At 38.3% G+C, this 72089-nt stretch overlaps 4 protein-coding genes and 1 pseudogene across 4 annotated transcripts; 4 read left to right on the top strand and 1 right to left on the bottom strand.

Moving 5' to 3' along the window:
* Positions 1–513: 513 nt before the first annotated feature.
* On the bottom strand, positions 514–1458 carry LOC148121515 (olfactory receptor 5P6). Its single transcript, XM_087907672.1, has one exon. It carries the CDS (start codon positions 1456–1458, stop codon positions 514–516), a length of 945 nt encoding a protein of 314 aa, XP_087763798.1.
* A 21854-nt stretch (positions 1459–23312) lies between these two features.
* Positions 23313–24272, top strand: LOC125416959 (olfactory receptor 10T2-like). Its single transcript, XM_048460129.3, has one exon. The coding sequence runs from the start codon at positions 23313–23315 to the stop codon at positions 24270–24272; it is 960 nt and encodes a 319-aa protein (XP_048316086.3).
* A 9590-nt stretch (positions 24273–33862) lies between these two features.
* Positions 33863–34777, top strand: LOC148121514 (1,5-anhydro-D-fructose reductase pseudogene; annotated as a pseudogene).
* An 8847-nt stretch (positions 34778–43624) lies between these two features.
* Positions 43625–44590, top strand: LOC125416990 (olfactory receptor 10T2-like). The gene has a single exon (XM_048460192.3). It carries the CDS (start codon positions 43625–43627, stop codon positions 44588–44590), a length of 966 nt encoding a protein of 321 aa, XP_048316149.3.
* Positions 44591–67824: 23234 nt separating this feature from the next.
* Positions 67825–68763, top strand: LOC125417114 (olfactory receptor 5P4). The gene has a single exon (XM_048460392.3). The coding sequence runs from the start codon at positions 67825–67827 to the stop codon at positions 68761–68763; it is 939 nt and encodes a 312-aa protein (XP_048316349.1).
* Positions 68764–72089: the final 3326 nt, after the last annotated feature.

Raw genomic sequence — 72089 nt, 5'->3', positions numbered from 1 at the left:
GCAGCAATATGGATGGAATTTGAGCTCTTTGTGCTATTTAAAATAATACTTATGCAGAAAGAAAAACTTTTCAGAATCTCAGTTGCATGTGAAATATTTTAAAGTTCAAACTCATAGAAACATGACACTATTGGTAATTGGATAGAAGATATGGAGAAAGGGATACACAGGACAAAGAGGACAAAACTGTAAATAAATTAAATAAAATAAATGCGTGGTGACTTACAGAACAAGAAGAGAAAGTTAATCATATTATTATGCTATAAATTTATTGACGTGTAGACAGCAAATATTCTACTCCAAAAAGAAGTGAGATGAGAGCTGTATTAATTTCTATGACTTGATATTTCTTAGGTGAAGGGGAAAGCACATTTTAGGTAGAGTTACCTCGTGCAAAACAGTCTTTAGGCAGTGAAGCATGTTCGTGTATTAAAGATTCAAAGGAAAAAAGATTTAAGTTTAGAGCTTCTGTGTATTATCACAGTAACATATTCCACAGAAAAACATGTGTCTCTAAGAAAATATTTTCCTATCAACCTGTCTCTTCAGAGCACCCTTGATCTCATTATTCCTGAGGCTGTAGATGAGGGGGTTCAGCATGGGGATCACCACCATGTAGAACACAGACACCACCTTGTTCTGGTCTGTGGAGTAGCTGGACTTGGGCATCACATAGATGAAGGTGATGGTCCCATAGAACAGAGTGACTGCCGTGAGGTGGGAGGTGCAGGTAGAGAAGGCCTTGTGGCGGCCCTCAGTGGAGCGCATCTTCAGGATAGTGATGAGGATGTAGATGTAGGAGACGGCTATGACGAATATTGTCACCACAATGATGGAGCCAGCTGTGAATGAGGGGACAACTGCAGGGACACTGACATCAGAACAGGAGAGTTCTACTAATGGGGCAAAATCACAGAAAAAGTGATTGACTCCATTGGGGCCACAGAAGACTAATGAATAGAAACATAAAGTAAAAGACCAAGAGTTAAGAAAACCACCTATGTAAGCAACTAGGAGCAACTGGACACAGACTTGTGTAGACATTTTGGTTGAATAAAGCAGTGGGTTGCAGATTGCCATGAAGCGATCATAAGCCATGGCAGCCAGAATGAAGCACTCAGTTGATCCAAAGAAGACAACAGAACCAAGCTGAATGGCACATCCATAGTAGGAGATGGTATTTCTCTCCACCATGAAGTTGACAAGCATATTAGGTGTGACAGAAGATGAGTAGCCTATGTCAGCGAAAGCCAAGTGACTGAGAAAAAAGTACATGGGGTGATGGAGCTGGGAAGAGACTCTGATGAGAAGGATGGTGCTGAGGTTTCCAAACACAGTCACCAGGTAGATGCACAGGATGATGATGAAGAGGATGACTCTAAGGACCGGGTCTTTTGTTAAGCCCAATAAAATGAACTCTGTCACTGCAGTGTTGTTTCCATACTTCAGTAGAGCCATGGACAGTGTAATTGCTGTCAGATCAAGACTGTGAGGGAGACGTTACACGAAAATATTTATAAATATACCATATTTATTATTTCATAGATGAAAATTTTTATAAACAATTAAGTTATTAAAATCACTAAGAACTTTGTTTTATTTTGTAGTAAACATTGTTCCAATGTTTAAGTTGTGTGTAATGAATCTTTATAGTTTAAAAGTGTTTGCGGAAGCAACAGGAATCAGACTTCAAGCACCGTGAGTTTTCATAGATATGCATTAACTGAAAGGATTAAAAAATGAAGCTTTTGAGAATATTTAAAATTGTCTTGGCATAGCAAAAATATCTTGTGTGTCTAAGATGGGAAACTGGAACCTGAGAAGCAGCTAACATTTATCCTATGCTTACTGGATTACCATTTTATATCTAACTCTATTCAAATATCTATGAAGTTATTTAAGTATTTTTATTATTCCTAACTTATAGTTGAGGAAATTAGTTTGGAAAATGTCCAGTAACTTACCTAAGACTATTATGTAGTAATGAAATCAGAATGTAAATCTTCAGGTTTAATTTTGTTAATTCCTTTTGAAACTATTCCTCAAGTGAAATTAATTAGTAGTTGTAATAGAGTTGGATATACTGTAAATGAAAAAAAAAGTTAGATTGTCAGTTCTGATGGCCAGTGTATAAAAAGACCCCTAGTCATTTATATGGTTTACAATGTCTGCCGATTTAGCAAGACTTAAAAAAAAATCAACAAAGTTATTCAGTCTTATCAAAATGATAATGAAGAAATAGAAAAAAATTTGAAATTAAGTCTTTGCATAATGTTACCATTATAAATAATATAATTAAGTCATTACTTTATTTTCCCATTTGAAATATCAATCTATTCATTACATAAAATATCACAGAATATTTAGACCAGTATTTTTGATGCTGTTTATTTATCTGCATAAATTTTTTTTCCTAGTACAAAAAGAGTCTCTAACTGCAGCATATGGAAATAAAATAAGGTAATTATTATTATTATTTTTAATTATTTAAAATAATTAAAATAATAAATATTTTAATTATTTAAGATAATTAAAATAATAAATATTTTAATTATTTAAATAAAATAATTTTAGCATAGTTACCAGGAAATACATTTTTCATTTTGGTATTAAACAATTAAAGAGTGAACTAAGTTTCACATAGCTAGGGGTCAGGGTGATAAACCTCCCAAGACTTTTGTCTTTGTATCTTAGTCATTATTCAAAGTGTCTAGTGTTTACAATGCTAGGGGGACTCAATAAACACAAAAAAGTCTTTTCAGACATAGAACTGTCAAATCATTTCAAAAACTAATTTTTTAAACATTATGTTTGAGTGCTAAGTTTATACATGGCTAAATGTGTGTAGAATTTCAGGATTATAATTGTCTAAATGAGAACTACTGGAAAACTGAATTATGCCTATCTAGCTACAGTAATTTAATTTGATTCTAGCTAATTTAAAGAAAATTTTAACTCAATCCAAGATGCTTGCTGACCAGTCGATTATGTCTATTTCTAAGTGTTAGCTTGTGGACACAATTTTGAGAGTACATATACATATTTTCAAACAGCAAAGAGAAAATCATAAACCAGACTAATTCACAAGAACCTAAATCTCACCTCATAAAAATGAAAATCAGTTCAGATTGCAGACAAAATCCTGAAGTTATTATATATGGCACTAATCTTTCTTTTATTGCTGTTTTCATCATTAGAGAATCTCTCTGATGACTCTAGAGAGTCAAATGTGACTTGGAACACACCAGGGACCATTGTCACATTCTCTAGTGTCTATTGAGCAGTTTGTTTTCCAGAAGTACAAAAAATCTTCACAGATGCTGTCAACCCTCATTCTTACTTTTGTCTAAGGACAAGTGCACTTCCATTTGTTCATTAAAAGATATAACAAATTATCTTACAGAGTTAATAGTTTTATGTGTACATCAGTATTTCAGATTAATAAGTACTCACATGCACTATAGAAAAGAATAACATTGACTTTCTTTCATTTACTATCTCTAACTTTCAAAAATAATTATTTTATTAATTATTTGAGAATTATATATAACATATTTTAGTCATAGTTATCCCATCTCCTCTCACATCAACACCACCTTCCTACACACCCAACTATGTGTTATTATTTCTTTAAGAAACCAATACTGCAGACACTACCTGAGAGAAATCACGGGGGGTAGCTCTGACATTAGATACCCAAGTCCTTATCATTTCCTTAACAAATGCAGAGTGCAAGCCATAATTAATGACAGCTTGCTTAATTTCTTTTAGATCATTCATTCCTATTGGAGTCCATCTACCTTCTTTGACTCCTTTTGAGCCTTTAGAAGTTGACGTTTGGTCGGAGTAAGTTACAGGGTATGATGCTAAAACCCTGGGTAAACCAGTTCTGATAGCTGGTAGTGACATTGTATCCTGTCCTTGAGCCCTCTTACCCTGTTCACCAGCTCCAATAATTTCCTCAATCATTTCAAATCTTTTTACCATTGTCTCTTGTAAAGCCTGAATCTCCTGACATACATATGTGTCTAGTGATTTCACTAAGATATCAATTTTTTGGTCCCCATTCTGCATCTTTGATTCCAAGGTTTTAGTGTTTCCCTTTAAATATAACATGTCTTCTTTGAACTTTTCTTGGATATTGTGTAGATTGCCATCCTGGAGGTACGTACATTCTGTCTGTTACCTTATCAAAATTTTGGGATAACTTCTGAACGTCAAATTAAACAGTATGAACCCTTTCAGGTAACTTCCTAGTACCCTTGGATATGAAGACAATTTTGCCTATCATAATATCCACTTGTTCAGATAACCTCTGGTTCTCAATAATTTTAGTTCTTTCAACTAGCCACTCATTATTAGTCCATAAAGATTGTATCATTCCTAGGAGTGCCATATTATCCCTTAATGATAAAATATGGAGAAGAAAACTGAAACCTAGTAAATTGAAGTATTCCCATAGTCATATAAACCTGCATGATATAACCCATTTTATTAGTAAATAAAGCAGTAAAAGTTGCAATGTAAATGAAAACTGTCATATTACCTATTTCCAAGTAATACCATATTACATATTACCATATTACCTGTTGCTGAGTCGTGACTAGAACCAATGCAAAGGTGACAGAAACAGGGTCCTGTTTCAGTGTCCACCTTAGTATATGTTTAAGCAATATGAGTTGCTCAACAAAGTAAATGTAATTAAATCAATTCCATACATGGAACCAGAAACCCAGAATCCAGGGGTAGAGAACAGCAATCTGGAAGCCGCATATACCTCCATGTGACAAAGAGTTGCCCCAAGGGGTTGCAGTGTTCAGCAACCACTTGAGCTCTGACTCTTAAGTGCTGTGCTGCAAGGGGGATTTAAAAACCACTCAGAAAAGAGCAAACCAGGTGTGCAGAGACTGTCCAGGCCCGTGGAACCTGGGAGACATGGAGTTTAAATCCACATGGGGAGGCAAACGATAAGGTGCGTGGGGTCTTGAAGCCAATCCGAGGCATGTAAAGAGAAAATATAAAGAATTGCAGCAAGAAAAGTCACTGAGCAATATTCTATATTAAACTGCTGGCTCCATGCACAGGCTGCGGTTGAGGGAGGGATTGTGCCAAACCGAGCTGGTGGCAGGCAGCTGAGCTGGGTGGGGGGCGGTGCTGTTCTAAAACCAAACATTGGATGCCAGATGAAGGCATAAGTCACAAAACAATTCCATGCCAGTTTGGAATTATGATTAATAAAAGGGTTATTTACTTAAGTGGAAAAACTTACAGATCACCGTCCTATACAACAGTCCTCTGCACGACCAGGAAAGGAATAGTAGCCGGAAGCAGAGCCAGAAGCTAGAGAGCAAGCACATAGCTACCACTGCTTTTTTAAAGCAAAAGAGACCACCCCCAAACAGGCTGGTATCTTAAGGCTATTGACTGAAGGAGCAAAAGGAGTTTCCGCAGAAAACTGCAAATTCTGTTTCTCTTTATATAATTATTTATGTATCTTATTTTAATTTTGATATGCCATAGTCACCTAGAAATTCATCCATTTCTTTTCAATTTTTCAGTTAAATGGAATGTAACTTTTCAAAGTTCTTTTATTTTCTGAATTTCATTGCTATCTATTGTAATGTCTCTCTTTTCATCTCTAATTTTATTAAGTTGTATTTTCTCAACCTATTTTGTTTACTTTGATAATATCTGTCTATCTTGTTTATCCTTTTGAAGAACCAATTCTTTGTTTCATTAGTTCTTTTAATTGGTTTTTAATTTCCATTTCGTTAATTCCTTGATAATTTCTATTATCTTTCCATATACTGATTTTGGTTTGGCTTGCTCTTTTCTTACTAAGGCTTTAATATGAACCATCAAGTTATTTTTTTGAGATTTTTTTTATTCTATAAAGTAGAAAATGAAGAAACACCATCAAATTTTTATGGAGCCAATATTATCTTGATTCCCAAATCAGATAAAAACTTAACAAAACAGAAAGCTATAGGACAAAATCTCTGATAGACACAGACAAAAAACTTCTAAGAAAAAACATTTGCAAATCAAACTCAAGAACATATTTAAAGCCTTTGTCTCCTGAGTCCTGGGAAGACCAGCTAGCCCTGTTGCCCTGCTGAGCAGTTCTTCCCAGAGAGGTGAGTGGGTGCTAGCCTGGGCAGCCTGCCTGCCTGTCTGCGAAGGGAGCACAGCCCTCCCCCCCCTCAGCTTCTGTGGCAGGGTCTTCGGTGTTCCAAGGGACCCCTCCCCTCCCCCCACTGCTGCGGGGCCCTTTGTCTCCTGAGTCCTGGGAAGACCAGCTAGCCCTGTTGCCCTGCTGAGCAGTTCTTCCCAGAGAGGTGAGTGGGTGCTAGCCTGGGCACCCTGCCTGCCTGTCTGGGAAGGGAGCACAGCCCTCCCCCCCTCAGCTTCTGCGGCAGGGTCTTCGGTGTTCCAAGGGACCCCTCCCCTCCCCCCACTGCTGCGGGCCCTTTGTCTCCTGAGTCCTGGGAAGACCAGCTAGCCCTGTTGCCCTGCTGAGCAGTTCTTCCCAGAGAGGTGAGTGGGTGCTCACCACTGCCCAGGAAGAGAGCACAGCCCCCCCCCCAGCATCTGCAGCAGGGTCTTTGGTGTTCCAAGGGACCCCTCCCCTCCCCCCACTGCTGCGGGCCCTTTGTCTCCTGAGTCCTGGGAAGACCAGCTAGCCCTGTTGCCCTGCTGAGCAGTTCTTCCCAGAGAGGGCTGAGGAGCTCTATCCAGAGAGTGCTGTGAAGTCCTACCCAGAGAGTGCTGAGGAGTTCTATCCAGAAAGTGCTGAGGAGTTTCATCCAGAGTGGAAGAGATGGGCAGGCGCCAATGCAAGAATTCCTCCAACAACCTGAAAGGCAACATGACATTGCCAGAATCCAGGGAGCTCGAAACTAGAAGAATTGAACACCCTACGCCAGAAGAAATATAAGAAATTGACTCTAAGCGCTTCTTTATGAAAATAATAGAGGAACTTAAACAGGAGGTGAAAATCTGCCGTAAAGAAATGGAAGATAAGTATAACAAAAAAAATTGAGGAAATGAGTAAAGAAATGGAAGAGAAATATACCAAAAAGTTTGAAGAAATGAGTAAATCCGTAAATGAAATTCTGGGAAACCAAGAAAAAACAATCAAACAGGTAATAGAAACAGTTCAAGATTTGAAAACTGAAATGGAGTCACTGAAGAAATCACAAACCGAGAGCCGGCTGGCTATGGAAAATCTGGGTAAACGAACAGAGACTTCAGAAACAAGCTTAACCAATAGAATACAAGAGATAGAAGAAAGAATCTCAGACTCTGAGGACACCATAGAGAAATTAAACACTCTGTCCAAAGAAAACAGCAAATCCAACAAATTCTCATCACAAAACATTCAGGAACTGTGGGACACAATAAAAAAACCAAATCTAAGAATAATAGGAGTAGAAGAAGGAGAAGAATTGCATTTCAAAGGTCCAGAAAATATACTCAACAAAATTATAGAAGAAAACTTTCCCATCCTAAAGAACGATATTCTTATGAAGGTTCAAGAAGCATACAGAACACCGAATAGACTGGATCAGAAAAAAACATCCCCTCGTCATATAATAATCAAAACACAAAGCATTCAGACTAAAGAAAGGATATTGAAAGCTGCAAAGGAAAAAGGTCAAGTAACTTATAAAGGTAAACCTATCAGACTTACACCAGACTTCTCGATGGAAACCATGAAAGCCAGAAGGTCCTGGATAGAGGTACTGCAGAAACTAAGAGACAATGGATGCAAACCCAGACTACTTTACCCAGCCAAGCTATTGTTCACTATCAACGGAGAAAACAAAATATTCCAGGATAAAAACAAATTTAAACAATACGTAGCTACTAATCCAGCCTTACAGAGAATACTAGAAGGAAAATCACAACCCAAGGAATCCAACATTCCCAACACTGCCTACATTAACTCAGACATCTAGCGACCCTCCACAAGCACAACTCAAAGAAGGAAAACACATACATGCTACTACCCAAAAAAATGACCGGAGTCATCGATCACTGGTCATTAATATCACTTAATATCAATGGTCTCAACTCACCTATAAAGAGGCACAGACTTAGAGATTGGATACGAAAACAGGATCCAACATTCTGCTGTCTACAAGAAACACACCTCAACCACAAAGACAGACACCTACTCAGAGTAAAGGGTTGGGAAAAGGTTTTCCAAGCAAATGGACCTAAGAAACAAGCGGGTGTGGCCATTCTAATATCTAACAAAATCGACTTCAAACTAAAATCAATCAGAAGAGATGGAGATGGACATTTCATACTCATAACAGGAACAATTCATCAGGAAGAAGTCTCAATCTTGAATATCTATGCCCCTAATATAAAGGCACCCACATATGTAAAAGAAACTCTTCTAGAACTCAAGGCAGTCATCAAACCACACACACTAATAGTAGGAGACTTCAACACTCCTCTCTCACCAATGGACAGGTCAATCAGACAGAAACCTAACAGAGAAATAAGAGATTTACTGGAGGTACTGAATCAAATGGACTTAACAGACATCTATAGAACACTCCACCCAAATAGGAAAGAGTATACCTTCTTCTCTGCAGCTCATGGAACCTTCTCGAAAATTGACCACATACTTGGTAACAAAGCAAACTTCCACAGATACAAAAAAATATTAGTGACCACCTGTGTCTTGTCAGATCACCATGGATTAAAATTAGAATTCAACAACAATGGTACCCCCAGGAAGCCAACAAACTCATGGAAGTTGAACAGTCAACTACTAAATCACCCCTGGGTCAAGGAAGAAATAAAGAAAGAAATTAAAGTCTTCCTTGAATATAATGAAAACAAAGACACAACGTATTCAAACCTATGGGACACAATGAAAGCAGTGGTAAGAGGAAAGTTCATAGCACTAAGTGCCCACCTAAAGAAAACAGAGAAAGCACACATTGGAGACTTAACAACACACTTGAAAGCTCTAGAAAAAAAAGAAGCTGATTTACCCAGGAGGAGTAGAAGACTGGAAATAATCAAACTGAGGGCTGAAATCAACAAAATAGAAACACAGAAAACAATTCAAAGAATCAATGAAGCAAAAAGCTGGTTCTTGGAGAAAATTAACAAGATTGACAAACCCCTATCCAAACTAATCAAACGGCAGAGAGAGAACTTGCAAATTAATAGGATCAGAAATGAAAAGGGGCACATAATCACAGACACAGAGGAAATACAGAGAATCATTAGATCTTACTACGAAAGTTTATATGCCACAAAGTTGGAAAATGTAAAAGAAATGGACATTTTTTTAGATAAGTATCATATACCAAAGTTGAACCAAGACCAGGTGAACAATCTAAATAGACCTGTTAGTCGTGAAGAACTAGAAGTTGTTATCAAAAATCTCCCTACCAAAAAAAGCCCAGGACCAGATGGTTTCAATGCAGAATTCTACCAGAACTTCCAGGAAGAGCTAATACCTATACTCCTTAATGTATTCCACAATATAGAAAAAGAAAAGTCACTGCCAAACTCCTTTTATGAAGCTACAGTCACCCTAATACCAAAACCACACAAAGACACAACCAAGAAAGAGAATTACAGGCCAATCTCACTCATGAACATCGATGCGAAAATTCTCAATAAAATACTGGCAAACCGAATCCAAGAACACATTAGAAAAATCATCCATTATGATCAAGTAGGCTTCATCCCAGAGATGCAGGGATGGTTCAACATACGCAAATCTATCAATGTAATCCATCATATAAATAAACGGAAAGAAAAAAATCATATGATCATTTCATTGGATGCTGAAAAAGCGTTTGACAAAATTCAACACCCTTTTATGATAAAGGTGTTGGAGAGTCTGGGGATACAAGGATCATACCTAAATATAATAAAAGCAATTTACAGCAAGCCGACAGCTAACATCAAATTGAATGGAGAGAAACTCAAAGCCTTTCCACTAAAATCAGGAACACGACAAGGCTGTCCACTCTCTCCATACCTCTTCAATATAGTGCTTGAAGTTCTAGCAATAGCAATAAGACAACATAAGGGGATCAAGGGGATTCGAATTGGAAAGGATGAAGTGAAACTTTCGTTATTTGCAGACGATATGATAGTGTACATAAGCGACCCCAAAAACTCTACCAAAGAACTCCTACAGCTGATAAACACCTTTAGTAACGTGGCAGGATACAAGATCAACTCCAAAAAATCAGTGGCACTCCTATACACAAAGGATAAAGAAACGGAGAGGGAAATCAGAGAAACATCACCTTTCACGATAGCCACAAACACCATAAAATATCTTGGGGTTACTCTAACCAAGGATGTGAAAGACCTATTTGACAAGAACTTTAAGCCTTTGAAAAGAGAAATTGAGGAGGATACCAGAAAATGGAAAGACCTCCCCTGCTCTTGGATTGGGAGAATCAACATAGTAAAAATGGCAATTCTACCAAAAGCAATCTACAGATTCAATGCAATCCCCATCAAAATCCCATCAAACTTCTTCACAGACCTTGAGAGAACAATAATCAAGTTTATATGGAAAAACAAAAAACCCAGGATAGCCAAAACAATCTTATACAATAAAGGAACTTCTGGAGGCATTACTATCCCTGACTTCAAACTCTATTACAGAGCTACAGTATTGAAAACAGCTTGGTATTGGCATAAGAACAGAGAAGTCGACCTATGGAATCGAATAGAAGACCCAGATACTAACCCTCAAACCTACGAACACCTAATTTTTGACAAGGGAGCTAAAGGTATACAATGGAAGAAGGAAAGCGTCTTTAACAAATGGTGCTGGCATAACTGGATGTCAACCTGTAGAAGAATGAAAATAGATCCATATCTATCACCATGCACAAAACTCAAGTCCAAATGGATTAAAGACATCAACATCAATCTGTCCACTTTGAACCTGATAGAAGAGAAAGTGGGAAGTAGTCTACAAGATATAGGCACAGGAGGCCACTTCCTAAGTAGGACCCCAGCAGCACAGACAATAAGAGAAACAATGAATAAATGGGACCTGCTGAAACTGAGAAGCTTCTGTAAAGCAAAGGACACTGTCAGTAAGACAAAAAGGCTGCCTTCTGACTGGGAGAAGATCTTCACCAACCCCTCATCAGACAAAGGTCTGATCTCCAGAATATACAAAGAACTCAAGAAACTAGACACTAAAACTCTAATTAACCCAATTAAAAAATGGGGTACTGATCTGAACAGAGAATTCACAACAGATGAACTTCGAATGGCCAGAAGACACTTAAGGTCATGCTCAACCTCCTTAGCGATCAGGGAAATGCAAATCAAAACCACTTTGAGATACCATCTTACACCTGTCAGAATAGCTAAAGTTAAAAACACCAATGATAACCTATGCTGGAGGGGATGTGGAATGAGGGGAACACTCATCCATTGTTGGTGGGAATGCAAACTTGTGCAGCCACTTTGGAAATCAGTGTGGCGGTTTCTCAGGAAACTGGGAGTCAACCTCCCTCAGGACCCAGCAATTCCTCTCTTGGGAATATACCCTAGAGATGCCCAAACATACTACAAAAGCGTTTGTTCAACTATGTTCATAGCAGCACTGTTTGTAATAGCCAGAACCTGGAAACAGCCTAGGTGTCCCTCAATAGAAGAATGGTTAAAAAAGGTGTGGAACATATACACATTAGAGTTTTACTCAGCGGTAAAAAATAATGACATCTTGAATTTTGCATGCAAATGGATGGACATAGAAAACGCTTTACTGAGTGAGGTAAGCCAGACCCAAAAAGAGGAACAAGGTATGTATTCACTCATAAGTGGATTCTAACCATAATTAAAGGTCTTTGAGCCTATTATTCGTGATCCTAGAGAAGCTAAATAAAAAGACGAACCTGATGAAGATTATTTACCTATCCGCCAGGAGGTAGGAAATAATCAAGAGTCCCAGGTAACCTTGGGTGCATGGGGGGGGTGGGAGGGTTGATGGAAGGGGAGAGGGTTAGAGAGAAGGGAGTAGGGGAGGAATGGAGAAAGCTCGGTTGACCGGGATGGGGGGAAGGGAGGAAGGATGAATGTGGGATCAGGGAAGAATATATTTCAACTAAGGGAGTCATATTAGAGTTTACAGGAAACTTCATTATATATGGGATCCCAGGTCCAAGGAGAGATCCCCAGATTGTTCTTTGGACAGAGGAGGGGGTGCCTGAACCGGCCTTGGCCCGTGACCATACTGATGAATATTTTGCTTATCACCATAGATCCCTCATCTGGCGTTGGATGACGATACAGATGGAGGCCCGCGTTGGAGCACCGAACTGTACCCCCCAAGATCCAAACGAGGAGCAAAAGGAGGAAGAAAATGACGAAGGACTGCGAGGGATACTATCACCCACTGATACAAGGGGTCGGATCTAATGAGAGTTTACCAAGGCCAGATGGACCGTGACTGAACGAGCATGTGATCCAACCAGATTCTCTGAATGTGGCCGGATTTTCTGAATGTGGCTGGCCTGCAGTCTTTCCGAGAAGCCATTGACAATGACACTGGGACTGGTTTCCTCTGCATATACTGGATTTTTGGGATCCAGTCTGTTTGGATGCTCACCTTCCTGGACCTGGAGTGAGGGGGGAGGAACTTGGACTTCCCACAGGGCAGGAGACGCTGACTTCCCTTGGGGACAAAGAGGGAGGAGGAGAGGGAGGGCGGGAGTGGGAGGGCGTTGGGAGGAGGGGCGTAAATGGAAACTTTTTATAATTTAATAAAATTACTAAAAAAAAATAAAATAAAAAAAATAAAAAAAGAACATATTTAAAAAGATTATCTACATTGATCAAGTAAACTTCATCCTTGAGATGTAGGGATGTTCCAGCATATCTAAATCAATAAATGTATATCTTTTCACATAAATAAACTAAAGGACAGAAACCACACGTTAGATGCAGAATAAGTCTTTGATAAACTTCAACTCCCTTTATGATAAAAGTACAAGACAATCTAAGGTTACTGGGAGCACATCTCAACACATAGTAAAGACAATATACTACAATCCTACAGCCAACATTATGCTAAATGGAAAACTCAAATCATTCATGTTAAAACCAGAGACAAAACAAGGATGTCCATTCTTTCCTCTCCTGTTTAATATAGTGCTTGAAGTCTTATCCCGAGTAATAAAACAATTGAAAAAGAAAAAGAAAAAGGAGATATAAATTGGAAGGGAAAAAATCATACTATTCCTCTTTGATTTGATGTGATCCTGATGACTTCAACAGTAATTCTTCTAACTGAGAAAGTAGCAGTGTACAAAATTAACAATAACATACAAAAATCAATAACCTTCTTTATACAAATGATGAATATAGCTTTATTTATGAAAAGAAAGGGGGTTAAGGGAATAATTGCCATTCACAATGACCTTAAAATCCCTTGAAATAATTCTATCCAAAGGAATAAATCTAAACAAAATGCTTATTCTATTTTGTGAATGAATACCATGAAACTTTAAGAGATCAACTAAACTGTAAAATTCCCTTGATATTCTGGGTTTTAAACATAAATAATTATCAATTTCCCTCTTAAAACTCATTTAATCATATCCTACAGATTTGGTTGGATTTGGGTTTTATTTAAATTTAGTTTTGGAAAATTTCAAATTTTTTTCTTGATTTCCTCAATCACATATTCATCATTAAAAAATGTACTCTTCAATTTCCATGACTTAATGCATGTTCTGTCATTGATTTGCAGCTTTATTCTCTTGTGGTCAGACAGAATACAGGAAGTTCATTCAAATTCCCTATATTTTTTTAATGACTTCACTTGTGCTTTATTGGTTGTGTTATAAAGAAAATTTGATGGACTCCTGAGAAAACTGTGCATTATAGTATTTGGAGGGAAAGTTCTGTAGATATCTGCTAGGTTCATTTGATCTATGATGTCATTTAAATCAAATGCTTCTCTACTTGCATTTTCTTGGGATGATCTGTCTCATTGTATGAATGGGATATTAAAGTCATCTTCTATTAGTCTGTTAAGGATACTGTATATCCAAATATCCTGTATTGCTTGTTTTGTGAAATTGAGTACACTGATGTAAAATGCATATCTGTTAAGAGTGTTACTGTCTTCTGATGGATTTTTTTAAAGGCAAAGACACCATTCTGTGAAGACGCAGGCTATAGAATGGAAAAAAAACTTTAAAAGGTATAATTTTCACAGTGGCTTACTGAAAATCAAGAATATAGACAACTCAATTAAAAATAGGACATGGAACTGAATAAAGAATTCTCAAAAGATTAGATGCAAATGAATGATAATTTTAAAAGTATACAGCATACTTAGCCATTACAGAAATAAAAGTCAAAAGTACTTTGTGATTTCATCTTCCCATAGTTAGAATGACAAAGATTAAAAAAAATTAATTTTGTCATGAAAGTAGAAAAAAGGGACATTTATTCATTGCTGGTTGGAATATAAACTGCTTCAGTTGCACTGACAGCAGTTTGGCAGTTCCTTGCAAAGCTAGAAATAGATATACCACATGATCCAGCTATATCACTCTTAGGAATATGCTCAAAAGACTCTATATCCTACTCCAGAGATACTTGTTCATGTAGTTTATTGCTACTTTATTCACAATCTCTAGAAAATGACATCAGCTGAGATGTCCATCAAATGACAAGCATATGATGAAAACAAGGTACATTTTCAAAACTAAGTACTATTCATCTGTTAAAAGTGAAATTATTCACAAGTACATGGGTAGAATTATTTTGAGTGAGATAATTCAGACCTGAAAAAACAAATTTTGCATATTTTCTATCATATGCAGGTGCCAGATTTTAATCTTTAGATGTGTTTTTCAGTTGTATTATCTGATAAAGCCAATGTCAAGAAACTATTGAAAGGGAATGGGGCATTCAAAGGTGTTATAAATATAAGAAAAGCCAAATCAAAGCACCATACAGATATAAAAAGTGAAGATAGAGTAGAAATTAATGAAATAGAAATCAAAACAATACAAAAAATAATTAAATAAAATGGTTGGCTCCTAAAAACATAAAAAAGCAAACCCTTAGTCAAACTAACCAATAATAAGTGTAACATGAGGGCTGGGCTTGTTGGGGTTTCTGTCCTGTCCAGTTCCCACAGGTGGCAAGCCCCAAAGAATCACACAGAGAGTCTGCATCAATTATAAATTGATTGGCCCATTAGCTCAGGCTTCTTGCTAACTCTTATAACTTATATCAACCTGTAGGGCCCTGTCTTCCCTGTTCCTTGAGGCCGAAGCACAGGATGCAAGAATTGTTTATGCTAACCAGCTTAGCTTCCCCTGCTCATTCTGACAGCTGGAGGGAATTAGTTCAAAGTCTTGTTTCTATCATTGCTATGATAATTTCACCTGCTAAGAAGGTCCTCACAGGCGCCCTAAATCTCCTCCCATCTGTCTGTCAGGGTTCCCAGCTCGTTACCCCCCTGCATGGAGGCCCAGGCCACTTGGCGCCAGGTGGTCAACACTATGATCTCACTCCCAGGTGGGAGGGGGGGCTCTCATACTCTTGCCTCCAAGTATATAAGCCTACATGTGCTGAATACAGATTGACATTTACCCTTTGGGTGAATGATCCGATCTCTCTCTCTCTCTCTCTCTCTCTCTCTCTCTCTCTCTCTGTGTGTGTGTGTGTGTGTGTGTGTGTGTATTCAACTCCTAGGATAATGATCCAGACTCGTGGCAACCTGGTACAGGAAGCACGCCCTGTGCCAGGAGAGTGAGGTTCCGCAGATTTGGGCTGAACATCAACCCATTGTTTTTTATCTATGTTGGCCACATGGCTCGGTACCTTTCTCAGCAGGACAGGTCACATCTTGCTTCTTTGGTGATCTGGGCTGGACTGTGAGGAATGGGCTTCCTCCTTCCTAGAAGTCTCCTATTCTCATTGCCCTGCCTCTACTTCCTGTCTGGTTGACCTGCCTATACTTCCTGGCCAATCAGCATTTATTTAAAACATGATTGACAGAATACAGACAATTCTTTCATACCACTCCCCCCTCTTTTTTTTTTAACAAATGAAAATATCCATAGTCCATGTATTGGGAATGTGGGCATAGTAGTTCAGGCTACTTCCAGTTGGTTGGGGGAGATTTCTCAGGTGATCTTCCTGGATCAAACCTGATTTTTCTTAACTCAGAATGAATCCACAGTCTCTCATTTCCAGTGGAAACAAAAACAAAATCTCTTCTCCACAGTAACATACCTTTTGTCTTCAATTTTGAAGTCAAGGTATTTTTTAAAATGCCTATCTTGGATTATTTGGCAGCATTTATAAGCAAATATCTTTTAGCAGCTGTTGCTCCTTCCTCAGCATGCAAACAATTTAAAGAGAGCATAATAACATACAATATCTAGATTCTCTGTGTGTTTTCCATCTTTACGTGGCTTATTTTAAACTCTCTTTCTTTTATTTTTAATTTTTGGTTTTTTGAGACAGCTTTTCTGTGTATCTTTGTCCTGTAACTCACTCTGTAGACCAGGCTGTCCTTGAATTCACAGAAATCCACTTGCCTCTGGGTGTGTGCTACAACACCTTGAACTCTCAGAGATCTGTCTGTCTCTGAATGAAAAGCATTCAGGCATTGGGATTAAAGGTGTGTGCTATCACACCTTGAATTCACAGATGTCAATCTACCTCTGCCCCTTGAAGTCTCAGAGGTCAATCTATCTCTGCCTCCCAAGTGTTGGGATTAAAGGTGTGTACCACCACACCCAATTACTTTCTCTCTCTCTCCCTCTCTCTCTCTCTCTCTCTCTCTCTCTCTCTCTTTAACTTTAAGAACTTTAACCTTTAGCCTGCATATATTTTTAACACACTGTAAAGCATTTAGTATTATAATAGATCAAAAATTTTAGATGACATATTACCCACTAAAATTAGACCAAGAAAATATAGAAATAATTTGGAAATATGCATATGTATAACAATGAAACAGTAATAATATAGAGATGTGAGGACATGACTCAGATGGAAAGCACACTTTTTCAGCAAGCATGTGTACTCAAGTTTGATTCTGTACCATCCATATGCAGTGCTAGGCAAGGCTGTGCATGTCTGTAACCCCAGCATTGGGGAGTGGAATCAGACAAATTCTGAGATCTTGCTTGTCAGTCAACATAGCTGAAATGTGAACTTCCAATTCAGTTAGAGACTTACCTTTAATACTACTTTTTAGATAAAAGTCCTAAAGAAATTAGGAATCAAAGGAATACATGCTAATATAATAAATGATACATAGGACAAAGTTATAGCTAAAACTGTACCAAGTGGGAAGCATTTTCACTTAAATCAGACATTAGAAGAGGTGCACTCCAGTCTTTCTCATTGATGTCCTTGAAATCCCAGCTTGTACCATTGCACAGTATAGAGAAATAGAGCTAGAGAAGGAAGAAGTAAAATTTTAACTATTTGCAGACAATGTGATCAGACATGAGAGACAGCAAAAATAGAACCAGAAATCTTTTAGAACTTGTATGCACCTTCACCCAGGAGTAATACAGAAAATCGATAAACAGAAATCATATTTTATTCATTTGAATGTATTAATATTTTAAAATATTACTGTGGTTTTCTCAATTCCTTATAGAAACATGAAACATATGCACACCGAGGAAGACAAAATTAATGCAGGAGACTAGGATAAGGGAGAATAGAGGAAGCGGAGAGGCTAGCAGGAAAAAGGAGAGAGGAAGGGAAAGTAAGGGAGGAAATGGTATTGGGTGAATCTGGTAGAAATGTATGATAAGCTTGAAAGAAACCTCTAAGGTTTCATAACCTTTAAGGTTTCATAAGTTCTTTGAAACCTGTTGCTATGTGTAATGAATATATACCAACAGAAGGAAAAATCTTGAAAGAGTTCTAAATCATTGTTATATACACCAGTATATCAATGACAGTATATACACAGCATCAGACACAGTGTTTGTTTTCAGTGAGGTTTTGGTACTCAGGGAAGGCCACCCCAAGTGCTCCTTCCTAATAGATTACCTTTTTAAGCTGTGGATGTCCTACCGAAGGATTGTGTTTTCTGTCTCTGTTGTTATGTATTATGCAAACTGGAGTTTCTTGGATGAAGTGTGATTTTTTTCTGAACCAAAAAAGAGAAAAAATAGTGATCAAACATTTGTAACAGTTTATAGCCACAAGAAATTGTCTAGCTAGAAAAGGGGATTTTCAAAAAGAAGAAATACAGTGATGAACAAGGGAAATGGAGAATTTAAGACAGAGTGTCAAATGGTCAGCAATAGTATTAATATTGTAACAGTAGACATTGGGGATCAGACTGGAAAGAAAACTGAGGCCACATGGTAAAGACACTGAAGATGCTGAGGGGAAAACGTGATGCAGGAAAAGGGAAGCTCTTCTGGGAACTAAGAATAGCATGCCATCACTGGGGCCTGGGGCAAAGATGGGCTTCCCCTTCAGCAAAATCACTCTTAGAGATCACATTGTATGGCGTTTCTTTATGCATGCTTCTTTTGCTTCCCCAAGCATTTCCCTCTCACTGCACCTCAGTCCAAGAGACCTGAGAGACTTGGCAAATTTTCAGAATTTTAAAATGAGAACAGTGGTATTATGTAAGAAGCAAACTATGCCTGTGGGAACCACGTACATTCCAAGATACATTTTCACTATATTGAATTTAAATTATTTCTAGTATTATTCAGAAGAATCCCAAGAAGTATGAATGAAAATTCCCCATGGTGTTGAAGATGAAAATCATTTTTTATGGGTATCACATGGTTCGATGCTGAGTACAACTCTGTTTACATCTAGAAGCAAAGGTCTCAAGATGATGGTCCCCTGTGACCTCAGGACTCTCATTAAAAAGTCCATCGTGCTGAACCCTATTGACAATAAATGAACACAGAACTGCACTTACGGAGTTTAAATTCATAAGAGATTTAAGCAGACATCTAAAAGGGAGCATACTTAAAACTTACCCCTGGATTAAGATAGATAAATCCACAAAGTCTTGTTAAAAGGCACTCCTATGTTGAGAGACTAAATTCTTCCTGGAGCTTACTTCATTATTTTTAAAGACTGGACAGTGAGTCTTCTTTGCCACCAGGTGTCAATTTCAGACCAGTTTTGCTCTTAAAGAATATCATTTTAATGATCACATGCTTGTGTGGTTTTATAGTTTGTTAGGAATTATCAAAGAAATTCTATGCACAGATGGCTGGAAGTTAAAAATGCTATCCATCTTTTATTTTTGCTGGAGCAGAAAACCATGCATAGAAAACATTGATGATATGAAATAAATAAGGGTATAAATCTCAAAGTAAAAGAGCGATGTATGTATAAAGAGGACTGGGTCTGGGTAAAACAAACATGACAGCAGATCTAGTGTTTCAGGTATATTTTCCTCAGTGGCTGTCAGGGTCATTGGTAAAAGTGGAAATAATATCATATAGTTGCATTTCCAGTAATTACACCTGGAAAATATGAGGACATCAGAATCTACAATGGACATATATGGAAACCATTGTAACCAGATCTATCAATTAAAGCTATCAACTAAAGTTGCTGAGAAACTTTGTCAAGCTATGTCTCACCTGGTATGGATTAGAAACTTTCCTAAAATGTGTGGCATGGAGCATGTATGAGAGGGCATGGTGGTGGGGCGTAGCATATTGATAATATCTTCCAGCAATTCTAAAATCCCTATAGGAAGATCATTTAGGGCTTGAGTGGGAATTTATACTATGGCAAATATTGATCTCTCCCAAATATGAAATGATGATAGTGCTTTTCTCTTGGATGCTGTATTACACAGTTGGTATTTTAAGAGGTGTCTGTTTGCTTTTATTGTCACACATTCATTGAACCAAGCAAGCATTTATAAAGCACAGGTTCTTAAGATTTCATCTTCAAGACATGATTTTTAAAATCTGTTGAGAGAGCAGCTGACTATTTCAGTGCACATTTTAATACTTGTAAATGGATTAAATAACATAATTGGGAAGGAATTATAAGTAAGGGAACTATAGTAAGGTAAATGGTGTATCAGATGTGGAGAACTTTCTTCAGACTATGGGGCTTTTATTTTTTCTACAGAAATTAAAAAAACAGTACTCCAAAACCACATTCATTCAAGTTAGGCTGAAAGTTGGTGCACATGAAAGTTGACACAAACCTCTGTCTTGTTTAAGAATCAATCTTGGGGAAAAGTTCTCATCACCATAAAAGTTATATTAATCCAGAAGTGGAAAACAATAAAGATTAAGAACCAGGATGACTTAGTAGGACTTCTAAGAGTAAGTGGTATTCAAATTGTCTTTCAAGAAAACTGTTTTGTTTGTTCATTTTTGCAAAAAGGGTAGATATTTGTTTAATTCAGAAAAATGTGTAAAGTAGAAAAGTCAAAAAAGAATGTGCTACATTTTAGAAATGGTACATGTTACTGATGTAACTGACAGGAAATGAAGATGGATTGGTGAGACCTCAAACTCATGCTACAGCTTGTGTGTTTGGGAGGAGGCTTTGTAGCTAGCGAGCAAATAAATTGTCCTCTGTCCTCCCACCACCTTTCTATAAAGTACAATCCAGATAGACATGCCACCGGTAGTACCTTTGGAAAATCAAACATCTCTCTAAGCTGTAGTTTCTTCAGGACAATGAGGTCATTCCAGTAGTTGTTCTTAGAGCAGCATGGAGGACACATGAGCTGAGAACTGAAGCATTAGGGACTGGGAGTTATTACCACCATCTCCCTTTTAAATAACAAGGATAGAAAAGCAACTATAATTAAGACATTGCATGGGTACAGATATGCCATTTAAAAAGCCAGAAGGAGGTGTGCCACAGGAGTGGGAAGTGGCGATCCCTGTATTCATTTAGTGTGATAGATATGGGAAAATAGCAGATGATAGGGTTTCATATAGAGACCAAGGTGTCAGTAGAGCTCTGTAATTATTAAAGGGACTTACCAGGATGAAAAAACGCGAAAGAAAAACTTTTTATTCAATACCTCAAAGCGACACTAAAGATGTACCAGAAAAAGCTACAGTGTATTTGTTTCCAAAACAGGGTTCTGTTAGTCCAGCCTAACAGAACTAAGTATCCAAGACTGCCTTTGAACTTCTGATCTGCTTGTCTCCTCCCAAGTGCTAGGATTACAGACATGTGCCCCTAAAGTCCGGCTAAGAGCAGTTTTTATAAGAGAGGGAATGGGGCATCATAAGGAGTAAACTGTGGTTCAATCAGTAAGAAAGGAAGAAAGATTTTCCTTTAGAGGTAAATTGACTGGAAACTGTCAGAGAAAAATATCTCTGTGGGTGAACTTGAAGGCAACTCCAAGAGTCCGAGTGAAGCTGCGTGAGTAGTTCTGTTGCTCAGTGTACTGGCTACTCCTATGCCACTGATGTTCTCTTTGTCAGGCCTCACATGTTGTGTGCAGTTTGTCATTCTCTGCTTCTTAAAATGTCACCTCTTCAGAGATGATTTCCCTCATTGATTAAACAGCCATGTACTGCCACATGTGTGTTTCTCATTTGAATTTAAGTGTCTGGAACATCATGGGTTCTTAGTTAATATATATTGAATGAATTAATGATCATTATAAATACCTAAATATTCTGTACCCAAATCTTCTCTTTGTAAATCTAAATGCCAACCTTAATATATGATTTGAGAGAATTTTATTAGATATTATTATATAACCCCAATACATTTGTGACACATTTTTAGTGTGAAATATGAGTCAATTTTATGGCTTGACTGCTATTGTATTCTGTACTTAAATTCACAATGCAAGTAGGAAAATAGAAAGTCTTCAAATAAGAACATAATTTTGACTTTCATCATTTTAATTTAATCTTTGTGAATCTTACTAGATAATATCTAGCTAGCATCTCTCTATTTCTCTTCATGCCTTCATTTACTATCCAACATTCTTACAGCTTTTCTTCACCTTTATAGTAGATGAGATTAAAATGCAAAATTCTGTAGAGAGTATTCCTGGCAATTTCCTCTTCTGTTTTCATCAAAGATTGCGTGCCAAAGGAGCAGACAACATAGAAATATGACTGTGGAAAATTGGTTTAAGGAACTTTGCTTGGTTCTTTCCATGTCTCTGCTGCAAAGAGAAACGTTAAACTTCACCATCTAGAAAAGGCACTGGGGGTTGTGCTAAAAATTCAAAAGTTTATTAGATCACCATGATAACAATTTGCTCTTCTGGAAAAAGACTGTGTCTTTAAGATCATGTTCACTCCAAGTGAGTTCCCTTACATCATCTATGCATTGCACAAGAACTTTGATGAGACCCTTACTTCTTTAAGCACTTAAATTATGAAATTCTTACAGGACTAATACACAGAGATTTTTATTTATGTGGCTTTTATTATTTCTCCATCTTCAATTACTATATTAAGATAGGAATCTGGAAATTACACATGCTGAGTTAATTTATTCATCTTACCTGATTATTGCTGCAAAACTCATTCCTAGAATCACTGGGTGGTGGAGAATACAAATAGTAACAGAACCACACTGAAAAAAAAGTGAAAGTTTCTTCAGAATTCTTTGCCGATATCTGCGGAATTTTTAAAAAATTCTGTTGATTTGAAATGAAGTTATTCAGTTACTGTGTGAATTCCATTAATAGGTTAGTAAACAATGTTGAGGATTAGGGCATCATCTGAGGAGAAACATCATTCGAAAACTGTAACATATCAAAATCAAGCAATTGAGACTTTTATATTCTCTGTTTCCTTCAGTGCAGATCTTGAATAGAGAAAAGAGTGCTAAGGAATGCTTTGTGAGTAGATTTCAAGAAGACACCTTGGGCCACTCTGCGAGTTTCCTGCAGAATCTGACACTAAAGTCATTTCCCTCAACTATTAGGCTCCTGGCTTGACTTCTTGTAGGTACACATTTGTGCCTACACATATACACTCATTTCCTTATTTATTTATTTGTGCGTGTGCTTGTATGTGTTTGTGTGGGAACACATGCCATATTACATTTGTGGGGGTCAGTTTTCTCCTTCCAGCATGTGGATACTTGAGATTGTACTCATGCCATTGGATTTAGCTACAAGCACATTTAGTTCCAAATTTATTTCACTGTCCTTACCTCCCCTTTTACAGGTTATTCCATGCAATTGTTTTATAGCAACTCTGTGAGTCTTGATTAAATAACAGATGGCATCAGTACAGAAGCTCCTCACAATCGTCTCAGAGTCTTGACCTCAAGAACATAGTCACCTCTTGAGCAAGATCACTGTCACCTGGAGGATGGGCAATCACACCACAGTGACCATGTTCCTTCTGTGGGGATTTTCCAGTTTCCCAGAACTGCAGCATATACTCTTTGTTGTGATTCTCCTCTCCCATGTGACCATCCTCCTAGCAAATGCATCCATCATGGTGGCCATCAAACTCAGTCAAAACCTTCACACTCCCATGTACTTTTTTCTCTTTGCTTTGTCCTTTTCAGAAACCTGCACCACTATGGTGATCCTACCCCGAATGTTAGTGGACTTGCTGTCAGAGAGTAAGGCCATTTCTCTCCCTGAGTGTGCCACACAGATGTTTTTCTTCTTTGGACTGGCTGCCAACAACTGCTTCATCATGGCTGCCATGTCCTATGACCGTTACACTGCCATCCACAACCCACTGCATTATCATATCCTTATGACCCAAAAGGTCTGTGTTCAGCTTGTGATGGCTTCTTGTGTGGTCGGGTTCCTCTGTTCTCTTGGTATCACGCTCACCATATTCAACTTGTCTTTCTGTGACTCCAACAATATCCAGCACTTCTTCTGTGACATTTCACCCTTGGTTCATCTTGCCTGTAATTACACTGTTCATCATTCAATGATTATTTTTATGATCTCTTCATTTGTGCTCATGGGCAGCTTTGTTTTAATCATGACTTCCTATATCTTCATAGTGTCCCTAGTTGTAAAAATGCCCTCTGCACAGGGGAGGTATAAGGCCTTCTCAACATGCTCCTCCCACCTCACAGTTGTGTCTATGCACTATGGATTTGCTTGTTTTGTCTACTTGATACCCAAGAACCGTGACTCCTTCAGTGAAGACATGCTGATGGCTGTCACATATACAGTACTGACACCTCTGCTCAACCCCATTGTGTATAGCCTAAGAAACAAAGAAATGCAGACAGCCCTGAGGAAGGTATACTACACAGTGTTAACAATATTTTGCCTTGCCTGGCAAGTAAAAAGGCCCTGAACATTTAAAAACAGCTATTGAGCAATGGCAACAAAAGTGGGGAAATGAGTGTTTCCATTAAAAAGACATTATTTAATGTACAAAGCAATTAGAATATTATATAGCTGCCTGAATGTCCTGGTCTTACCACTACTCTAAAGCAATTATATCATGGTTTTCAGGCATTTATGTAAACATGTATACATTCAGTAGCCATATCAGAATTCTTTGGAACTCTGATTTTATGACCATGGTTTCTTTGGTGGAAAAGAATTGTTAAATTAGTGAGAAAAGATGAAAGAAAAGTAATTACGAAGAAACAAGAAGTCTAGGGATGTAGTTAGAGAAACAGAAGAGAAAGAGTTGGGGAAGGAAAAGAACAGTGAGTAGAAAATAGAAGTGTGATTGACTGACAAAGGAGAAAGTACAAACACTTTAAGACTGATCTGAAAATGAGATATGATCATAATATTGAAAATTTTAAAGTCAACTTGAGAGGATGATTTGTTCTTACTAAAAAGCAAGAGTTTAGGTACCAAAGACCATTTCAGTACTAGGAATCCCAGGTAAGATACTACCCACTGCCTGCTAATACTCTTTAGAGCCTGATAATTTAACCTTAGTAGTATCCTCTTTCCTCTGTTGGGGAAATCTTTCTGTAAGATGTATCTTTGCCATTCCTCAGTTCTCTAAGGTACCTTCTGATTGGTCTAATAAGGAGCGGAAAGACCAATAGTTATGCAGGAAGATGATAGGTGGGGCTTATGGGCAGAGATAAGAACTCTGATAAAGAATTGTATGCAGGGGATTCATCAGCCTCGTACAGAGGAAGTCAGACATATAGTACTGAGGAGAGGTAATGAGCTACATGGCAGAATGTAGATTACTATAAATGTGCTAGTTTAACTTTTTAAGAGATAGTTGGGAACAAGCCTAAGTGAAACCCTAGCTTTCATAATGAATAAAAAGTTGTTCCATGTTATTATTTGGAAGCTGGTTGTCCAAATTGGTGCTCAACAAGTGGCATGTATATCCAAATACAGAGCCTGAGACAGCTAAGAAAATTTATGGGCAAGGAACCAATGTGGCTTCCTAGAAGTACAGTCTTTCTGGCAAGTTTATGCCTACAGGTGTGAGGCTAGACCCTAATGGAAAGGCAAGCAATGGCTATAGCCCAGAACCAGTTGGACAGCCTGCTGAATGAACCCAAGGGGACAGAGCCACTTGCCAGTTCTATGTGCTAAATAAAGTCACAGTAGGTGCCTGCACATGCACAGAGGGACAAAAGGAACATTTTTCTGGACCCATGGTGCACAGATGTTACAGTGTCTCTGGCAGGCTTGTAAGTGCTTACTATGTGGGACCACTCTTTCCTGCTGAGTTGCTTGTGGTAGATGGCATGGTCCTTTAAATCTTTACATGTGGTCAGAGAAATGATACATATGCACAGAAAGCCACGTCCAGACTGACAAAACTCTGAACAGGTACAATATGCTTGGAAATATGCTTATGTTCTGATGAAAAGAAAATGTGTAGAGATAGTCATAGAAAAAATTAGTTTAAAAATAATAAAGTATTTAAGGCAAGAGTAAAGTAATATAAAAAGAACAAGTCACATAAGGATGGCAAATACCCTAACACAGCATGCTTGGACTTTATATAGTGCTTTATCAACTTTAAAAATCTAATGTGCAAAAAATAATAGCTGCTGAGAGACATTGATTTTTGTTTAAAACTGCTGAATTAAATCAGCCTATATATTTTAAGGGTGTCTTAACTTTGGAGTGGAAGTCAGGAAATGTGTTTGTTGGGGGAAGATGTTATGTCTTTGTTTCCACAGGAAACAAAAAGTTATAGATTCCTTCAAAATAAATAAAGATAATATTTTCCAGGGGAGATATCCTGAAAATCTTGGATGCAGACATGAAGGTAGAAACCAAGAAAAACTACAAGACAGGTGATGTATCTGCTGACCCCTCTACAAGGGAACAGCTCTGAGACTGGATGAGACTGATAGATCTTGTTGGCCACAGAGTCTTCATGACTTATTGTTACATGCTATTCTTTCATATGGCATGGATGGTAATTTATATTGTGGGTTGGTTATGTAGTACAAATGGACTTATAAAATTGACAGATGCCTTTTACCTGCTCAAGCATAAAGCAGAGAATCATCTTTAGCTTATTTGTGCATGCAGCACATTCCATACTCATGTTAATACAAATATGTATGTTACCTTTAAAAATTTGCATGTTTTCAGAACAAAAAAACAGACACCAATGACTAAAATACAAATAACCCAGATAATCTAGCTTCAGAGAATGCCTCCACTGCTGTTTCCTCAAGATAACTTCTGTATTCAAGATAACTTCAAAGTCATTAGCTATGGTCTAACCTCACAGATGATCAGGACTTCAGATCCATGCTTCACTTTGTAATCTCATAGAGACTGGGCAACAATGAAACAGATAGCTCTTCAAGGACTTGACCATTATCCAAATTTTCTCAAAATCCCTTAAAGATGGCATTGCCCCTAGAAAGTAGGAAGTAATTTTAAGAACATGGTGCCCACATTTCTGTGGGGTGAGGTGGGTGGTTTTGGGGGGTTCCTTATGTATACTATCATATCATCAGCAAATAGTGAAAGTTTGGCTTCTTCTTTTACAAATGTGGTTGGCCTTGCCTTTTGATGTGGGATTTCCCTCTGTATGCTGTGCATATGTTTTATTTCCATTAATTAATAAGAACTTGCTTTGGCCTATGACAGGCAGAATATAGCCAGGTGAGAAATCAAAACAGAGATATAGAGAGAAAGTAGGCAGAGTCAAGGAGATGCCAGGCAATTGCCGAAGGAGAAAGATTATAGAAACCTACTGGTAGACCACAGCCTCATGGTGATTCATAAATAAATAGAAGTGGGTTAATTTAAGATGTATGAGCTAACTAGAAGCATGCTTGAGTCACCAGCCAAACAGTGTTATAATTAATATAGTTTCTGTATGATTATTCAGGTCTGGGTGGATGGAAAATGAGAGAAGTTTCCATTTGCATCATTTGGGCATAAATATTCAAAATTGAGAGGTAATCTTGGTGGATTTTTTTCTTTTTATGAGTATTAAGTATGAATTGCACTTCTACAACTCTTTTGATTAATTTGGCTAAATGTCTATTTTATCAGATATTGTAATGACTACACCAGCTTGCTTCTTAAGCCTATTTGCTTGAAAAATCTAAATTCTAGCTGCTCACTCTGAGGTAATGCATGTCTTTGGTGTTTAGGTGTGTTTCCTGTACGCAGCAGAAGGCTAGATCTTGTTTTTGCATCCATTCTGTTAGCCTATGTTTTTTTTTGTGGGAATTGAGTCCATTGATATTGAGTGATATTAATGACCAATGATTGTAAATTCCTGTCATTCTGTTGTTGATGGTGATGGTGGTAGTGTGTGTGCATGTGTGTGTGCCCATGTGTGCAATATGTGAGCACCACATGCACAAAAGCACACATGTGCATGTTTCCCTTCTTTTGAATTTTCTGATATGACATTATTTCCTGTGTTTTCTTGGGTGAAGTTAAACTCCTTGGTTTGTAGTTTTTCTTCTGTAGGACAGTATTTGTGGATAGGATATTGTTAAAATTTGACTTTGCCATGGAATATTTTGTGTTCTCAATCTATTGTGATTGAAAGCTTTGTCATGTATAGTAGTATCTTTGAGTTTTTAAGGCATCAGTCCAGGCCTTCTGGATTTTAGAGTCTACACTGAGTAGTCAGATCTGTCAGATCTAATTCTAGTAGGTCTGCCTTTAATGTCACTTGACCTGAAGTTTTACTACCCCTTCCCCTTCTGTGTACTCCTCTCCTTCTGCCTTCCCTTCTACCCATGCTCACATACTACAATTTTTCTAAGGAAATCTTGTCTATTTCCCCACCCCAGGAGACCCATCTATGTTTCTCTTAGGGTTCTCCTTGTTACCTAGATTCTCTAGGGTTATTGGGTATAAAACTTGTTATCCTTTGCTTTACATCTAGTATCCACTTATGAGTGAGTACATACCATGCTAAGCTTTGTGAGTCTGGGATATCTTACCCAGGATGGTTTTTTCTAGTTCCATCCACTTGGATGCAAATTTCAAGATGTCATAGTTTATTTTTTATATCCCTGAGCAGTAATTAATTGTGTAAATGTATCACATTTCCTTTATCCATTCTTTGGTTGAGGGACACCTAGGGTTTTTCCTGGTGTTTTCTATTATGAATGCTGCAATGAACATAATTGAACAAATGTCCTTGTAGTATGAATGAGCATCCTTTCGGTATATGCCCAAGAGCAGTATTATTGGATATTGAGGTAGGTTGGTTCCCAATTTTCTGAGAAACCATATTGATTTCCAAAGTGGTTGTTCAAGTTTTACTCCCTCTAGCAATGGAGAGTGTTTCCCTTACTCCACATTCCCTTCAGCATAGGCTATCATTGGTATTTCTGATTTTAGCCATTCTGATTGGTACAAGATGGTATCTCAGAGTAATTTTGATTTGCATTTCCCTGATGACTAAGCATTTTGAACATTTCCTAAAGTGTCTTTTGGTCATTTGAGATTCTTCAGTTGAGAATTATCTGTTTAGTTCTGTACCCCATTTTAAAATTAATTATTTGGAATTTTGATGTCTAATTTCTTGAGTTGTTTATATATTCTGAAGATCAACTCTCTGTCTGATGTGGGACTGGTGAAGATCTTTTCCTGTTCTGTAGGTTGCCTTTTTGTCTTATTGACTGTTTCTTTTGCTTTACAAGAGCTTCTCAGTTTCATAAGGTCTCATTTATTTATTGTTGCTTTCAGTGTTTGTGATACTGATGTTATATTTAAGAGTGGTCTCCTGTTCCCATGCATTTAAGGCTATATTCCACTTTCTCTTCTATGAGACTCAGTGTGACTGATTTTATATAGAGGTCTTTAATTTGGACTTGAGTTTTGTACATAGGGTTAGATATGTATCTATTTGCAGTTTTTACATGTTGACATCCAGTTATGCAAGCATAACTTGAAGATACTTTCTTTTTTTATTGTATAATTTTAGCCTCTTTGTCAAAAAATCAGGTGTTCATCAGTGTATGGATCAATGTCTCACTCTTCAATTGAATTCCATTGTTCGATCTGTCTGTTTTAATGCCAAACCAAGCTGTTTTTATTACTGTAGCTCCATAATAAAGCTTGTTGTTAGGGATAGCGATGCCTCTTGAACTTTCTTTCCCTTTTTAAAAAATGATTTATTTTATTTTTAAAACAATGTTTCTTCATTTTCTATACAAATCCCAGTTTCCACTCCCTCCCCTCCTTCTACTCCCTCCACCTACTCTCACCCAATCCTCTATCCACTCTTCAGAGAGGCTAAGTCACATTGCTTTGAGGAAGATCCAAGGCACCCCTACTATATCTAGGCTGAGTAAGGTATCCATACAGAGAACAGGTTCCCAAGAAGACAGCACAAGTAGTAGAGATAAATCCTGATGCCACGGTCAGTGGTCATAAGTCTTCCCCAGCCATGCACCTGTCATTTACAAGCAAAGAAATTAGTTTGGTCCTATTCTTGTTCCTTCCCAATCTGGCTGGTGTTGGTGAGCTCCCATTAGCTCAAGTAGACTTGTTTCAGCGGGCATACCCACCATGGTCTTGACCTCTTTACATATATTCTCACTCCTCCCACTTTTCAGCTGGACTTTGGGAACTCAATACAGTTCTTCAATGCGGGTCTCTGCCTCTGTTTCCATTAGTTGGTGGTGATATTTAAGATATACATTAGCCTGACTACAGGGCAAGGTCAGTTCAGGCACCCTCTCCTCTATTGCTTAGGATCTTAGCTGGGGTCATCCTTGTGGATTCCGGGGATTTTTCTCTAGAACTAGGTTTCTTTCTAGCCCTACAATGGCTCCCTCAATCAAGATATCTCTTTCCTTGTTCTTCCAGCTCCTGCTTTTTGAGCAACTGCTGGTCCCCGATTGATGAGTCTGTGCTGATGGTGAGAATTCCTGCTCTGGTTCCCCTGGTGGTAGAAGACCCACATGATGGACAAGAGCTTATCTTATATCGAGAGAGAAGAGACTTTGGGATCACCACTGCAGTCATCGCAGCTATCGCCATATCAGCCACAGCTGCCATCATTGCAGGAATCACCGTGTCCCAGAATGCAGCTACTGCAGAGACTGTTAACACTCTTGCTGCCCGTGTTACCCAGGCCTTAGAGACTCAAAATACCATTGACTCACATATTCAATTGGGGATGTTAAATTTAAATCAGCATACAGCCTTATAGCAGGAACAGATTAATGTGTTGTGGATGGTGCAACAAGCCTCTTGTTCTCATTTTTATCATTCTGCCTGTGTGACCCTTATGGAAGTGAAAAATATGTCCTTTGAGGTGCAACGCCTTAATGCTTACCTTAGGGGGCCTTGGAATGATTCCTTTTTAAACTTTACCCACTCTTTGGTACATCAAATTATTTCAATTAATGAAACTTGTGTTAAACCTATATCTGCTGAGGGATGGTGGAATACCATGGCCCAGATTGGGGGTTGGGCACATCGATGGGGAGGTGCCTTGTCCCTGGGGATCTTGGGACTAGTAGGGGTGGCAGTAGGCCTGCTCCTCTTAAAACGAGTCCTAAATACCTTCACCATGACTGAGCTTGTCTACCGTCAGGTGTTACTCAGTCTGGCCCATGACTCTCCCGGAAGTCATGAGGTATGGCTGAAGATGCTGAAAAAATGAGGGTCTCCAAGGAGGACAACCTGTGAGGAGACCCCCACCTAAGACAGCGCATTAGGGGCCCTATGATGGGTAAGGGAAGGTACTTCCCTCGCAGGACCTAAGACAGGACCCCTCATTATAAAATAAAGTAGGGGGAATTGTGGGAATTGCAGCCCCGAGTTACATTTCCCTGCCCCCATTTGAGGTGCTTTTCTGCAAAGAAAACATAACTTCCCTCTGCTCCTGGAGTTGGGTAAGGAAGTTTGAGTGCACATGATCATTCCTTGATCCCTGCTGGGGTCAGGTAACAGTCCCTGCTTGGGTCAGGTGACAGTCCCTACTGGGATCAGGTGACAGTCCCTTCACAGCCCCCTCCTCATTTGGTGCCATGGTATAAAAGCTAGCCCCAGCAGAGCAATAAAGAAGCTGTTCCACCTCAACCTCGTGCTCTGTGCATTCATTCAACCTGGACACCCTCCGCTGAGACTCGTGGTTTCAGCCTGTGTGAGCGCAGCAAAGTTCCTCCCAACTTTCCCTCCTATCTGGATCTACTTCTTTTCTGCATCTCATTTAGAAAGGACAGATGTCTAAGTGATGACAACAAAACCAAACCTTACAATATAATAAGACAAAACTTAGACCATCACATTGAAGTTGAATAAGTCAAACCAACATAAAAAAGAGCTGAAGAGAACACACAAAGATCAAAGACCCATTCATTCACAGACTAGGATGTCCCATAAAAACGCTAAACTGAAACTATAATATATATGCAGAGGGCCTGGTGCAGATCCTTGCAGACCCTGTGCATGCTACTTCAGTCCCTGTGAGTTCATCTGAACTTTTCTTGTCTAATTTAGAGCATCTTGCTTTTCTGGTATCATCTATTCATCTGGATTTTAGATGCTTTCTGCCTCATCTTCTTCAGGGTTCTCTGAAACCTAAAAGGAAGGATTTGATAGAGGCATCTCATTTGCAGATGAGTATTCCAAGGTTTTTCTATCTCTGCTTAAGGTCTGGCTGTGTATCTCAGTATTTTTTCCCATATACTGCAATAGGAAGTTTCATTGATGATGGCCAGATAAGGCATTGGTCTATGAGTATAGCAGAACGTCATTATAATGCTACATTTTCTTTCTTAAAGACCACTATTACTTGGGTTTATGCTATGTCTCTTGGATATCTTGTCTCTGGTTCATGTTCACCAAGCAGTGTTGGTTGTGAGTTCCATCTTGTAAAGTAGACCTTAAATGAAATCATATATTTTTGGTTACTCTCAAACCCTTTGTTCTAACTTTTACCTAGGATATTTTGCAGGCAGGCAGGAAAGCATTGTAGGCAAAAGGGTTTGTGACTGGGTTGGTGATTACATTTCTCTTTTAGTACCCTGCAGAGCTTCCCATATCAAAAACACCAGAATTTAGGATAGAAGGTTCTATGTAGGTATCAGCTCAAACTATTTGTGCTCAATGAGTTTTCTGGGTGTTGTTTTCTGCAATGGAGACTTGTTATCAATGTGGACAATAACCTATTTTCTTGGCAACAGCTTGGGTTGTTTTGGGATTTCAATGAAACCCCTTTGTCCCACAATTCATTTGGATGTAACCCAGTCCCAGTGCTGACAAGAGATGACCATTTGGGACTCAGTCTCCCCCACTATTTAGATACTTCATTAGGATCACCTTAATATGTTTTAGAAAGATTTCACTGCACTAGATTTCCCTCAAATGCTCTTTGTTTCCAGTTGTGTTTTTCCCATATATTCTCTCCCTAGACCCCTTTCCCCTTACTTCCCACCTGATCTACTATTCTAGTATCCCCTTACTTAAAGTTCACCCATAAATTCTATTCTATTTTCCCCTCCTAGGAGATCTATGTTTATTGCAAGTCCTTTCCTTTATACCTAATCTTTCTGGGTCTACAGTTTCTAGCTAGGCATTTACTTAATGATTATATCCTCATATAATTGAAAACATACCCCATTTGTCCTTCTGTGTCTGGGTTATCTCAGGATGATTTTTCTCTAGTTCCATCCATTTGCCAGAAAATTTCATGGTGTCTTTTTAAATTATTTTAACATCTGAGTAATAGCCCATTGTGTAAATGTATCACATTTTCTTTATTCATTCTTCTGGTGAGGGATATTTAGATTCTAATTTCTGACTATTATGAATAGAGCAATATCTTAGGATTTCTATTGCTGTGAAGAGACACCATGACAATGGCAAATCTTTTAAAGAAAAACATTTAATTAGGGCTGGCTTATAGTTTCAAATCTTTTGTCAGTTATCACCATGGTGGGACATGATGGGATACAGGCAGTCATGTGCTGGAAAAGGAGCTGAGCGATCTACACAGGCAACAGAAAATGAACTGCCACACTGGGCATGGCTTGAACATATATGAGACTTCAAAGCCTGCCTCCACAGTGACCTACTTTTTCCAACAAGGCTATACCTAATCCAACAATGCCATACCTCCTAATAGTGCCACTGTCTATGGACCAAGCATTCAAACACACGAGTCTACATAGACCCTACTGTTGTGTGATATTTTGATTGCATTCTGATATGAAGTTTGTTTTTTAATCAGAGGGTAGAGTTAGCCACTAGCTGACTAAAATTAATCATAGAGGTTTTGGATGAATGAAGAAGTAGTAGGGTCACTCTTAGAGAGGATCTTAGCACTTTTGGAACAGAAGAGTTATTAAGTCACTGGTGGCTTCTCCACTGCTTATCCAATCTTCTGTGTTCTTACTCTGATATCTGACACCTGAGTTTTACTGATACAGAATAAATAAACATATCGCTTTCTGAGTGCCAGCGGCCGCCACGTGCCCCTCCAATGCTGGTTGCTGGTTGAGCCAGAGAGCCAAGGGGTACCATGGAAATCATCCCTATAGTGGGCTTGGGCACCGGGAAGGCCTAACCAGGAGAAGTGGCTGACGCAGTGAAGGTGGCTATCGACTTTGGGTACCGGCATTTCGACTGTGCTTACTTATACCACAATGAGAGTGAGGTTGGAATGGGAATCAATTCCAAGATCAAGGAGGGTGTGGTGAATAGAGAGGATCTGTTTGTCATCAGTAAGCTGTGGTGTACCTAACACAAGAAGTCTTTGGTGAAAACAGCACGCACCAATACCCTGAAGGTCTAAAACTTGGATTACCTGGACCCTACCTCATACACTGGCCCATGGGCTTCAAGCCTGGAGAAAAAGACATACCTTTGGATTGCAATGGCATGGTTATACCCAGTAACACCAGCTTTCTGGACACATGTGAGGCCATGGAGGACCTGGTGATTGAGGGGCTGGTGAGGAAAGGTGGGATGTCAAACCTTAACCATGAACAGTTTGAGACACTTTTGAATAAGCCTGTTTTGAGGTTCAAGCCAGTAACTAACCAGATTGAATGCCACCCATATCTTACTCAGAAGAATCTGATTGATTTTTGCCATAAGAGAAATGTGTCTGTGACTGCTTACCGTCCTCTTGGTGGCTCAAGCAAAGATGGGGCTGACTTGTTGGATGATGATGTCATTCGGAAGATCGCAAAGAAGCATGCAAAGTCTCCTGCTCAGATTTTGATCTGATTTCAGATCCAAAGGAACGTGATAGTGATTCCGAAATCTGCCACTCCAAGTCGGATCAGGGAAAATATCCAGGTATTTGATTTTGAATTAACAAAAGAAGATATGGAAGAACTCCTCAGCCTTGACAAGAACCTCCAGTTGACCACATTCCCACCAACTGAAAATCACAAGGACTATCCTTTCCACTTAGAGTACAGTGTCACTCGCCCTCTTTTGTTCTCAGATCACCAAAGTTGGCAACACAGATCCACCTCTGCAGAGGCTGTGTGGGCTCAGCCAGCAATGACAGTAGCAGAGTTAGAAGCAAGGAATATCCTGCCTAGAGCAGAGGACCAGTTCTTGGAAAAACATAAAAATCTAGGGGTGAGAAAAGAAAGTACCATGTAGGCCGTAGCTGTTACTGAGTTGTTAGGGATAGCCAAGCTCACAGAGCAGTGTAATTTATGGGGGTTAGTCCTTGTGGTTCCTATCCTCTAAAATGAGATACTGATGGCTCATGAATTAAAATCTACAAGTCAGCTTCAATAGCAAAACAAACAAACAAACAAACAAACAAACAAACAAACATATCATCGCCATTCAACTCCGGGTACAAAACCACAATACAGTTGGTTACCCCTGACTCTTCAGGTAGTTCAGCCACTGCTGGCATCTGCAGACAGTTCAGCCACTTCCGGCATCTGCAGCCACAACTAGAGTCACAAGAGTCAGTTGTCTTTTTTCCCTTGCCCTAAGCCTACTGAGCATGTCTGGGATTTTCTATTGCAGCCTCTCCATATCATCTCCAGCAACCACCCAAACTCCACGGGCCTCAAATCCCACAGGTGCCTGGCTCCAAATGCCACGAAAGGCTGATTTTGACTTCAGGTAGCTCTGGGGTCTCATTTCCCATTCATCATACATGGTTATTTGACACATTCCTGTGTCTGCTTTACAAGAGACTGGATCCCTGGCTCCTTTTCCCTGTGGGTTATGAGTGACATAAGCATGAACTTATGGGGAGGTGATTAGATAAAAAAAAAACAACAAGCCATATGTGGGTAACATAAGCAAGAATTTATAGAGATGTGATTTTTTTTTGCAGCAATAGAAAACACAGATTAATCCTGAAGTTACCTTTTAGGTCAGTTACTTCAGTTGGCAGGAATAGACCTCGAAGAAATGGTGGTACCTTTTACTAATGCTGAAATTTCCTCATTATGGACAGAAAATCAAAATTGGCAAAGTGCTTGCAGTAATTATTTTTGGAGAAATTAGCAACAAATATTTCAAAAACAAGAGATTTCAATTTATAGAGAGAACTAATTCAATCCTTACATTGTATGGAAAACATAAATTTCTGGGGCCCCTACATTCTATATTAATGCAAACAATTCAAGAAAGGCATATTATAAATCAGGAAAGTTAAACAAATTGGCCCATAGCCTTTATGATTCCATTTAAAAGCCATAATTATATGCTATTCTCATGATATTATTATTTTTTTTGTTTTTTTTTTAAAATAAGGTTTCTCTGTAGCTTTGGTGCCTGTCCTGGAACCAGGTCCTGTAGACCAGGCTGGTCTCAAACTCACAGAGACCCACCTGCCTCTGCCTCCAGAGTGCTGGGATTAAAGGTGGGTGCCACCACTGCCTGGCTTGTTATTATTAGATTTTTAAGAACTTCTTAGTGTAGTTATTGAATCTCAATATGTAGAAAGAGTTCTATTACACATTGAAACTGTTGAGGTTCTTGCAGATAATTCAGACTTAACTTTGGTAATTATTCAATTGCAAGAAATGATCAGAAATGTAAACTACCTCTTGTATATAACACATATCAGATCCCATATGGGTCTAACCAGTCTTCTATCACAAGGTAATGATGAAATTGATCAGTTGTTGGTAGGAAATGTGCTGAAAGCCTCAAAAATTCATAAAAAGTACCATGCTAATAGCAAAGATTTGAAAAAAAGATATTTTTACCTTACTTGACAACAAATCAAGGAAATTATAAGGAAATGTCCTACTTGTTCTTCATATAACTAAATTCCACTACCTGCAAGATGTAACCTAAAGGGTACTTAAAGAAATGAAACTTGGTGAATGGATGTGTTTCATTTTGCAGAGTTTGGAAAATTAAAATATGTACACCATACCATGGGTATATGCATTCAGGATTTCAATGGGAAATAGGTTTTAGTTCTGAGAAGGCTGATTCTGTAAATACACAGTTATCAACTTTACAGGCTAGGCTTTTTTGATTTCCATGGGAGGTCTTACTCTTTCTGAGAAGTGAATGTGTGAGGATACAAAGGAAATGGGGGAAGGAATGGGAGGAGAAGAAGGAGGGAAATATGGTTCATATGTAAACTAAATAAAAAATTAAAAAACAAGTTATGGCCATGATGGGGATACCTGAACAAATTCATAATGACAATGCTCCAGCATATGTCTAGTAAAATGAATTTTTTGGCTATTACAAGATAAAGCACATTACAGGTAAACCACACAGTCCTGCACAGCAAGCAGCTATAGAAACTCTAAACACACTCTAAAAGATATGCTTAATAAACTGAAAGTAATAAAGACCCCCGGAAGGAGATTACATCATACGTTACTAACAGTAAATTTTTAATATACTAATGAGAAAGGAATGGCAGCTGTAGAGAGACAATGTAGAATAAAAAAGACTGCTGAATTAAAGCAGACTGTATACTTCAAAGATGTGTTGACCTTCGATTGGAAACCAGAATATGTGTATATATTGGAGAAAAAGATTTGCTTTTCTTTCCAAAGGAGAAGAAAAGCTATGGAGACCATCAAAATTGATAAAGATTAGATTTAAAAAAGTGAGAACTTTTGATTAGAATAGGCAGTAGTTCATCAGACAGGATAGTCATTCAATCTAAATTAACTTATGCAAACTAACAAATTCCTTTAGTTTGATCAGATATAACCTGCCCCCCCAAAAAAGAAACTTCCCAAAGTTAGAACTTTGAATGTGTGTTTTGTTTTTGTCTTTCCTGATGAATAAAGGCATACAACTAAGGAATCTAAAGACCACTGCACAAATGAGACATCTTAAGAAAAAGGACAAATCATATAGTGAAAATGCCCCAAGAAAAAGAAAAAATTGGCCTAATGGAATAAAACATTTTCAACATGATAAAATTTTATAAATATTCTCACATGTTTATTTCTGCTCTTCTCTACAGACACATAAAGCATGCTGATTTGCTCAAATCATCGTGTCCTTTGTGAGACTTTTCAGTTACATGAGGTTTCATTCATTTATTGTTGATATTAGTGTCCGTGTCTTTGATGCTCTGTTCAGAAAGTCCTTTTTTGTGCCAATGAGTTCAAGGGTATCTCCCAATTTCTCTTGTATAAGGTTCAGTGTAACTAGTGTTTTCTACATGCAGATATCCAGTAAAAGCAAGGAGAACGTAAAAAGACTTTATGGCATCACTAGAATCTCATGAATGTTTGCTTGTGGAATCAACACCTCATACCTCTGTAGAAAGGCCAAATATTCATTTCATATTTCAAACACAAACCAGCATCAATAATCATACAAGAGAGTGAACAAGTCTCTTATCTCTTATGAGTCTTACTATCTATGAATATGTTATAATTGTTTAAATTCAATCAGAGCTGGAGCAGTATATTATGCACCACCATGCAGTAAAATCTAAGAAGTAAATATAGTGACACTTCAGTGTAATTGCTGCAGTGTGACTTTATGCTTAAAAACTGTCACAATAGTTCATTATACGACTTATGAATCAATGTGTAATAGTTGATGACAGTGGGTTTTCTGTGTTAAAAAGGTCTTTCCCCAAGACTTGGCTCATGAGAGACCTGTCACGACAGCCATGCTCTCCATATGTTCTTTTTCTTTTCTAACTTTCTTTTATTTTTTAATTTCTTTTATTCTCAGACTATAACTTTACCTGCTGAGAACTTTTTCTAGACATCTACACAGGACCTAAGACTCTCGAGCCTTGATGAATTTTCAGAAATATATAGACCGGTACTAAATAAGAAGTGAAATGCCCCTGAGAAACTAACTTACTTTCAAACATATTTCAACAACAAGTTGAATTTCAATTATTTTACTATTTTTTTGATTGACAGAAAAAAGAAAAAAAAGAATTAAAACAATATCTTCTGGACATCAGAAAGAATTATAGGTCTACAGGGTCCAGTTCTCCTGCTGGGGACATAAAGCCCTAAGTGATGCAAGGGGTAATGGTCTCAGGTGGCCTGTGGATCTCATTATGAGTGAATCAAACTTAGCTCCAGTCACAGGATCTGAAAAGACATTGCCCTGTTGTCAAAAGAGAATTCAGTTTCAGGTAGAAGGGAACTCACCACAGACATGCACAGGGGAAAATGACTTAAAAATTTTCTCTAAATGACATTACAGAAAGGACTGCAGAAAACTGCATTACTTGTAAGGTCTACATATAGCTACCCTCCTATTTTAAAAAGATTGGATGTTATCTTTCTTTGGTATGAGGTGGAAATTTAATTTGCTTTTCTATTTGCCATGAACATTTATTTTCAACATCCACTAGTAGCCAGGTCATTGTGGGTGTTAATAGGGAAAATATGCTAAGGGTAATATGGGGACAACTGTGCTGGAAGGGTCGATGTGGTTTTCCTATTTATCTGACAGGTAGACAATGAGAGGATCCTGGAAAACTATAAACTGAGAAGGGAAAACGAAATTGGAAACTCCAGACTATATGGGAGTAAGCTGATGAAGATCTGCTTGAGAATATCAACAGCATCTAGCACAATATAGCAAATACTTTGTGGGCATGAAAGTATATATAAGCACTGGCAAGGAAAAGTTGTCTGTAGGTCATGTGATATCTTCATCAATGTTAAAGCATTTAGCAAGCATTTAATATTTATTGTCTCATAGTCCTCTTTGGGCCAAAAAGATATGTAGTTACAAGGAGGAAAATAGTTTAAGGGGCATAAATTACTTGCATGTTTAAAACAGCAGAACTTGGATTTGAATACAAGTCTTTTTTGCATTTGCTAAATTCATTATTCCATAAAAATAGATTCTAGTGAAACTGCATGTTTAATGTCAAATCTAATTAGATGAATCATGGTATCAAAAGAATTAGCAGAAATGATTAAATATAAATATGAAAATACAATTTAAAATACACTTAAATATATGATTAAGTTCATATGCATATATGTGTATTTGAAAATGTATTTGTGTATATTTATGAATGAAATGGTCCTTCTATTTTCATTGTTTCACCCATGATTGAGTTGCACAGGCAACTGGCTTCTCCCTGTGTTTTTCTTATTTGTCATTTTGCTACTCATTCGTTATGACCATTTTTATCTCATCACTATATGATTATGATTGATAAGCTCAAAAAGCATTCTTATGATGCAATTAAAGGAAATATATATCAATATCATCTTTTTCTGTCTATCTATCTATCTATCTATCTATCTATCTATCTATCTATATCTATAAAATCTGTAAATCCAACTCCAGATAGACAACAATAAAACAAAATCCATGGACCTCTATATTTTGCTATATTTCCTACTACCTTTAACTCAATAAAACATAACCTCAAATTTTCCAGACTATTAAAATACCAGTAACTGTTATGCATCAGCTGAAGTCAAATTAGGTTTGAAGAAATCTAAGTGTACTCTCCCAAAAATTGGTAACAAATAGTCACTATATTTTAGCATAGAAATTTACTCAACAAGGAGGCATTAGTTGTACCTACCGGGAAAGTTCAGCAGTAGATTCTGGTGAGCATAGTCCTATCCTAACTAAGATTTCAAATGCTGCTTGTCAGTCCGCTGGGTAGCAGCACCCTTAGGTTTTCAAATGTTGAAGGCCAAAGTAACTAGAGTGAAGAATAAGGGTAAAATCCCTGTAGATGTCCTTGCTATTTCAAAGAAATAAATCAAACCAACTCTTCTAGATACCACAAAAGTGGGGTCTGAAAAAACTGGGGCTAGAGTTTTTTGAGAATGAAGCTTATTTCCCTTTCCAACTGTAGAATTGGTCTAGCACAAACTGTGTCAAAAATAATATCTCTCGGATTTAAATAATGATTTTCAGATTTAAATTTTTTGTGTGTATTTGTGCACATGAGTAGAGGTGCTGGTGGAGGCCAGAAGAAGGAGTCAGATCTCCTGGAGCTGGAGCTATAGGTGACTGTGAGCCACTCACAAGGGTGCTGTGAAAGAATTCTGGTAGTTTCCAAAGCATTATGTACTCTTAAACTTTGCTCAGATCACTAGCCCACTTCCATTATTGGCTGTTCATTTTGTTTTTCCACAATATTAATTTACTTGCATTAAGGTAACTGAAAAGGAGACTTCTTTGTCAGAGAATAACTATTTCTTTAGACACATTTTAAAAAGTCACATGTGCAGTATTAGAAAAAAAATTAAACTTGGAGCTGAATGACTATAATGCCTTTATTCTTAGGCAAATTATGTTTATTTTTTTATCCTGGCCATGTGTTTCTGGTGCCACCTGCCATCAGAGTGCAGGACCCTGTGCTGTATAGACCCATATCTGTAGCTCAGCCACTTAGGAACTGTTTCTCAGACACTATAGGCTTTTTTTACTGATTCTCTGACCTCCATGCTAACTTTTAAAATGTGACTTTTTCTGCATCCCTCCTTCTTCTGTCAATTTCAGGGTATTTTAGCTTGTTGGTCCTGTTGGCATTAGGGGGAGATACAAAACTATAAACTCTTCCTCTTCCATGATTCTTGTAGGAACTTATCATGTACAATGCCATCATAATAAAATCAGATGTCAATGTAGAAAAATTCATTAGCTCAGTTACAGCGATTAGTATGTTTTCTAAATAGACAATGTTTGAATTGGACTGGAAAAAAGGCTTTGGTTTAAGAGCCAAAGAAGAATGAGGGGAGGGAAGAGTAGGGCACGTAAGAACATCAGTGTACTGAGGAACAAGGACAGAACATGACAGGTATGGTGGACATCAGGATATTTCCCCCAAAGAAAGAAGATTGTTGTGAGAAGATTATGGGGGCACCCTCTTGAGTGTCACTCTATGACATTAGTATTTACAGGGACAGCTTCTCTGTCCAGAAGAACATCACCTGTGTGTGAACACCACATACATCTTTAACAAATTATATTGCCTTCCCAAATTAAGCACTGCATCCTTACCTCAAGCATGATCACAATACTGTTACTCTCAGATGCCGTTCAAGAGGGTACAACCCAATTACATTGAGTTCATGATATTCTTTGAATATGAGCATCTCTTTTCAATGACAAGGATTTTTACTGTTTTTTTAATGTCTGGCATACTTTCTTCCAGGCTTTTAAATGGTGAGCAGCTAACCATATTCCACAACAATGTGAGTGTGGACCCCATCAGAAGAGAATTCTTGGCTGCACAGTAAATGGTATTATATTCTTCTATCACTTTGTATTATTTATCTAGTGGTATCTTTCTCTGTCATAGGCAGGGTAATTGATCTAAATGGCATTCAATAGCACTTTTTCTCACCAAATGAAGGACTGACAACTCATAGATATTAAACTTTTGTTGGAATCAATGCACACAGTTTTGATAGTTTTGTATGCAACCTATGCCTTGGTTTCAATTACTGTGTTACCAGGGTTGAAATACCACAGAAAATGGTTGGGGAAGCTAAATGAGGAAATCATATCTAATAAACAGTCTGACCAATTCACTAATTCTAGAGATAAGAAAATACTGGTTATTGAGTGCCTCATTTAAATTTTATTTTTGAAAATTCAGGATATAACAGATATTTAGTTAAAAATAATTTCTTTTTTGTTTTCTTTCTTTACTGTTTTTCTTTTCATAAAGTTTCCCAAGCTGACCATGAATTCTCAGACTGAAGAACTCCCCTGTTTCAGATTTCTGAGTAACTGGGATTACAGTTGCATGTTAACATGTTCCACTTAAAAATATATTGTCACTTGTAATCTCTAAGCTTTGAGGGTTCTTTCAGAAGACCACCCAGTGAACTCCTTTTATCCTAACCTCATGCCCCATACCCATGCTTTCCCATTGCCTTTCTTTTCTTCCCTAAAACTTGCCTGTAATTAGACCCTATGTTGTATAAAAATATTCCAGCTACTTTTGTGCAGTCATTTCATCTAATGTGGCTATTTCAAAAACTAATGGAAACAGGGGGAATAGCCTGAAGAACACGAGCTAATTTTTATCACACCTGCATTTAGAGCAATCTTCTTCACAAAAAGTAAGCCATAAAATACCTTGCAAATTTTCTTAAAAACTCAAAAATGGACCAGGACATCATGATCATATTACAAATAAACCACCAGAAAGAAACAAATGCTTTACAACCCAATGATACACCTATTTAAGAGACAGTTATTCCAAGTCCTCAGCCTTATTTTTACTGATATAGAGAAGAATCTTGTGTATATTTCATTGTGGTAAATTTATTTATCAGATTTGCTTATTGGTACAACTTCAAACACACAGTCACTGTATTCTGGCAGCACATGGAACATAGGATGGTTTTAAAAAATGTTTATAAAACTGCAGATAATTTTCCTACACTTCATTTGATTGTACAGTAAATACTGGAAAGTCCCATGTTACCAGGTTTAGACAAATCATACAAGCACACTTCACAGATGTTATTCTTGTATTTGGTGGGTAAGAACACAAGCACTCTCTAAGTACTGTCTTCTCTTGTGAAGTTTTGACTGACAAGGAGAAATAGGCAATGTAAGGAAAAGTGGAGGGGACTGTCATACAATGTTTAAAACTACACATAATTTACAAATTCATAACTTAGAATCACTCTCCTTGTAATGTTAGCTTCTGACACTGAATGCAGTCATGGGTATTTAATTCACCCTCTACAGGCTCTTGCTTTAGAACCTTCCTTGATCACTGAACTGGGACCCTTGATTGAAGACCAGATGATATCAGCACTTAGGCATTTATCTCAACCTTGACAACAAGTACTTATTAACCTCCGGGGCAAAATAGCTATCACCAGGAGGATGGGCAATCACACCACAGTGACCATGTTCCTTCTGTGGGGATTTTCCAGTTTCCCAGAACTACAGCATCTACTCTTTGTTGTGATTCTCCTCTCCCACGTGACCATCCTCCTAGCAAATGCATCTATCATGGTGGCCATCAAGCTCAATCTCAACCTTCATACCCCTATGTACTTTTTCCTCTTTGCTCTGTCCTTTTCAGAAACCTGCACCACTATGGTGATCCTACCCCGACTGTTGGTGGACTTGCTATCAGAGAACAAGGACATTTCTCTCCATGAGTGTGCCACACAGATGTTTTTCTTCTTTGGATTGGCAGCCAACAACTGCTTCATCTTGTCTGCTATGTCCTATGACCGTTACACTGCTATCTATAACCCCCTGCATTATCCCATCTTTATGACGAGAAAGATCTGCTTCCAACTCATCATAGCCTCTGGGGTGGTTGGTTTCTCAGTTTCTCTGTGCATTGTCATCATAATATTCAACTTGTCTTTTTGTAGCTCCAACATCATTCAGCACTTTTTCTGTGACATTGCACCTGTGGTTGCCCTTGCCTGTAACTGCACTTTTCTTCAGAAAATGATTCTCTTTGCATTAACTGTGTTTGTGTTGGTGGGCAGCTTTATTTTGATCATGGTTTCTTATGTCTTCATTGTGTCCATAGTTGTGAGGATGCCCTCTGCTAAGGGAAGGTATAAGACCTTTTCAACTTGCTCCTCCCACTTCACCGGGGTGTTCATACATTATGGGTTTGCTTGCTTTGTCTATCTGAGGCCCAAGAATGGTGACACGTTCAGGGATGACACACTGATGGCAGTGACTTACACTGTTCTGACACCTCTGCTCAACCCCATCATTTACAGTCTAAGGAACAAAGACATGCAGATAGCCCTGAGAAAAATACTGGGTCATGTAATTAAGGGCTTCCCTCAAATGTTAAATAAAAGAGCTCGAAACACTTGAAAAGATGAAATGATTTTGTTAAATAAATGTGAAAAAGTGGAGTACTTCCAATAAAATAATAACAGTGCCCAAAGAAACGGAAGTGCCCAATTGCCTGATAAATTTTAGTCTCATATTTATCTTACTACAAAACCAGTATTCAACCATGAAAACATACATACAAATACAAATGAGAAAATTGGATTTATGTATTTAGAAATATTCATGCATGTAACAACAATTAATTTAAAAAGAGGCTATGAACTTGAAAGAGAGCAATGAACGATACATGGAAGAGTTCAGAGGAAGGGTAGCAGGAAATGATGTAATTATAATCTCAAAAAATAAAAGGAGCAATTAAGAAAGAAGATTATATTTCTTTTTGTTTTCCTTCTGCAGAAAAGCTTTAATGCGTCTTGAGAACAAAGCGGAGACCCAGAATGAGGGGAACCCATCCCTTATATAGGAAACAATCCTCGCTTCGGACGTGTCACTCTTGGTTTAGTCCACTGCCCATCAACCCAGATGACACCTTGGGAGTAGGCAGGGACGCAGCAGTGGAAAGTTACCAAGCACATGCGCATTATAGTCCCACTGTCTCTGCCTCCCCAATGCTGGGATTAAAGGCATGTGCTACAACACTTTGAACCCACAGAGATCTGTCTCTGCCTCCCAGGCACTGGGATTAAAGGTGTGTACTGCCACACCCTGAAGTCACAGAGGTCAACTACCTCTGCCCCTTAAAGTCTCAGAGGTCAATGTACCTCCACCTCCCAGGCATTGGGATTAAAGGTGTGTACTGCTACACCCTGAAGTCACAGAGGTCAACTACCTCTGCCCCTTAAAGTAATGGAGAATGTGGTTGCGGCCCTCCACACACTTTTCCCTGGGGAATAAGGAGGTTAAGGAAGCCTAGAAGAAAATAGGTGGAAATGATGTAATAATATTGTAAACTCAAAAAAATAAAATAAATAAGAAAGCAAAGTAACATAAAACAAACAAAGCTATACGTCAACTCTTCAGCCAACCTTGAAGATCTTGTTTCCTGAACCTGGGTTCTGAGGACTTGGGTAAACTACAGTCTAGTGCTGTAGATGGCCTTACTTCAGTTTCAGTGTCCTTTATACACAAATGTAGCAAAGGAAATAATGATCCAAGGAAGGTAGTTTGAATTCAGAAAAACATCATCAAAGATATAAAATCAGAAAAACTTGTAAATAAACTTCAGGGAGCACACTATGAATATTAGCAGAGCAGCCCTTTCCCAGAACTTTCTATGGACAGGCCAATTTAAACACAATTGCCTGGCATGTATTTGAGAAACATGAAAACAGACAGAAGGCTATATCCAGACTCAGGGCACACTGACCAGATTGTGTCCTATAGCCGTGTCCAGACACTCAGGATGTATCTTTTAAGTTGAATGCAAATGTTTAAAACAGGAGGCACACAATCATGTCAAAAACAACCAAGAGAACAAATCGCACCTGAGGTAAAGGCCCTCTGCATTTTTTCCCCGGAGTCTCTCTCTCAGTTCTCCAAGGCATTGTTCACTATGGGTCATTCTTTTGACTATGTTCTTACAGCTATTTGTAAAGCCAAAAGGATTCCTCAGTGGTTAAAGGTATTGGCCACTGAGGTCTAATAACAAGATCTTGAGGCCTAGAAAAGGTGTCTTCTGTATTCATATGTTCTGCATGGAACATGAAAGACTACCGTGACATGTGTGTCTTTCTCTCTGTCTCTCTGTCTCTCTGTCTCACACACACAAACACACCATTCTGAGACCATTATGTATCTATGTATATAAAATATATGTATATAGCTTAAATTTATTTGTATATGTTCAGAACTGACCAGTTGGGTTTGGATAATCTATCAGGGAATTCACCATTGGAGAAAAATGATTCTCTATCTCTTAAGAGTCATTGAGTACCTCTGTCTATACCTCTATGATTATGGTCATTTGAAAATTTTCCTATCCTTGTCATCATGCACGTGGTGTTGCCATTATGAAGATCATCCTTAGACAACCATATTCTTGGTATTTCATGAATGGAGGACACCTGTTACATTTAAGGAACACTCAGAGACAGCACCTGTTTCCTGACTTTTCAATATTTATCCCCATCTGTTTCATAGTTTTCCTTGAGACTTAAAAGTAGGAGTTGCCTTGTAGATGTCTTAGTACAGTAACATTTGTAACTTGCCTTTTCTTTATCTGAATCGATGCAAGATTTCTAGGTATGCTGGTTGTATGATTTTTTTTTTGTTTTTTGAGACAGGGTTTCTCTGTGGCTTTAGTGCCTGTCCTGGAACCAGCTCTTGTAGACCAGGCTGGCCTCGAACTTGCAGAGATCCGCCTGCCTCTGCCTCCCAATTGCTGGGATCAAAGGCGTGCTCCACCACTGCCCGGCTTTTATGATAATTCTTATAAAATACATATGAAGTTTTGTAGTATGACTAATATAACCTATAACTGTAGGCACATGTTTGTCAACACATGTAGAATTTTCAAGCACAATGGGAAGAATAATATACATAATCTTCAAAGATAATTTATGGTTTCAGAGTATACCTAAATGGATGATTGACTAATCTAAATGTAATAGTCGTACTGAGTATAATTCAGGAGAAGATTTCTTATCTACAAGAATGGAAATCTGTGGAGATAAAAAGATTAATGTAGACAAAGAATGCATGGAAGTCCTAAAATCTCATTGATGAAAATCACAATCATGAGTTATGAGTTAGCAGGATCAACTCAATATTCTTGTGTCATGGTGCAAAAATTAAACACATAGGTGGAAGATTGTAGGGACAAGTTTTTCACTGACAGTGATTGAGAGCAGAGTGGTTGATAACAGAGACAAAAAGGAGAAAAGTCTAAAATGAATCTAATATAATTGTAGATTAGAATTGGAGACACAAATAAGAAGCCATTCACACCTTTTTTTGTTATAGATAAATATACACATAAATGATTATTATAAGTGCACATAAGCAAATAAAGGAATGTCTCATTGCTCTATCTTTTGAGAGATTCTACATGCAAGCACAGTTTAGAAACAAGGACCACAGAGAACTGAAATTTAATGCTATTCTTTATTTAAAGAAGACAGGTCAACTTTACAGAAAACAGAAATGGCTGATTTCTAAAGCTATAGCAGAGAATACATAAGATCAATAAAAAATTTTGATAGTCCCAGAAAGTAAGGAAGCACTACCTTTTCAAAAGGAATGCGCATCACTAGTTACTTTTATACTTTTATGACAAATCATTGGTATCAAAAGAGCTTATTGAAGAAAGGATTCATTTGGACGGTTCCTAAAAGATAAGTGTTCATAATGGCAGAATGGAGGCACGGCAGTTAGAAATGGAGCAGGAGGGCTCACATCTTGAACTGTCAGAGTGAATCAAAGAGGATGGACTCAAATGGAAATGGTTTTTGAAACCTCATAGTCCAACACCCTCAGTGATATACTTCCTATAGTCAGGCTATTTCCAAACCTAACCACATAAAGCCAATAAGTGGGGCCAAAATATTCAAAGATCTGAGCCTCTGGAGACACTTTTATCCAAACCATTACAGTACCTATAGAAGATTATATTTCAAATATTAGAATATTACATATTTACATTCATATATAGAGAGAGCAAATAGCAGAAATTTTTTTAAAAAACTTGTTTAAAAAGTCCATGTTTTCATAACATTTGCCTTTTAACAAGAAAAAATATTAAAACAAACAGTAAGAGAGAGAAATAAAGAGACAAAGAGAAGAAAAGTAAGAATAAAATTACCTTCAAAAGAAACATGGCAAGCCCACATGTTTAGAATTGACTTGAAGGAATAACTCTAATGTAGAGAAATAGTAAAGAATTTTAAGAAAATATTTTGCTAAACTTTATTCAAACATGGGAAAAAGGGTTGAATTTTTTAAAAAAATATAAGAAAGCTGATGAAAGTGATCCCAAAATAAATATGTGTAGAGGGCCACAGCCACATTCTCCATCACAAGATGGCACTGACATCCGGCTTTACCACCAGGTGAACGCACACGTGTTGGTAATTTTCCATTACTGTCCCCGCCTACTCCCGAGGCATCACCTGGGACTGGGAGCAGCGGACCAATCCAAGAGTGACACGTCCGAAGCAGGGTCTGTTTCATATATAAGGGATGGCTTCCTTCATATCTGGGTCTCCGCCATGTTGGCTGATGCTCACTCTCCCAAGGGGCATTAAAGCTATTTCTGCAGTAGGATCCTGTGTCCTGGGTGGTTCTTGCAGGCGAGGCCGAGCGCAGGACATCTGGTGCCGAAACCCGAGAAGAAAAACCTTGCACCGCCGGAGACCAGGAGGGATTCAAAACTACAGGTATGCATGCTCAGAGAGGTATAGCATATCAGAAACTGAGCAACAATGGGAGGTTGTGCACACGCCCCCAGATAAGTTAAAAAGGACCCCCCAATGATTCTAAGAAAGTAAAAATGGGGGAGAAGGCTGATTTACAAGGTCAAAAGCTTTATGTTATGTTGTTCATGTTGTCTTTTGTGTACCGGACAGGAGAAAGATATTTAAATTTAGGAACTGCTAAGGATATGATGTTTTGGAAAAGAGGTTCTGTTTCCGTCTCCACAGAAAATGAGAGCCTAAAGGTGTACTTGGGATTTATGTGGTTTGAATCACCGAGACCTCCTGAAATGTTGTAGTGTATACCCCTAAAATGCAATGGCCCAATTCAGCAGGAAGCAGCCAGAGAGTCTAACGGCGCCCAAATTCCCTAAAAGATTAAATGAGGTCCTTTCAATGGTTGCAGAGCAGCAAGCCTGCTTCTCTGAATTCCGCTTTGCTCCGTACAACAGTTTGGACTCGGAATGAATGCAGCTACAGCTAAAGGGCGGCTGGAGCGGAGCTTTGCTCGGTGGCTATGGTGGGGGGCACGTTGTGCCGGCTCAGTTGGTGCCTGGCCTGGAGGGTGTCACAGCAGTACCGAGAATGAGAGCGGTGCCACAAGCTGCCAGGCCAGAAGGCTTGCAATGTACCTAAAACTGTGAGGGTCTCTGAAGCTAAAATGGCTCTGGTTCCATTTGGCTATGCTAAACTATGCTGACTTCAGGCAGGACTGGTTGTAATTATCATAATAAAAGCGCAATTAAGGTTTAGACGCAGTAAACAGGCAGTACCGTATTACATCTACATAGTGCGACTTAAATTTTTAAGAACTGCTTAGCATTTTAAGAACTCAAGTCCTCCTGAAAGATTGCTGTATATACGCTTGGCTTATCTAATGTTTCGGGATCCGCAGGGAGGTGGATGTGAAGGGCCCTTGGATTTCGGGGTGATTGGGTCGTTGGCTGGATCTGTGAGAGTTTACAGCCGCTTTTGCTGTGGCACAGATGTTGAGAGTTTGCTAGTAGGGAAGGGCCCTGTTCAACGCCTCTCCCATCGGCCCCTTGAGCCGCAGCGGCTCTGGCGCAGACCTTGAGATGTTGCTGGCCTGTGCCGCCTCGGTCTGGGTGTTGGCTCCCGCTACACGCCCCCACCAACACCCGCCACACTCCCCCACCAACACAGCCGCGGAGGACTGGGCTGGCCCCGCGGGGAAGGCGGGGGCGCCTGGGGGTGGAGTCGCCACTTCCTGGCCTGGGACACGCGGAGCTGCGCAGCGAGCAGGCCCAGGGCCACGCACAGCCCTTGGATGGCGGGCGGGCTCTGGAGCCCAAGGCCACCGTACCGGCAAGGAGTACGGAGCCAATAAATCTTAAACCTAATATCAACAAACAGGGCCTGGGTTTTTCCTAGGCGCCACTGGGGCAGCACGGCCTATTTCATGGAAAACAGAGACCCTCAATCAGTTATCTACCACAGTGGCTACAGCCCTGGATCAGCAGGCTACCATAGATACATCTATTAGAGGTGGAATAATTGTTCTTAATCAAATAATTGACCTAGTACAAAAACAGGTGGATAGCTTATGGCAGCTTGCCCAATTGGGCTATGAATGGAAAACTCCAGCCTTATGTGTGACCAATGTACCATATGAAAACTTTATAAAAGTGGCTAACTTGTCCCGAAAATTGTCTTTGTATCTTGCAGGAGAATTTTGATGATTTGCTGTCCTCCTTGAGACGGTCCATCGTGACAATCAACTCCATGCAAATGGACATAAGCCTGGCCGAAGGATTCCAGTCCTGGGTCGTGTCCTTCATCCCCTACTTCAAAGAATGGGTGGGGGTGGAAATGTTTTGGAACAGTCCTATGCTATGGAACAGTGTTCCTCCTCTGGATGGTCTGCTGACTCAAATCCCAAAGTCTTAGGGACAAAATGGTTATTGCACAGCGCTGGCTGCCCTGGAACAGGGAGCCTCTGCTTATATGTGGTTATCTATGTTAAAGCAGTAAGGTTTAAGCCAACCAGCTCCTGCACCCCTAAGACTATGGTCCATGGCACAGGGTAGAATGCTTGGCTTAGCTAGCCCTGAAGGTTGTGGAGCTGAAAAGCATCGCACAGAGAATGGCCCTCTCTGAGAGATAAGTCGCCCTGCATAAGGGTTTCCTGCCATATATTCCCCTTTCCCAGAAAAATGGCAGAGGGCAGGCCGGATAAGTTCCAGGTGTCATGAACCTAGGGGCAGATTCCGTGTAAGCCCATTTTAATGTTTCCATTTTGGGAAGTGCGACCTCTATCTTTACCTTCTGAGGGAGTTGCCTTTCTGCAAAGAAGTAAAATTAGGGGGAGATGTAGAGGGCCACAGCCACATTCTCCATTACAAGATGGCACTGACATCCGGCTTTACCACCAGGTGAATGCACACGTGTTGGTAATTTTCCACTACTGTCCCCGCCTACTCCTGAGGCATCACCTGGGACTGGGAGCAGCGGACCAATCCAAGAGTGACACATCCGAAACAGGGTCTGTTTCATATATAAGGGATGGCTTCCTCCATATCTGGGTCTCCGCCATGTTGGCTGATGCTCACTCTCCCAAGGGGCATTAAAGCTATTTCTGCAGTAGGATCCTGTGTCCCGCGTGGTTCTTGCAGGCGAGGCCGAGCGCAGGACAAATATGTATTTTACTATACCATTATTCCAAACAACTAAATCATGACAATTTTTATGTCATTAAAAATAAGTCATTACACACATAACTGTAAGCAACACTTAATTCATGAAACCTACAGAGATGAAAGGTACTGTTTGAAGCTACAATCTGACTGAAACTATGGTGGTCTGGGACATAGAATCCTGTGAGAAAGCTTAAGCCTTTCCAAGTCATATTGAATAATGGCTCTCCAGATGGTGAATAGCACTGCCAGTTTTGCAACAGGAATGAACTAGGAAAAATAATGAGGTATTTCTGTCAAAGTTTTCCACAAATGAAGAAAATACTTATTATTATGAAGAGAAAAATAATTACTTAGTAAGACTCTAAGAACAAAGATATATTGGTATACACATGTACAATACAGGTAATAATAAATGAAACATTTTGGCATAAAGATTGCCAAGAAATTATATTGTTCAGATTTTCTAGGTACAGCTTAGACAAGACGTCAATAATGACAAGACCAATGGGAGAAAATTCACAGGGCTTCACACTTAAATGATAAACTATTGACCATTAATGGCAGTTGAATGGGGGAGAAACAAAGGTAGTCTATTTAAACATATATACATATAAGCCACAATAACTGGACTAAGAAATATATATGTACTTAAATATATCTATTTATAAATATATATTTACATATATATGCAAATACTTCTGAGTTAAAGGGAAAGAGGGGTGGAAATGATATCAATACGACATGCGTGTAAGGACTTTTCAAAAATATGTTTCAACTCCACATAGGACGAAGGGTTGATCTTCAAAATATACAAAAGAACTCAATAAATTTGTCATCAAAAGAACACATAAGTCAAGAAAAAATGGGGTACAGACCTAAACAGACAATTCTCAATAGAGGAATCTAAAATGGCTGAAAGACACTTAAGGAAATGATCAATATCCTTAGCCATTAAGGAAATGCAAATCAAAACAACTCCATCTTATATCTGTCATACTGGCCAAGATTAAAAACACTGATGACAGCTTATGCTGGAGAAGATGTGTGGTAAGGGGCACACTCCTCTATTGCTGGTGAAAGTACAATCTGGTATAGCCATTTTGGAAATCAGTATGGTGATTTCTCAGAAAATTAGGAAATAACCTACCTCAATACCCAGCAATACTGCTGTTGGATATATACCCAAAGGACGCTCAATCATGCCACAATGGCATGTGCTCAACTATGTTCATAGCAACAATATTTATTTTTTGAGAACTTACACATTGCTCAAATTTTAAGGAAAGAATAACTTTCTTCAGAGTTCATATAAAATTTTGTATAATGATGGTCCTCACATTTAATTTAGATGTCATTAACAGGGACTTAAAACTGTAAAAATATGCAGTTTCTTGCATACATCTCCACACCTGAGTAAAAGAGTATTTTGACACATTGTTTATGTAAATACAAGCATGCATTCATGTAGTATAACTCCTGAAAAATCCATTAGGTCCCTGATGAGCTATTCTTAGCATTATCTTCACAATTTAGTTCTTAAAATGAATCGGCAGTTTCACCATAGTTTATTTTGAAAGACTAAAGCTTTGTACACACAGTCAAAGGCATCACACAAATACATTTTCGCACTAGAGCTTCATCTACCTCCAAACAGAACTTAGGAAAAGAAAAAAAATATTCTGATGCGGGAGAATTGTCTGTATTCTGTCAATCATATTTTAATAAAACGCTGATTGGCCAGGCAGGCAGTATAGGCAGGAAAACCAGACAGGAAGTAGAGGTGATGCAATGAGAACAGGAGAATTCTGGGAAGCAGGGAGGTTCCTCTGCCATTCCTGTGCAGACCACCGAAGAGGCAACATGTAAACTGTCACACTGAGAAAGGTACTGAGCCCATGTGGCTAACATAGATAAGGATAATGGGGTAATATATGTTATAAGAGTTAACAAGAAGCCTGACCTAATGGGCCAATCAGTTTATAACTTATAGAGATCTCTGTGTGATTGATTTTCTTTGGGCTTGCCGGTTGTGGGGTACTGGGCAGGACAGAAACCCCAACAAGCTGGCCGTCATGCTACAATATTCCAAAAAGATTTTACATTTTAAACTCTAGTCAGATATTACAACAACAAATTCATTTCCTTGGGTATTCTAAATTAGCTGCTTCTGTGTTCACATTCATATAATCTATGTTACTTGAGTTGAATGTTGGCAGAAGAATCAGACTTTTAGAAGATAAGCATCATATAATAGTTTACAATTGCAGGAGAAAAATAAACAAACACTAATAGCTGTAGCCACGGGAAACCATGCCCCTTCGGACATTGCTCTTAGTTTCTTCTGATGTTGTGTGAAAGGATTACTAGGAGTACTTTCTTTTGAGAATAATTTATCCAGAGAAGTTCATGTATGCCTAATTACTATGGTTTAAAAATCTGAGTGTTGTATAATAAATAGCTTTATAGAATCAGTAGACCTCTCAGAATGTACATTGTCTTAATGTAACTAATACTTAGAGAACAATGGTCATGCACTGGATTATGAAACAAGTTAGCAGTGGTCCAAACTGAAAAGAAAACACCTTTAAGTATTACCTTCCTGTGATGCTCATCAAATACTCCTAGAGTCCTTTTCATCTTTTTCAACCAAGTATGAGACTTCAACACAGGAATTTCAAATTTTTCCCTCTGTTGCTTTCAGAAACCTTAACCTTCAGAACAATGGTTTATTAACTGGTTTATTAACCTGTATGTCATGGCCTTTTTTGGAGATGAAACTCTTTTACCAGGCTTATACATAAAAAAAACTGACATATCAAATATTTACATTATGATTAATAACAGTATCAAAATTGTATATAAGTTTTGTAGAATTAGGATAGTTGAGAAATACTGCTTTAGATGATTCAGTGATTATATTTTATGGCTAGAATATGCTTAATATGTAAAAACTTTGTAAACCATTCATATAATTATTATCTTAGCCTAGGTTACTATTGCTATGGTAAAACACCATTTCCAAACTCAAGCTGGGGCCAGAGACTTCTGCCCAGACACTTTTGCCAGAGCAGGCCCGAGGCAGCAACCTCCACAGTAACAGGTACAAGGGAGTGATCACTGAGGGAGCAGGCCTGAGCCAGAGACCTCTGCTGGACCCGGCCCAACCCAGGGAGCTCTGTAGGAGCAGGCCCAATCCAGGAACATCTGTGGGAACAGGCATGCGCAAGTGACCTCCCCTGGAGCAGGCCAGGACCAGTGACCAAAACCAGTGCAGGCCCAAGGCAATGACCTCCACAGGAGAAGGATTGAGCCAATAGCCTCCACAGAAACATGTATAAGGCAAAAACCTTCACAAGAGCATGTGCAAGGGAGCCACTTCTGAGGGAGCAGGCATGGTCCAGAAAACTCTGTAGGCCTGGGCTTGGATCAGCAAATTCTGACAGAGCTGGTCTGAGTCAGTGACATCTTCCAGGGAAGGGCCAAGATAGTGACCTCAGTGGACACACACCCAAGCAAGCAACCTCTGTGGGAGCAGGCCCTAATACCATGCAGGATTACAGAGCAACCTCTGGGAGTGCTGAGTGACTTCCGGGAATACTGGATAGAAAAAACAGAAGAAGTTCAACTCAAAAGCACAGAAAATATATTTAACAAAATCATAGAAGGAAACTAAAACTTTCCCAACCTAAAGAAAGCTATATGAAGATACAAGAAGAACAGAACACCAAATAGACTGGATTTAAAAAATAAAGTTCCCTTGTCACATAATAATCAAAACACTAAACAAACAGAACAAAGAAAGAATATTAAGAGCTGCAAAAATAAAGGGCAGGTAACATATAAAGACAGACTTATGAGACTTAAACCTGACTTCTCAATGGAGACAACGAAAGCCGGAAGGTCCTGGTCAAGTGTGATGTAGACATTAAGAGACCAATGATGCTATTTCAGACTACTATACCCATCAAAACATTCAATCACCATAGAAGACAAAACAAAATATTACAAGATAAAACCAGATTTAATCAATACCTAGTCACAAACCCAGACATACACAAAATATTTGAAGGAAAACTCCAACTAAAGGGAGTTGTTTACATCAACAAAAACACAGACAATTGATGATCTCATAGCAGCAAATCCCAAAGGAGGAAAAACACAAAATAACATAATTAACAATGAAAACTAAAATAACAGGAGATAGCAAATATTGGTCACTAATATCCCTTAATATAAATGGACTCAATTCACCTATAAAAAGTCACAGGCTAACAGACTGGATATAAAAAGCAGAATCCATCCTTCTGCTACATACAAGAAATGCCCCTAAACCTCAAAGACAGACATCACTTCAGAGTAAAGGGTTGGGAATAATTTTTCCTGATGTAGGAGAGTCTTATGTATTTCTGTTGCTTTCATGGGATAATTAATAAAGAAACTGCTTGTCCTGATAGGTCAGAACATAGGTGGGTGGAGTAGACAGAACAGAATGCTGGGAAGAAGGCAATGAGTCAGTCGCCATGACTTTCCTCTCCGAGACAGACGCAGGTTAGGACCTTTCCCGGTAAGCCACCACCTCATGGTGCTACACAGATTACTAAATATGGGTTAAAGCAATATGTGAGAATTAGCCAATAAGAGGCTGAGACTAATGGGCCAAGCAGTGTTTAAAAGAATACAGTTTTCGTGTAATTATTTTGGATAAAGCTAGCTGGGAGCCAGGTGGCGGGACACAGCCCGCTGCTCCTTTTACATTTTCCAATCAAATGAACCTAAAAAAGAAGCGGGTGTAGCTATCCTAATATCTAGCAAAATAGACTTCATGTAGCATAGGGCTGGCTTGCTGGGGTTTCTGTTCCACCCGGTACCCCACAGTCAGCATACCCCAAGGAAAATCACACACAAGACTCCATAAGATTATAAATTGATTGACCCTTAGCTCAGGCTTCTTGTTAACTCTTATAGCTTATATTAACCCATTATTCTTATCTATGTTAGCCATATGGCTTGCTACCTTTCTCAGTGTGGCAGCTCACATGTTGCCTCTTCGGTGATCTGGGCAGGAATGGCTGAGGGAGCTTCCTCCTCCCTAGCATTCTCCTATTCTCATTGCCCCACCTCTACTTCCTGTCTGGTTTTCCCGCCTATACTTCCTGCCTGGCCAATCAGTGTTTTATTAAAATACATGATCAAGACTCACAGGATCCTCCAATCAGAACTTGATTACAACTCTAAATTTTCTTTAGGTCCCCATAAGATCATTAGCACCCCCAACCAGCAGGAAGTAGCCTGGAATACTATGCCCACACTCCCAAAAAAATGGACTATGGATATTTTCCTGTTTTTTTTTTAAAAAAAAAAGAAGGGGAAATGGTGTGGGAGAATTGTTAGTATTCTGTCAATCATATATTTTAATAAAACACTGATTGGCCAGGCAGGAAGTATAGACGGGAAAACCAGACAGGAAGTAGAGGCAGGGCAATGAGAATAGGAGAAGGCTAGGGAAGAGGAAACTCCCTCCGCCATTCCTGCGCAGACCACCGAAGAGGCAGCATGTAACTTGCCCAGCTGAGAAAGGTACTGAGCCATGTGGCTAATGTAGATAAGGATAATGGGGTAACATATGTCATAAGAGCTAATAAGTAGCCTGACCTAATGGACCAATCAGCTTTATAACTTATAGAGATCTCTGTGTGATTGATTTTCTCTGGGACTTGCTGGTTGTGGGGTACCAGGCAGGAACAGATACCCTAACAAGCTGGCCCTCATGTTACAACTTCAAGCTAAAATTAATCAAAAGAGATAAAGAAGAACACCGTATTAGTCACAGAAAAATCCAACAAGAGGAAATCTCAATAATGAACACCTGTGCCACCAATAAAAGGGCACCCTCATATGTAAAAGAAGCAGTTCTGAACATTAGTTCATACATTAAACCCCACACACTAATAGTGGGAGATTTTAACACTCCACTCTCATGACTGGACAGGTAAGTCAGACTAAAAAATGAACAGAGAAATAAGGGAAATAACATCTGTTTTGATTCAAATGGAACTAACAGACATTTATAGAATACTCCATCCAAACATAAAAGAATATACCTTCTTCTGAGCACCTCATTGAACCTTCTCAAAAACTGACCCACATACGAGGTAACAAAGCAAACCTCAACATATGCAAAAAATTGGAATAACACATGTATCTTGTCAGACCACCATGGCTTAAAACTAGCATTCAACAGCAACACTAATTTTAAAAAGCCCACAAACACATGGAAATTAAACAATGATCACCCTAATCATCAATAGGTCAAGGAAAAAAATAAAGGAAAAAATTAAAGAGATCCTAAAATTCAATGAAAATTACCACAAAAACATACCCAAATTAATGGAACACAAAAAAGCAGTATTAAGAGGAAAGATCACAGCACTAAATGCCTACATAAAGAAGCTAGAAAAATCCCACACTAGTTTACAGAACATTTGAAAACTTTAGAACAAAATGAAGCAAACTCATGCAAGAGAACTAGATGGCAAGAAATAATCAAATAGAGAGCTGAAATCAACGAAATAGGAACAAAGAAAATAATCCAAAGAATCAATGAGACAAAGCGTTGGTTCTTCGAAAAAATTAACAAAATAGACAAAACTTTATACAAACTAACCAAAAGGCGGAGAGAAAATACCCAAATTAACAAAATCAGAAATGAAAAGGGGGACATAACAACAGACATGGAGGAAATACAGATTATCATAAGGTTATATTTCAAAAACCTGTGCTCCACAAAATTGGAAAACTTAAAGGAAACGGAGAACTTTCTGGATAAATATCACTTACCAAAATTAAATCAAGACCAGTTAAACAAATTAAATAGACCCTTTACTGCTAAAGAAATAGAAATGTCATCAAAATTCTACCAGCCAAACAAAAGCCCAGGACCCAATAGATTCAGCTCAGAATTCTACAAAAATTTCAAAGAAGAACTAATACTCTTCAAATTGTTCCATACAACAGAAAGAGAAGGGACATTGCCAAATCATTTTTTTTATTTTAAACATTTTTATTGAAAATATATTTCAGTAGGTTGAAGATAAAAAGATTGAAAAAAAGCAAAGTATTTTGTATAGACTTGAAGGGAGACAACACTGTTAATAAAAGAATCATAATTATGTAATTGTACTTGAATGTGATTAAGCCTCATTCCTTTATTGGAAACATGTGAGGAAAGATCATTCTAGGACAGTTTATAGGTAAAGTAAATAGACATGTATGTGATTGGGTTCTAGTGTTTAAAGCAGGAATTACAAAGACATACATGTTAACTCTTAAGCCTACAGACTTTCATCCTAAAATTTTAAGAAAACACCTAGACAATATCCGTATGAATAGAAAAATCATATAATAATATATAAACTGTGGAGTCTCATTTAATGTATATGAATTATTATAGTAATCCTTGGTTACAACATGTTTTTTTTCCCTTTTTTCAGCAATTTTTTTATTTTTTATTAAAAATTTCCACCTCCTCCCATTTCCCGCTCCGTCCTCCCAACCCCCCTCCCTCTCCTTCTCCAGTCCAAAGAGCAGTCAGGGTTCCCTGCCCTGTGGGAAGTCCAAGGTCCTCCCCTCTCCATCCAGGTCTAGGAAGGTGTGCATCCAACAGACTAGCCTCCCACAAAGCCAGTACTTACAGTAGAATCAAAACCTAATGCCATTGTCTTTGGCTTCTCAGTCAACTCTCATTGTCAACCACGTTCAGAGAGTCCGGTTTGATCGCATGCTCCATCAGTCCCAGTCCAGCTGGCCTTGGTGAGCTCCCAATAGATCAGCACTGCCGTCTCAGTGGGTGGGCGCACCCCTCGTGTCCTGACTTCCTTGCTCATGTTCTACCTCTTTCTGCTCCTCATTTCGACCTTGGGAGCTCAGTACAGTACTCCAGTGTTCGTCTCTGTCACTATCTCCATCCATCGTCAGATGAAGGTTCTATGGTGATATGCCAGATATTCATCAGTGTGGCCATAGGATAGGGCTGGTTCAGGCGCCCTCTTATCAGCAACCCAAGGAACAAGCTGGGGACATCTCCTTGGATACCTGGGAACCCCTCTAGAGTCAAGTCTCTTGCCAACCCTAAAATAGCTCCCTTAATTATGATATCTACTTTCCTGCTCCCATATCCACCCTTCCTCCATCCCAACCATCCCATTCCCCCAAGCTCTTCCCATCCTCCCCTTCTCACTTCTCTCTCTCCCTCTTCCCTTACCCCTACCCCACCTCCATCCCTAATCTCCCAATTTTTGCTTGGCAATCTTACCTACTTCCAATATCCAGGAGGATAACTATATGTTTTTCTTTGAGTTCACCTTCTTATTTAGCTTCACTAGGATCATGAATTATGGCTCAATGTCCTTTATTTATGGCTAGAATCCACTTATGAGTGAGTAAATACCATATTCCTCTTTTTGGGTCTGGGTTACCTCACTCAGGATAGTGTTTTCTATTTCCATCCACTTGCATGCAAATTTCAAAATGTCATTGTTTTTTACCACTGAGTAGTACGCTAATGCGTATATATTTCACACTTTGTTTATCCATTCTTCCATTGAGGGGCATCTAGGTTGTTTCCAGGTTCTGGCTATTGCAAATAAAACAGCTATGAACATAACTGAACAAATGCTTTTGTAGTATGATTGGGCATCTCTTGGGTATATTCCCAAGAGTGGTATTGCTAGATCCTTGGGTAGTTTGATCCCGAATTTCCTGAAAAACTGCCACACTGCTTTCCAAAGTGGTTGCACAAGTTTGCATTCCCACCAGCAATGGATGAGCGTTCCCCTTACTCCACATCCTCCCCAGCATAGGCTCTCATTGGTGTTTTTGAGTTTAGCTATTCTGACAGGTGCAATATGGTATCTCAAAGTTGTTTTGCTTTGCATTTCCCTGATCGCTAAGGAGGTTGATCATGACCTTAAATGTCTTTTGACCATTTGAACTTCTTCTGTTGAGAATTCTCTGTTCAGTTTAGTGCCCCATTTTAAGTGGGTTAATTAGCATTTTAAAGTCTAGTTTGACAAAGGTGCCAAACCATTTTTATGAGGCTAAAATTATCATGATATCATAACCACATAAAGATATTCCTAAGAGAATTACAGACCAATCTCACTCATGAATGTTGATGCAAAAATACTAAATAAAATACTAACAAATTGAACACAAGAAAACATCAGAACCATCATACACCATGATCAAGTTGGCTTCATTCCAGAGATGCAGAGATGGTTCAACATATGAAAATCTGTCAATGTAATTCACCATATAAACAACTGAAAAATAAAAACCACATGGTCATCTCATTAGATGATGAAAAAGCTCTCAACAAAATACAACATCCCTTCACGATAAAATTCTTGGAGAGGGCAAGAATATAAAGAACATATCTAAACATAATAAAGGCAATATACAGCAAGTCAACAGAAAATATCAAACTAAATGGGGAGAAACTCACAGTGATCCAAACTGAAAACAGGAATAAGACAAGGTTGTTCACTTTCTCCATATCTATTCAGTATAATTTTTGAGGTCCTAGCTAGAGCAATAAGACAACAACAACAACAGCAACAACAACAACAAAGATCAAGGGGATACAAATTGGAAAAGAAGAGTTCAAACTCTCATTATTTGCTGATGACATGATAGTTTATATAAACGATCTCAAAAATTATACCAAGTAACTTCTAAAACTTATAAACACTTTCTACTGAAAGTGTTATATCTTGCAGCAGGATACAGATTAACTCAAAAAAAACGCTCTTCATAATAGCCACAAATAAGATAAAATATCTTGGAGTAACTCTAACCAAACAAGTGGAAGTCCTGTATGACAAGAACTTTAAATCTTTAAAGAAAGAAATTGAAATTGAAGAAGACACGAGAAAGATCTCCCATGTTCTTGGGTAGGCAGAATTAATATAGTAAAAATGTCAATCTTACACAAAACAATCTACAGATTCAATGCAATGCCCATCAAAATCCCAGCAAAATTCTTCGGAAACCTCAAAAGAGCGTTACTCAACTTCTTATGAAAAGCAAAAACCCAGAATAGCTAAAATAATCTTGTAATATAAAGTAACTTCTGGAGTCATCTCAAACCCTGACTTCAAACACTACTACAAAGCTACAGGACTGGAAACAGCCCGGTATTGGCATAAAAACAGACAGGAGGACCAATAGAACTGATTGAAGACCCAGATATTAATCCACATACCTATGAGCGCCTGATATTTGTCAAAGAAGCAAAATGAAAAAAAAGCATATTTAACAAATGGTGCCGTCATAAATGGATTTCAACATGTAGAAGAATGAATATAGATCTGTATCTATCACCATGCACAAAACTCAAGTCTGAATGGATCAAAGACCTCAACATAAAGCTAGCCATACTGAACATCATAGAAGAGAAAGTGGGAAGCACACTTGAACCTACTGACATAGGAGACCACCTCTTAAATATAATCCTAGCAGCACAGTCACTGAAACAATTAATAACGAGTCCTCCTAAAACTAAAAAGCTTCTGTAAAGCAAAGAACACAGTCAACAAGACAAAAAAACAGCCTACAAGATGTGAAAAGATGTTCACCAACCCCACATCAGACAGAGGACTGATCTCCAGAATATACAAAGAACAAGAAACTGGTCATCAAAAGAACAAATAACAAAATAAAAAATGGAGTACAGACCGAAAGAGAGAACTCTCAACAGAGGAATCTAAAATGGCTGATGGACACTTAAGGAAATGCTCAACATCATTAACTCAAAATCAGTTCTGAGATTCCTTCTTATATCTGTAAAAATGTCCAAGATCAAAAACCCTGTTGACAACTTATGCTGGAGAAGATGTGGGGTAAAGGGAATACTCCTCCATTGCTGGTGGAAGCACAAATGGCTCAACCCCTTTGGATATCAGTATGGGGGCTTCTCAGAAAATTAGGAAACAACCTACTTCAAGACTCAGAAATACCACTTTTCGGTTTATACCCAAAGGATGCTTAATTGTACCACAAGAACATGTGCTCGACTATGTTCATAGAAACATTGCTTGCTATAGCCAGAACCTGAAAACAACCTAAATGCCCCTTGATCAAAGAATGGATAAAGAAAATGTGGTGTATTTACACAATGGAGTATTACACAGCAAAAAAATGACATCAAAATTTGCAAGCAAATGGATGAATCTAGACAACATCATATTGAATGAGATAACCCAGACCCAGTAAGACAAATATCGTATGTACTCACTCATAAGTGGTTTTAAAGACATAAATCAAAGAAAGCCAGCCTATAAATCACGATCCCAGAGAACTTAGATAGCAATGAGGACCCTAAGAGAGACATACATGTATCTAATCTACATGGGAAGTAGAAAAAGACAAGATCTCCTGAGTAAATTGTGAGGTTGGGGACCATGGGAGAGGGTTGAAGGGGAAGGGGAGAGGAAGAAAGTGGAGCAGAGAAAAACATACAGCTAAATAAAATCAATAAAAGAAGAAAAAAAGAAATTTGTCCAAAAAACTAAAATATATCATCAAAGATGTATGCAATGTAACCAACCAACAAATTTGGTTGCCTTTCTGTACAGCACAATGAACTTCTTAAAAAGGAAATCAGAAAACAAGCCCATTTCTAAAGCATAAACAAGGATGAAGCAGGGAAAGTTAACACAGGATGTTGTTCCATTGACAGTTTCATGAGGGTAATGAACAAAACTAAAAAAGAGGTAACTAAATGGTATGACCTCTTTGTTTCATGTATAAAACAAACTTAATATTGCTAAAATGTCCATAATACACAATGTGATTATAGAACCACATGAGCTCTGGCAAAATTTTTCTCTATATAAGTAGAAATATCAACTCAAGCTTTTATAGTCACTCATAGAACCCTCAAAACCATCAAATTTATCTTGAGAAACAGCATAGCGGAAGTATTACAGTTGTTATTTCTAAAGTATGTTTTGTGTTGGTTGTAATCCTAGTCTTTAGTGCCTGAGCCATCTTTCTAGCACTCCAGAGTATATTTCAAATACATAGTAATTAAAATATTGTGGTACTGTATTAAAGACAAACATAGGGAACCAGTAAATATAAGTTAATAATCTTAGATAGAAGCTCTCACTATATTCTGAGTGAGCTTTGAAGACATGCATAGTAGATAATGAAATTTTTCATTAACAAATGTTTGGAAAAACTAAGTGGCTAAATGCAAAAGGGTGAGATTTAATCTCAATCTTGCACCATAAAAATAACTGACAAAATGGATTAGTGTCAGACCTGTAAATATAAATACCATAGAATCATACATATGTGGCTACTCTATGACATTTATATGGGCAGTAATTTCTTACATATGCACCTTAAAGACACAAGTAACAAAAATAAAAGCAAATAAGAAAATTCCATCAAAACTGAAAGACTGTCCAGAGCACAGAGAAGACTCAAGAGGATAAAGAGGTAGATTTTGGAACTTGTAAATATTTTTATATCATGTACATGAAAAAGAGTTGCTTTGCAAAAATAAGCAAAGAACTCCTTAAACTTAAGCAGACAAGATTTAAAAATGGATTAGGGCTGGAGAGATGAATCAACAGTTAAGAGCCATGGGTTTGATCCATAGCACCCACATAGCAGTTCACAACTTCCCAGTAACTCTAGTTCCAGGGGATATGACGTCTTTTTCTAGCCTCCAGATATACACCCAGGTAAAATACAATAAATAAATAAGTAAATATGAGCTAAAAAATAGAACAGATGTGTAAGTGACCAGTGAGTATATTATTGAAAGATGTTTAGAGTAACTAATCATAGCTGGGGGTATGGGATGGGTGGGATGGAGAAAGGATGAATATGGGAACAGGGAAGTAAATACCTCAACTAAGGGAGCCATTTTAGGGTTTGTAAGAGACTTGATTCTAGAGGGGTTCCCAGGTCCAAGGAAAGATCCCCAGATTGTTCCCTGGGCAGCAGAGGAGAGGGTACATGAACTGGCCTTGGCCCATAACCATACTGATGAATATTTTGCATATCACCATAAAACCTTCATCTGGTGATGGATGGAGATAGAGATAGAGACCCACATTGGAGCACTGGACTTGGCTCCCAAGGTCCAAATGAGAAGCAGAAGGAGGGAGAACGTGAGCAAGGAAATCAGGATCACAAGGGGTGCTTCCACCCACTGAGAAGGTGAAACTGATCTAATGGGAGCTCACCAAGGCCAGCTGGACTGGGAGCGATGGAGCATGTGATCAAAATGGACACTCTGAACGTGGCTGGCAATGAAGGTTGACTGAGAAGCCAAGGACAGTGGCACTGGGATTTAATTCTACTGCATGGACTAACTTTGTGGGAGCCTGGTTTGTTTGGATGTTCACCTTTAAAGACCTGTATGGATGGGGGAGGACTTTCGACTTCTCACGAGGCAGGGAACCCTGACTACTCTTAAGACTAGAGAGGGAGGGGGAGGTGGGGAGAGGGAGATGGGGAGGGGAAGGTGGAGAGGGGGGGGAAAGGGAGGCGGGAAAGAGGTGGTAATTTTAATAAATAAATAAATAAAATAAAAAAGAAATATAAAAAAGAAATTAATTTAATTCTCCCATGCAATTTGGGATATTTTAACTGGATTGTTGTCCAGCTGTTCATACCATCCTTCATCCTTTGTACTTCCTTACAAGTTAAATGACATGTATGTTTATAGACTAGATGAAGCTTTGTAGCCTGTTTCTTAGTTAGCTGGACATGGACTTGGACCACTTAAAGTTCTACATCCTCTGAGTATGGGTTGTCAGCTGAACATTTTACTAAAGAAGCATGACAAATGAACTCCTTAACTCCTTAAGATGAAAAGACCCTGACTTTTAATCTAGGGAAAGTGAAGCCTCAATTTAGGATCACTGAAGATCATCAGGGCTATGACAATCTGACAGTCACTGTGCTGCTGTGCATGGCAGGGTCATTAAAATGTTAGTATAAGTTTGATTATTCTATTGTAAGTCATAAATGTTAATAGGCAATGGAGAATGGGGAGAATGACTGCCCACAGGTGTAGCTCATAACTCAAGTCTTCTATTACAAACTCAGAATATGTGGGAAATGAACACTTTTTATTATTGGAATGATATTTCTGATCTGTTGGATACATAACTGCAAACTAATTTCTTCTGAGGAGTCCAGCTCATCTCTGAATAGATAATGTGAAACCTGGGACATAAAATGCAACCATATTTCATAAGTGGCTCAATTAAATTACAGCCGAATGTTGTCATTTACTTTCGCAAATCAGTCAAATAAAAACAGATTAAACCCATGGGTAATTAATATCTTTAATCCATACACTTGGATCTAATTCTTCCTCATGCACATTTTGTTTTTCTCTCCCAGTAGGTGAGTAATTGTAAGTTTTCTATCCCACAGGATTTTCAGTACAATTTTCCAAAAGAAAAGAAGTAATTAACTTGTAATTTTAAGGGAAGTAAGCTATTTGGGGCTGTGTCCCAAATGATCAAAAACTCACTTAAAAGTGGGTTTGCTGTTCAGTGACAATTCCTCTGAGCCCTCCTGGGTGTTGTAATAGATATGTCACTGATTTCCACATCTTGCTTTTCAAGGAAAGAGGAATACTTGAATTTGCTTAGTGTCTCAGAAGTAGCCATTTGTCTTGAGTAAAGTTTAAGAGTTTGGGACAATTTTGCTAATTTTTTATGGTTCTAACAGTGCTCAAGTGTCTCTACTCACACTTATAAATAAACACAGGGCTCACATGTGGTACGTATGTTCTTCTTTGTACAGGTAGGAAATAGGAGGTTAAAAGTCCTTATTTGTCCGTATTTCTGTGCACCAGAGGAGGTAAAAATTGGTCCTGAGTTTGTGTGGCTCCTCATTCCCTTACATTTCTGTATATTGCTTTGCCTTCTTTCAGGCAGCCACATCCCACCTTGAAAATGTTTATATCTTTCATGCATTTATTTTCTTTAAGAAAGTTTGTCTCTGGTGTGGATCTTTGTGTAGAAAGTATGGTCAATGAGGAATTGTGACTCACAGGACTATATAGACTTTGTTCTAATACAGCTTCATAAATTCGAATAAAAATGCAGTTTCTGGTAGCTACGTATGTATTGCTGATTGTCATGTATGTGCTGTTTCTTAGACCTCAGAAATTTTTGGAGAAAAAGCAAATAATTGCTTTGGAGTTGTGAAAATGCATGAAGAAGACTAACATTTTCCTTGTCCTGGTCCATGCTTTATAGCTTGAATAAAGGGGCCATAATTTTGAAATGAAAATTGGCCTTTATTATAATTTGTTAGCTATTATAGCTTCCCACTTCCATCCTGACCACTCCAAGTCTCTCACTTTATACCAAATACACCCCTTTTTCTTTAATGACCACTGTTTTTTCAGAATATGAAATATAAAAGTGTGTCTAACGAAAGTTCCAAATGTTTCTGTTTATTTACTTGTTAAGACATAGTGATATCTAGACTCTTATCACTTCCTACAGCTCCATAAAGGAGTAGAGAAGAGTCTAGAGACAATTTGCAAAATGTGTAGAATGTTTATATCACAGAAATAATTAGAAATTTGATGAGTCTTTTTATCTTTAATGTAGAAAACATCCAGATCTTGGTACTGATTTTTTAAAACTAAAAATTTGGCTTATTTTGTTCTAGCAGGTTGTAAAAGTAAACGATGTCTAATTTAGCTCTGTTGTTATTAGCCAGTCAATTACACAATTGGAGACTATATTTACTAGAGGAGAAAACACTGGGGTAGAGGCATGTTTGCAATGGGCATGGGAAAAACTTAGAGTAAAAACTAACATTAATATTTATGTTAGTCACAGTTTGTGCTAAAAATAAATGTCATAAGGATCCCCATGTATGCATATTCTGTATATACAGGTAATAAATTTGTTGTATCATATGTTAGTAGCAACTATAGTTGAATCCTAATGTAATTGAAGGTCCTACTAAAATATGGAATTCAAGAAGAAAATTTGCAAAGCAGTCTATGACTATAAAGATTGCCATTTTAAATTTTAATTATAAGATTATATTTAAGTTCATAAGTTAATTTCAGGGTCATTTCAGCCAATGACTCTCCTCTGATTCTGGTTCCATTATGCAGCAATTGAGTGAATGAATGGAGACTGAAAATGACACCATGGTGACAGAATTCATTATTCTGGGACTAACAGATAGTTCTACATTACGTGCCATCTTATTTGTGTTTTTTCTACCAGTTTATATAGTGACTTTATTGGGAAATATCAGTATAATCCTTTTAATTCGAAGCAGCCCACAGCTTCACACTCCTATGTATTTGTTCCTTAGTCATTTAGCCTTTGTGGACATTGGCTACTCCACATCGGTCACACCCATCATGCTCATCAGTTTCCTGAGAGAAAAAACTACTATCCCTCTCTCTGGTTGTGCAGCCCAGCTTGGCTCTGATGTAGCTTTTGGAACCACAGAATGCTTCCTGCTGGCTACCATGGCTTATGACCGTTATGTGGCCATCTGCTCTCCTTTGCTCTACTCCACTCAAATGTCCCCAGCAGTCTGCTTCTTCCTGTTGGGGGCCTCCTACTTGGGTGGATGCATGAATGCCTCATCATTCACAGGTTGTTTTGTAAACTTAAACTTCTGTGGCCCAAACAAAATCAACCATTTTTTCTGTGACCTCTTCCCACTTGTGAAACTCTCTTGTGGCCATGCTTATATTGCTGAAATATCTCCCTCCATATCTTCAGCATCTGTCCTTGTGAGCACACTATCTACCATCATTGTGTCCTATGTTTATATCCTACTGTCAATCATCAGGATGCGTTCTACTGAGGGAAGGAACAAGGCATTCTCCACCTGCACTTCCCACCTCACTGCAGTCACTTTGTTTTATGGGACAGTTTTATTTGTATACGTGATGCCAAAGTCAAGCTATTCAGCTGATCAGGTCAAAGTGGCTTCTGTGATCTACACAGTGGTGATCCCCATGTTGAACCCTCTCATCTACAGTCTGAGGAACAAGGAGGTTAAAGATGCTATGAAGAAACTAATGGCCAGAACACATTGGTTCCCTTGAAGTAAATCAGACAAAACTTCATGGCTAGTAAAGTAACTGACATAAAGAACATAGGTGAGCGATATTTCCATAATTTTTATCCATACCCTGAACACTTATATAGTTAGAAGCTCCAATTTGATATTTTTTTCCATTAATAATTTAAAAAGTATCATTTACATAGACACCTGTGCCATCAAAATGAGATGTGGATTTTCTTAAAGGTAAGAATACTTTAGAGAATAGCTTTTAATTTTAAGTATTTCCTATCTGCTAATTTTGTAGTATTTTTGTATATACATATTTCAAAGCATGAAAGACTTTCAATTTTTCCTATTTAAAATAACACTTATGAGTGAAATTTCCAGCAGATGTGTAACAAATGGTATTCTGACAAGTTAGGGTTTCAGGTCACCACCCTCTAAAGGTGAATGACTCTTACCCCTTATATGATGAATGACTCTTTTAACTCCTGAAAACAGTAAGCATAGTATCTCAGAAAAAGTATGTTCATTTTCTTTTAATTTGGTACAGAATGAAAAAGAATCATGATCCCTCTATTTTGCCATTACAAGGCACAAACCAAGTAATAGAAGAAATTGAATAAATCTCACCTAGATCTGCTGACTGAGGTCTGCATACGTAGGTATTAGAGTATAACTTAGAAGTAAACATTGTTCTGGATGATAATAATAGGATAGTAAAACTGTCTTTCTACACTAGCAAACGGATTGGAAATCATGGCTTAGAGAACGTCCTGGTCATTCTCTCCTTACCTCTCAAGGAGTTATCTATGGTCACGGATTACCCAACTCATGATCAGTTTGTATGTGGCAGTTCCTCCCTGTAGCTGTAACAGTGATTTCTGGTTAACACTTTGGTGAATGCAATTTTATTAACACAGTTGTAGTGTTGAACAAATTCTGTGAAGGTATGGTGTCACCAATGCACAAACCGACTTCTTGTCCTTGAACTTTTCACTGGCCAGATCGAGTAGATAGATGTCCTTGTCTCCTGGAAGCTGCCTTGAAATTTCACTGCTTATTGTTCTGAAGTTTGTTCATTTATACCTCTCTTCTTATATCATTATGGACATAGACATTCACCAATGCAGTAATTCTAGGGCAGAAGGCTGCACAAGCATACACAGCTGGTGGCACTCCAGGGTTGACTTTGCTTGGAAAAAGACTTTCAGCATCATGGTGGAAATATGAACACTGCTGGATGAAGATTTTTGTTGTCTGTTTCTAATTATTCTCATCTTTCTGTCCACACTTTGCTCTTGAAGGCAATGGAATTTCTGTTCTCAAATGTAATCTTCCTTAGAGAACAGACAGACTTCTTCATTGATCTTTGCTACAAGATTCTCAAACCCAGTGTGTTTTACTGAATTGACTGTATCTCTCATTAATGTTCCTTTTCATCTCTATTCTTAAGATATGCCACCTCTTTGTAAAATGACAGCTGTTTTTGTCATTGCTGTAACCAAGTACATGAAAGAAACAACTGAAGGGAATGAGAGTTATTTTGGTTCACAAGTCCATGCTAGTGGGAAAGCAAGACCACTGCAATGTCTGGTCTGTAGTCCTAAGAGCTTGTGACTTATTGTGTCATGGTGAGAGAGGAAGCAGAGATTTTAGGGCACAAGGAGAAGCTAATATCTTGAAGGCATGCCCTCAACTAAAGCTAGGTCACAATCCAAGGATTCCATAGCCTTCTCTCCAACACAGTTCCACCAGCTGGGAATAAGTATTAAAACACATAAGCTTGGGATGTGGGAGGAAATGGAACATAGCATTTTACATGCAAACTATAAAAGTTCTGGTACTCTTTTAGACATGGATGAATCTTACTGCATGGCTAATCTACCTCTATCCTTTTGCTTTATTCAAAAGAAAGATATGTGACATACTTATCTCATTGGTATCTTAGTCTTTTTTGTTTGGAAGATTAAAATTGTTTCATCTTATTATTATAATTTTATACAGAGATATGACTCATGTGTTTCAACTCTAAGAATTTTAAGCTTAAACGAACCCAGTTTTAAGGGGTGGGTAGAGTTGGCATTGATAGGCCTTTACGGAAGTGGACAGATTCATGTTTTTCTTCCTTGTTAGGATTAAGCGTGAAAGAGGAAGATGTTACTTGTGCAAATTGAAGAACTGATGCTACAAAATGTAGTTTGTGTAGATGGTCACTTGTTTTCATGTGTTTTGTTTTGGTTTTGGTTTGATGCTGGAGATTCAGACAAAAGTCTTGGGGATGCTACCTAAGCACTATACAATTTAGTCAAATCCCCAACCCTGTTTTTACACTCTGAGATATAGACTTTGATCCTTACCTTCTACTAATGTACAGACATTTGGGCATTCCAAAAGAAATTATGTCTTTATTTCCTTCCTTAACATCTGGCCCAAAGCAGCCAAGAGTGCTGAAAGTGTGCACACTTTCAAGAGAAAGACAGTGATTGATTATGGTGCAGGTTGGGGATGAATTGTTCCTAAAATATGCATGGAGAATTTATAATTCTCAAGATTATCGAATGTTGCTTTATTTGGGAACAGATTAATTGCAGATATTTTTTAAAGGACAGTAAGTACTGTAGTAAACTAGATGGCCCATCCAGTATGATTAGGGTCCTCATTTTGGATGCAAACACCCCAAAGGATAAAACCATGTTAAGAGAAGTCACAGATCTGGATGTCCCTGAATGCCAAGGATTACAATTCAAAAAGCTAGGGGAAAGGCATGGATCAAATTCTCCCTCAGTACCCTGAGAAGAACCAGCCCTAACAATGCCTCATTATTGGAGTCCAAGTATCCAGAAAGACAGGAATGCATACTATAAGATATCTAGCTCATGGTGCTTGGCTGTAGTAGCCCTAACAAACAAGTACAGTTGCAAAAAATAGTTGAAGTTTCGCTGTCAACTATTTACTCCTGGAAGAGAGAGAAATGGAGGCTTGAATAGTACCAGGAACACATCCTTAAAAGTTGCTTTCTTTAAAATAAATGGCAAAACTAAAAAGACTATCAGTATCTATGAGAAGAATTTTACCTGAACACGCTGAGTCAATAAATAAGAATCAAAGATGATAATTCTACTCCCATTGAGAGAAATAAAAAGTTCCCACATTGTGTGTGTGTGTGTGTGTGTGTGTGTGTGTGTGTCTGTCTGTCTATCTGTCTGCCTGCCTAGAAATCTCTATTATGATCTGTAAGATTTCTAGTTAGAAGATAAGGATTCAAATTGGGAATTATTTGAAATCTTTTTTTGTTTTACCTGTTTTTCTTTTCAAAACTTTCTGGCCTATATAAATTTCAGTAAAATTTCCCTCCCCTAAAAT

The sequence above is a fragment of the Myodes glareolus genome, chromosome 7 (genome assembly GCF_982192425.1).
Source record: "Myodes glareolus chromosome 7, mMyoGla1.1, whole genome shotgun sequence".
NCBI classification, from domain to species: Eukaryota; Metazoa; Chordata; class Mammalia; order Rodentia; family Cricetidae; genus Myodes; species Myodes glareolus.
Note: the sequence above shows the minus strand (reverse complement) of the source record. Positions and strands in the feature narration are given on the sequence as shown.

What these genes read in the sequence shown, in the direction of transcription:
- LOC125416959 (XM_048460129.3), top strand. Translation starts at nt 23,313, where the DNA reads ATGGGCAATCACACCACAGTGACCATGTTCCTTCTGTGGGGATTTTCC.
- LOC148121515 (XM_087907672.1), bottom strand. Translation starts at nt 1,458, where the DNA reads ATGGCTCTACTGAAGTATGGAAACAACACTGCAGTGACAGAGTTCATT.
- LOC125417114 (XM_048460392.3), top strand. Translation starts at nt 67,825, where the DNA reads ATGGAGACTGAAAATGACACCATGGTGACAGAATTCATTATTCTGGGA.
- LOC125416990 (XM_048460192.3), top strand. Translation starts at nt 43,625, where the DNA reads ATGGGCAATCACACCACAGTGACCATGTTCCTTCTGTGGGGATTTTCC.